Source organism: Pezoporus flaviventris, unplaced genomic scaffold (genome assembly GCF_033815535.1).
Source record: "Pezoporus flaviventris isolate CSIRO_AGI_PZ_B2104156 unplaced genomic scaffold, CSIRO_AGI_Pfla_v1 ptg000064l, whole genome shotgun sequence".
Classification (NCBI taxonomy): domain Eukaryota; kingdom Metazoa; phylum Chordata; class Aves; order Psittaciformes; family Psittacidae; genus Pezoporus; species Pezoporus flaviventris.
The window spans coordinates 2,467,003-2,538,688 of record NW_026892612.1 but is presented as its reverse complement, the minus strand read 5'-3'; the positions used below and the strand labels follow the sequence as shown (position 1 = coordinate 2,538,688).

The 71,686-nt window shown below is 39.7% G+C and overlaps 2 protein-coding genes and 1 long non-coding RNA gene across 6 annotated transcripts; 2 read left to right on the top strand and 1 right to left on the bottom strand.

Annotated features, from left to right (window-relative positions):
- The first annotated feature begins 32,004 nt into the window (after positions 1-32,004).
- Positions 32,005-58,287, top strand: LOC133278269 (uncharacterized). Its single transcript, XR_009746493.1, has 3 exons — positions 32,005-32,026; positions 53,834-54,023; positions 58,152-58,287. It is a non-coding gene; the product is annotated as an uncharacterized LOC133278269 (long non-coding RNA).
- OSTF1 (osteoclast stimulating factor 1) lies at positions 41,378-58,046 on the bottom strand. Its single transcript, XM_061470837.1, has 10 exons — positions 57,928-58,046; positions 50,139-50,185; positions 49,442-49,492; positions 49,296-49,359; positions 48,200-48,253; positions 47,085-47,192; positions 46,741-46,790; positions 46,546-46,624; positions 45,979-46,077; positions 41,378-43,210 (listed from the first exon to the last, which is right to left on the bottom strand). Exons 1-10 carry the CDS (start codon positions 57,959-57,961, stop codon positions 43,152-43,154), a joined length of 645 nt encoding a protein of 214 aa, XP_061326821.1. The 5' UTR covers positions 57,962-58,046; the 3' UTR covers positions 41,378-43,151.
- A 1,512-nt stretch (positions 58,288-59,799) lies between the features above and the next one.
- On the top strand, positions 59,800-68,118 carry NMRK1 (nicotinamide riboside kinase 1). Of its 4 annotated transcripts, XM_061470836.1 has the most exons (8): positions 60,175-60,730; positions 61,211-61,301; positions 61,952-62,000; positions 63,098-63,269; positions 63,347-63,418; positions 65,300-65,406; positions 66,278-66,367; positions 66,855-68,118. In XM_061470836.1, exons 1-8 carry the CDS (start codon positions 60,702-60,704, stop codon positions 66,872-66,874), a joined length of 630 nt encoding a protein of 209 aa, XP_061326820.1. In that variant the 5' UTR covers positions 60,175-60,701; the 3' UTR covers positions 66,875-68,118. The 4 variants fall into 4 exon arrangements, with proteins under 4 accessions (XP_061326817.1, XP_061326820.1, XP_061326818.1 ...); XM_061470833.1 differs by lacking the exons at positions 66,278-66,367; positions 66,855-68,118 and having other exon boundaries at positions 59,800-60,730; positions 65,300-66,102; XM_061470834.1 differs by lacking the exons at positions 66,278-66,367; positions 66,855-68,118 and having other exon boundaries at positions 60,710-60,730; positions 61,786-62,000; positions 63,070-63,269; positions 65,300-66,102.
- Positions 68,119-71,686: the final 3,568 nt, after the last annotated feature.

The following is a 71,686-nucleotide window of genomic DNA, read 5'->3' as shown; positions in this document are numbered from 1 at the left end:
CTGCATGTTTAGGTTGTTTCAGGCAGTTTGAGGTATCCAGATGTGCAGGGAAGCAAGGGCTGGAGATGTAATTGGGCTGCACTGCGCTGGTTGCTAACCCGTTGATAAATAACATCCTTGAAGCTTGTCATTTGTATTGAACCCAGAACTGTCACTGATCATAACTGAACTATTGTATAAACACAGTCGTGGCAAAATATTTGGGACAGTTGTTTGATGTGATGGTGAAGTATATGGTAATCATGTGCTATCACCTCATTAAGCTACTGTTCTGTAATCAGCTCCATCTGTCTGTCACAAAAGTGTTTCCTATCACAAGCACTTCATTTTTAAGCTGTGTTTTTCTGATGCTGCTGTACAGATTTAACCTCAGAATGAATTTAAAAATTAACCCGTATAAGGTCAATGTGCAAAACCCTTCTTCAGCGGCTTGTACTTACAAGCAGACATGTGGCCATGGTAGAGAGGCACACCCATGCACCTATCTTGAGTCAAGTTCCATGTATCTATCTTGAATAGATTCTTAGACGAGCAAGTGAAAATTTGGAAGTGTAATACATTGAGGACGGGAAGTTAGAACATTTGCTTTACATTGACTTAGCTCCATGTAACACACTGACTGCTGCCAATGGCCACAGAAAGGGCTGGCCTCACTCTGCCAAAGGGTCCTGCTCTGAAACTTGTAAGGCTGGTACTTACAATGCTGAAAATATCCTGTAATATTCATGAAATGAAGAAAGATTAGGCCATGCCCTGTCTGAACCTGACATGCTACTTCTCTGGTTGTTGGGTTCTTTTTATTGGTTTACCATTGTCCCAGAATTTGTTTCCTGTAATCCCACCAATTTATTTGAACTGTCTCCACACTATTACTTTGATGCTAACCTTCAAGAGTTTCCTCCTTTGAATCTGCTCTGCGTCTGCCTCTGACATGATACCTCTTGACAGGCAATAAATGACACTTAGACTTCTCCTAGCAGAGTCCAGGAGAAGTTCCAAGGAGTTCATGATCCTTTCAAACCCAACTTTATGTTCTCATCCACAAAAAAAACAAAACCATTAGAACATGTTTACATATCCTGCTTCAAAGGCAAGTTACTGCTACTTGCTTCTAACCCTCATCTGCCTGAGTCACTAAGCCCTTCAGTCCAAAGATCATGCTCAGGGTTATAAGAGTTCTATGACAGGTAATACCCTGATCCCAGGCTATGGTCCTTGTGCACCATAAAAAAGCACAAATTGCAATTATTATAGTGGGAAGGGTGTTGGATATAAAGGTTTCTGTATTGTTGGGTTTTCAAGAGTTTGACAGGAGCTTTTCTGAAAGTATGCATGTCTCTGCTCTGAAAGGGATGAGGCATTTTTTTTAGCGCCTGCGATAGGGTACAACTTTCCAAAGCTGTTTTTGAGCATTGTTGAAAGAGGATCCATGGCTGAAAAACAGCATCTGCTTTTCCTGCAGAAGCAGGCTGAAGTAGATACTGTGATGTCATGGAACAGCAATTTCTTAAAAAACACTGTTGTTTTCGTAGGCTGGTAATTTTTATACTTTTAAAACTTTCAAGATGAAACCACACTGTTCTAGCGCACCCAAATTTAACACATTATTGCGGCCACTGAGGTGCTTAGATGGGGTGCTTAGATGGGGTGCTCTTACATGCTGGCTTCGCTACTGTGCTTTCCTGCAGTGAACAAGAGGGAAGCATTTTTCCCTTCTGTAATGATTTGAGAGGTGAGCTTGTTAATTGTTTAAGTGACACTGAGTTAAAAAAATTACATAAAGGCAACTCTTTCTGCTCATCTGTTGCTCACTTTAATCCTCAAATTTTCCTTAAACTGCATACTTAGTAAGATGCCTTTTCTCCTGCTGTTATTATAATACTGTTCTTTCAGCATCTGTGGCTCCTTTTAGCTCAGGGGCACAGAGTCAATGAGAATCTATTTCCCTGGCACAAAATTATTGAATGTCAGTGTGTTAAATCTTACTCCAATCAAATAATAAGATGTATAATTAAGAAATTATGGCATTGCTTAAGTGTCCCCAGTTCTTTGATCAAAAGGTCTGATTTAATTTGAAAACATGTGGCCGTGCTGATGTCTGGGCCAATCAGTCTAGACTTGAGCTATGTGTGTGGCCCAGATGCAGAGTTTGGCTGCTCTTTCCACTGAAGTCACAACTCTCCTTCTAAAATTCTTGCAGTGCTGAAAGTGGGGGCAGAGGGTGTTGTGTTTTTTTAAACTGAAGGCAGCAGCCAGCTTCCCTTTGATCACGGGTCTTGGTCAGCCGTTGCCTTCTTTATCTGGTAGGACAAGATGAACTTTGAAGAGAAAATTCTGCTCCCCCAAAGCAACGAAATTTCAAAAATGAAATGCAAAGAATTAAAGTCTTGAACGCTCACCCCTCTGACATGAGTGATCGGCATTTCAGAGGCTCTGTCCAGTTTAGCATCCTCCAGGATGTGTTGAGAAAAGGGAACAGCAGCTAGAGGAAGCTCCTCTCCGTGCCAACAAGCTGCTCTGCCCTGCCGTGGTGCCAGTCCCACAGCCTCATGCCTTCCATGCCAATTCGCAGAGCAGGGATGGGAGAGGTGAAGCTGTCCTGTGTTCCATTTACTTACACATCTGCTTAGTTCGGCTTCCAGCCCACAAGAGTTAACTGTAATGTCTTGTCCAGACAATGGTTTGTGCATTGGCAGGTGGTACCAGACCTTTGGAGGACTAGTGTTCAGTGTCTGCCTTCACTGTAAGTTACTAATGCAGAGAAAAAGCACTTCTCTGGAGCATCCCTATCTGACCAGTTTTGAGGAAGCCAGAAGCTAACTACATTCACATGCCAATAACTGTGTTTATATATATGCACCAATAATCATGGCTCTGCTTCAACTCCACCGTCTGCTCAGGCCTGTCTTGCTCCTGGATGTCCCTTCTCACTTCAGCTCTGTTTCTCCTCCAGGGAGGGAGAGAGAGGTGTTATAAAGAAACTCATGTGGAGGTAAAAATGTAGAGTTCTTGTCTCTGGCTTATATTTAATAACAGTAAAATTGAGTGGTGGCTGTTCTGATATGAAGTATCAGAATACCAGCTTGAAATCTGCTTTATTAAATAGCTTGTGTGTGGGCAGAGTATATGTAATTTTTAGTGTTTTTTAATAATTCTCTTTTTATTAAATTTTTCAAGTACAAGATGTGTTATGATGTTATCATTTTCAAATAATGATAGTCTGTTTCCCTTGGGCATTAGTGGTTTATAAAACTCTTGAGCTAAGACTTGTTATATTTTCATAATTAAGGCCCTGTCCCATATTCTTTGACATTCTCACCTTCTACTACTATTAGTGGAAGTTTCAGATATGCAGACAATCTGGTATGGAGCCCATAATAACAGTGAAAACAGTGAGCTAACTCTTTTCTTAACCGCAGCTGTATACACCACGGAAACAAAGTCTGCAAGATGCAATTAACTTAGGTGTAGACCATACATTTAATGAGTATACAAAAGGATTGTTCACTTAAAGACAAACCAATAAACAAACAAGAAGAATAAAAATATGTCATGAGTAGTTCAACAGCCTTGCAAAACTGCTATCACGAAGGCCACTCAATTCAACTACTGCTCTAGAATTTCTCTCAGAGCCCATGTCATGGATATGTGACAAAGAGATTTCTGTTCTTGACTCCAAGCTTTCCAATGCCTACTTAAATCACTCCTGAAACTGAATCATGGTGTACTTTCTGCATATAGTGCTCTGTATCTTATAACTTAGAAGTGGATTTAAATCTTAGTGCTTTCTGTTAAGACCTTAGTCCTATTGATGTAAAAACCTCAATATGCTCCGAGCTTCACCGATTCTGCCAGGTTTGGACATATGGCAGTAGCTATGGACAGGCAAACCAGAACACATTGGCCAAACCCATGGAGAGCAACACCAAGAACTCCGTCTTTGCACAACCTCTGCCAGGAACAGAATAAAGCAACTACTTAACGTTTTTCTGCTTTCTCCTGAGCAATTGCTGGCCTTAGAAGACTGTATCTTACCTATGTAATCACTGAGTCTTCTCCACTTTAGCCATTCCTTAATTATTTGGTTTCTCTGAAACTGATTAAGCAGGAGGTTTTATTTTTTTGTAGGTCCTTTGGAAAAAGTTCTCACTGTTGCTTTTGTTCTGAGGAACCAATCTACTCCAAGTCAGATAACAAGATGCAAACACTTGCAGACTTCTCTCTCTGCTTGTAAGAAGTCCGTGGCCTGTTCCTCTTCCCAGAAATTGCACACAGAGAAACCAGGCCACACAAAGTGAAATTATTTTTACATGTTCCAAATTATTTCAAAGATAGCCTCATGTTTTCCTCAAAATGGTAATATGAGGATTTAATTCTTAATAATGTAGCTTTTCTAAAGCTAAGAGTGGTTTTGGCTAGAGAAATGTTATTCTTTGTGTTATTTTTAGCTAATTCTGTAGTAGACTTGTGTATCATGTTGTTCCTTTCAAAGACCTATGTTTGATCTACAGGACAGTTCAAAAGGCTTGGATACATAAAACTATTTGTTGTAGCTCACAACATTCATTCTGCTGTTGCTTATCTTGTGAATTTGAGGAATTTTGCTTTCAAAAATGTCAGTACATCAAATTCTCAGCAGAAAAAAAAACACTATGAATTGCAGTTCAGCAGTCAACATTATTTCAGAAAGTTAACACCACCTTATCATCTACCATGTTGCTTGGAAAGCAAGTAAAAGACTTTCCTTCTAATAGCACATGTTTAAGAATATTAAAAAAAAATCAGCAGAAAATTCTTCCTGAGATAATAAGATGAAAACCAAAATTAAACAAAAACCAGTGTGGCCTCATTAAATAGAAACCGATGGAGGGTTTCCTTTCTGCAAACGGGAACCCATCTCTGATGGGTGCAGTTGCCTGCACTGTGCCAACAAGAGAGGATGCTGTGACAGTCCTGGGTTCTCCTGAAGAGTGGTGGTGTTGAACCGCATCCATGGGAAGCCAAGCCCTGAAGACACAGGCTTCTCTGGAAGGCAGGAGGTACTCGATTTAAACCTTTGTACAAACTGATGTCCTGCTTCTTCCAGCAAAACTTCTCTTGCAGGAATTTTTCTTGTTGCACTTACAGTGTAGCGCATGAAGGGAAAGCTCTGTCTTCTTTCTAACAAAGCCAACAAGTCTGCCTGGGCTGGATGGAGTTGGTGTTTCTCTGGGTAGCAGTTTCAAAGGCCCAGAAGCTCTGCATCAGCATTTCTCCCTTACTCATTTTGCTGTTGAATACAGCCCTTCCCCTGCATCCGCTCTCATTACTTCCTCTAGCCACAGCCATGAAGATCATTACTCACTGAATTGCCCTGAGCAGTAGAGGAGGGATGAAAGAGGATGAAGATTCTATTTGGATGAGAGCAAAGGCTGACAAGGCACACTGGGGAGATCAGCAGCAGAGTGTGGTTCTGGCAGTGGTTCTTTTAGCTTTGCCTGTGACCAGTGAATATGTCTGTGCACCAGAGTATCAGAGATATCAAGACTGATTGAGATATCTCGGTGTTTCAGGCATTCACTGTAGAGCGGGGTATTGATCCAAAGTGAGTGCCAAACCAAAGGAAATCCTGTTGTGCTTGTCCTGAAGACCTTTCATTTCCAAAGGCATTCCTAAAACTGTCCCAAAAGGAAAGCTTTTTATTTCCAGCTAAATGGAACATCTGTTTCAACACAAAATACATTTCCCCTTTTTCTTTCTGTTTGTTCCAGCAAAGTAACGTCCACATAAATGTTGAGTTTTCCATAGTTTTCTCCTTAGCTTTCTGCTTCAACTTTTGAATAAAATTGGCAGTTTATTCACACACCCCTAGGCAAATGCATAAGCCCTATAGTTCCTTGTGGAGAGGAGAATAATTTTTTTTTTATTATTCTGCTTATTTTTTATTTAACAGAACAACAATTGTACTCAAGAAGCATTTTTACAACCAAACGGTACAACAGAATTCTAAAAGATAACCTGTAATGGTAGGATAAATGTAACACTGCTGAGTCCCAGGGTTTCATTGCTGGTGATCTGAAATATGCAATTGCTTCAGAGCAATAGGGAAAGACAGAAGTTCAAGCAGAGGACATGACTCTAGCAATAATGAAAAAGCTGCAAAAATGAACCAGTATCTTCACTGATTTGGCATGGGTCACAAGGAACATGCTAATGAGGCTGCTGGCATTCCAAAGTTTGGACACCACTCTTTTTAAATAAAATAAGCTAGGGGTTTATCTCCCAAAATCAGAATAGTCCCAGGTATGTGAAAAACATCCCTCATAATGCATAGCTATTGGTTTAGTAAGAAAAAGTAATTCAACCCAGAATCATAGCTAGCAAATATCGTCAACTGTAGGAGCATATTTCAGGGGGCTAACACAATTAAATTGCAAGAAACAGTCCTCAGAGTGCTTTTCAGCTGAGAGCAAAGATTATTATTATAACTGTATTGGCATTTGCAAGGAGTTCAGGCAGCAAGTATGGATTATTACAAGGGGAGATAAAACAGACAATGCCTTGAAAAGTGCAGCGATGACACATCTGGTTTATAAGGAGTGAATCAAAATTTGGGACAGTAGCAGAAAAAAAAGGTACTACTAGCATTTTCTCTGCAAATAAAGCTTTCATTTTTCCTTTATCATTTTCAGATCCTCTGTCAGATTTTCTTGTCATTTATGAGCAGGTAAATCTGGGCAAACTTCTATAAAGTCCCTTAATGGCAGACATTCCTGCAGCTTTGTTGTTGAAGTTATAAGGGACACTGACAGGGGATGCATACTGCAAATGTAATCTGTTTCCCCTGGGCTGTTGCAGACTCTAATTTGATCATGGGTCAATGGATGCAAAAAGTTAAGGGAGCTGTAGCCATGGCCCACAAACTGTCAGTACTCCATTTACCATAAAGTTTAAAAGGAAGAGACAATTAAATATATCATTGGATAGTGAAATATTAGGAGACCCTTTATCTTTGACCAAGAGCTCATCCTTTCTCTCAAGCTGACCATGAGCTGCAGCTTCAATTGTATGTGCCAGCATGACAGAAGGATTTGAAGTAGGTGGAATTACCTCCGTTTTTTTTGAAGTGGTTGTTGTCCAGCTAAATGCAAATACTGCTTGATTTCATTCTGTTTCCTAGAACTGCAGCTTTCTCCTAAGTTTTCCTTTTTTTTTTTTTTCCCGGTGTTAGGCATATTTTCTTTTTTTTTTTTATTCTTTCTGATATTAGGGCATCATGTTCATATGCATGGATTTCTGTGCTTTGTCATATAACCATGTTGTGCAAGTCTTATTGCTTACTATGTAGTTCCATTTAGAGATACAGCCATAGCTCCTGCAGGCATCATAACCAATTATTAAGACACTCCCTTAAGACTTTATTACCTCTGTCTTTTGGCATGACCTCATTCTGGGTGCAAAGTCCAAGCTGCTGCTTGCTGGCTGCAGGACTGGCTTGTAGGGGTCATGTCTGTGACCCTCGCTGAGATGTAAATGTGTTCACTAGGGAAGGCATCCAATAAAACCTTCAACATCAAAATGCAGCAACGAGTCAAGCACAAAAAAAAGACTAAGGATTGTAAAAACAGATCACTGTGCAGGTACTTACCTAAGTAAATTATGCTAACGGAAGAACCATGTGCCAAAATCTCTAGCACCATTTTCAAATTTCACCTCCTGAAATTTTATTTAGAGCAATAACAAAGATAGGTAGCTGATGCTGACATTTTTCTGTTGCTGCTTTTCATGTGTTCTAGGGTGCACGCACACTCATGCACATACACACAACCCACTAAATCAATGCACAGACATATTCTATAGGTCCATGTTAATTCCTGCAGACTAGTTAGTGAACTTGAAAATTCAGTATTTATTATACTACAGTATTTCACTCTTCTGAAAAATGTCATGTACTTTGAAATTATTTGGATTTTTGCAGTTGTCAGTCTGAGTCTGCTCACCAGACATCTTGCACAAAAAGTGGTCTCCCTTCTGTTAATTGAGTCACATGAATGAGTGAAACAGATGCACATCTCACAATATTTTTGCTCAGTGACTGAGATACAGCCACATCCTACTACTGAAATTGTACATAGATCCATCAGAAATAGACTCCTCATCAGGTGTTAAACTCTGGCATTTGTCTATGTTTAAAGGATTGGGTCTACTTTAAAGAGACACATCATTAACAATAAAAAGAAAATTGTTCCTGTTGTTATGGTAATTTTCAATTACCATATTACATACATTTTCTGATTCATTCATGATAGCATTAAAAGATCATTTGGTTGGTGCATGTACACAATATACAAACCCCTGGATTTTGTTCTGCTCTTATTTTTAAGGAGAGATGAAAGCAGATGCAAAGATGGAATACAGCAAGGCTGTCTCTGACATACATTGTCAATTTTCATGCCAGGATTTAGTGTACAAATCACCTTGTAGCAATGCTCTACCATCAGCTTCATGCTGTGCAGCCCTTTTCACATCAGTACTGTTGCATGGTGTAAACTGAGGATCAATTAAGAAACTCTGGGGAAGAAATGCTCTCCATGTGACCAGATATGACACTTTTGGTCCAGAAATTTTAAGATTATTGCCTATAAATTTTCTCTATGTGCATAAAAATTATACTGTTTCTAAATATAATGGATGATTAATTTGCCTACACTTGTAGAAGAGCTTTTGCTTCAGAACATATAAACTCTTCTCAATTGTCTAACAGAGTAAACTGGTCTTTTTGTGATAGGAAGTTGTCGTGGGTTCAGCACCCATCTCGACCCAATGTCGTGGCTTAAACCACGACAGAAGTTTATCTGTACGTGTCTCACTACTGATTTTAAGAGGATTTTCTGATCTGAGTGCAAACTGAGAAGGTCTGGACAACCAAAGAACTGAATCTCTCACCCCTGGGTTGCCTTCTCAACCCCAGGCTGGCAGAAAATGGAAAATTGTTTCTTTTTTGTGCTTCACACAAAGTTTAATACAAAACTCTTAATTCTGACACACTGTCCCATGGGCAGGTGGAGTGGTGGGTAGTTTGTAGTGATGCAAGCAAATGGAGGAGAAAGTTCTACTCCTGCTGCTCAGTGCTGAGACTCAAAATCGCATTTGCTGTGCCTGTCTCTTGGTAATCCTGGATGGAAGACTCCTTTTTTCCTCTGAGACATTTTCAAGTGATTCTTACCCTTCTGTCCACCACTACACAGCTGGATCACATACATTCTTGTATATGTAACCAGGCAGCAACTTGGGCCCTCCTGATCTAGAGAATAACCAAGGGGAATCACCTATGACATGAATTTTAATGATCAAACAGCATCTCAGTAATGGAAGGGCTTTACCAAACCAGTTGCAGTGAGATTAAGGGCTTCCTGCTACCAGCAGTATTATGCAGGTACCTTGATGCTGCAGTTATGAGTATACTTTATGCAACTTTAAACTGCCCCAGCAAGCTAGGTTATGATCGCAGTGTGTGAGCCAGGATGGCTCTGGGTTAAATGGCTGAATACAAAAGCATCTAAGCAATGCAAATCCAACTGCTTTATTGAGCTAGTACTTTATAAGTGTGTCAGCATTTCCACATTCTAGAGAATGATGTTAAGGTGAATGGAGTGTTTTGGCTATCTCAGATCCATGGAGGAAGAAGCTGAAGGAAATAGTTCACAGGGAAAGAGATAAGTTTTAACGGGAATGTTTTGAAGATCAGCCACTAACCAGCATTCCAGTGCCCTCCTTGCACCAGGCCTTCACTGACTCCTTTGCATACATATTAGTTCCGCTTAATGTAAAACTATCTCTTGTCTTCTTGCTGGAATGGGGGGAATGCTGAACATCTTCCTGTAGGAATAGCACAAATGCATCACTGAGGGTTTTTTTTCACATCCACAGAAATATTTTGGATTACAGAAGCAAATCCTAACTGTTCGGGGCTTTTTTAAAACATGGCAGATTAGAATAGGATTTCTTTTCACAAGCATTCCTGATGAAGTTTAGGCTTTCCACATGAGGCATGCCCTGAATATTACTACCAGACCATCAACATGTTGTCTTATTAAACTGAAAGCATGTTTTTCTGTCGAATTATAATCAGAGGTTTCACCAACCCCACCTAATGCAATTTGACTTCCTGGCAGGGCTGAAAAGTGAAGGGATCCTTCTTTTGTTGCATAAACCAGGACTCTGTTATATGCTAGAAATGCTCAAGAGTGCTTGGACTTCACTGCTCTTATTTTGTGTGACTGAAGATGAATGGGAAGAAAGCTCCTGTAGGTGTGATGCCCTGCCCCCGGCAGGATGGTTGGAACTACATCATCTTTAAGGTCCCTTCTGACTCAAACCATTCTATGTTTCTATGAAACTGTATTGACCTTTGGACAGTTGCAGCTGCTGATCTCATTCCATCAGTTTAGCTACCGAGACCTATTTCAGAATCAGAACCAGAACTGAAGGTCATCAACATCTTAAAGTCCTGTAGAAACGAAGGTGGAAATTATTTACACTGCTTTTATTGACTTTTTATTACAGAAACAGATGTGGGAGTTTTACTGGATGAAATAAACAGCCACAGAGCTAGTAGGTCATCAGCCCTGCTTTCCCACCAAGTGCCACAACTGTAAAACAAAATGTGCATTGCAGAAATTACAAGTTTTATTAGATACGCCAAAACCAGCATCTAGAGAATAAGTGTACAGATGGGAAGGGATGGAAAAATAATCATAATAGCTTTGCACGATGTTGCTTACACACTGCATTTTGTAAATCCACTGTGTCTCCAGCAAAACACTGAAAGTCTTTCTCCTTTGGGAGGGAAAATTGGAAAGGGAAGTAAGGGTGAAGTTTTACAATAGAATAACTGAGGCTGCACAGTGCTTAACAATACTTGCTGCCCTCAAAACACTACAAATCTTCACTCTCAGAAGGTATTAATTGAGTATTCCCCACGGTATTCCAGAAACTGAAAAGCAGAAACATGAAAGAGGTGCTGAGGGTGAGCGAAGGAAATTTTGGTAGAAATCAGGATTTGCCATCTCTTTTGCCTGTTCTTGGATTACATAGGTATTCACAGGGGAAATTCTTACTTGCAAGGTACAAACAAAACAACTACAGTGCATCAGTTCAAACTGCATGGAATATTTTGTTTCTACCTTGTGGAAAACTTACCCAGTTTTCATGTATGTGACAGCAAGGGAGAGTGAAGGTACCTACTGGTACAGTAGGAGGCCAGTGAATGAAGGACAAAGTACAACTAAGAAATAGAAAGGCTTGGTGAATGAAATTGCAGCTGCCTTCTTTGGAGAAGCTGATGGTAATTAAAAAATATTTTACTTAAAAGATGTGTGGCTTGTAAATGTTGAAAATAATAAATAAGACAAATAAAAATAAGGTCAGAGTAAATTTTCTAATGTGACTATAGACCCAATGTCTTACTGACAAAAAAGGGGATTTTAAGTTATAAATGCTTAAAGATCCAGGGTGAGGTGATTTTTGAAGCAAAACAGGGGGAGCTGAATGTCCCGAATTCCTCTGGAAGTTCAGTTCTAAACCATTCTGAAAATTTTACCCACAGTCTGTATAGGCCTGCAACTAGTTCAGATGAAGTTGCAATGTATACGTAGCATGTACAATGCAAAGTGGAATGAACAGGAGGATGTAACTTACTTCTAATGATTGTCTTGGAGGAAATGAGCTGCTTTTTGCAGAGGGCACTGAGCCAGAAGAAATTGCTTGGTAATTAAAGGTCATGGGTCCTCTTTAGAAAGGAGAGAGGTCAAACTATTTCTCAATTGTTGTTCTGCTAATTTCCTGGTCATGCAAGAAACTGTGTTTGTTGGGACAAAGTGGTTTGTGTGCAGGTGTACAGTACAGTTCAGAACCACATTACTTCCCCCGTGGGCATGAGCTGTGAAAGCTTCCATGCTTGGGTAAGATAAATAGGCACATACTGCCTTTGGGAGTTCACAGCCCAGGCTGAATAGCATCTTACAAATCATCCCTTGCAAAAACTCCTCAAATGAAACCTCAAGAGCTTCAGTTATGGTCTTGCAGTTAAAACCCTGGCCCTTGTATGCTGAGAGTACTTACTGCACGTGTGAGCAGAACTGCTTCTGGAACTGGCAGGCTGCACCTGCCAGAGCTGAGGCTGAATGGCAGTGCATGGGTACCCAGCAGATTACAGTAGCAAACAGCTAAATCGATGCTCGTCTCAGATGCTGGGTTAGAAGTTCATGTTGCTGATGAATCTTTTGGATTTAACCAGCAAACACAGTATGTCATTGACAGAGCAGAAATAAAGCTTTACATCAGGAAGTAGCATTTTTGCTTCTTGGCAGAAGATACCAGTTTAGTACACTTCTGACATCTATATCTGTTTGGCTGTCCCTGCTGCATTATCAATGGAAGTGAGATGCAGAAGAAAGTGCTCCTGCTGAAGTTAACCTGCCTTTCAGCAATCAACAGAGGACCTCTAATAAAGGACCCTAAAGAGCAGTGTTACACATTTTAGTGTTTCCCTCACTGCTATTCCTCCACTGTGGGCCATAACTACACTACATAGCTACAGCCTATGCTCAGTCAGGCTCACCATGGGATGGGAGTATCATAAGGCATTGGTATTGCTACCTGACCAACAGAAATATGCTTCATCTGTTGTCACTAGTAGATGTGGCATTTCCCATAGAAACATAATATGAGGAAACCTTTAGGGGGAAGGACAAACATAGCTTTGCCTAGCATCATAGAAGTAATCCACCTCACATGCAGATTTCCCAGACAGGAACATACTTTATGGCTACAGTGAATCCAAAGAGGATTGACAGGCTGTTTCACCTGCTGAAATAGATGGTTGTTGCACAGTGGGCATGACTCTTGTAATTGATGTGATGCTATATAGACAGCAAGTGGCTATACCTTATAAAGATGATACTTGAGGGGTTTGGGTTTCTGTACTTATACTTTATCTGAAGTTTGGATTATTTGAGGGAAATATTTAGCCCTGTTACTCAACAATTTAAGAGGTACCTGTACGGTATTCTGCATAGCTGATTTGTCTGTGTGCTAATGTGTGCTTCAGTTAGTCACAAACTTAAGGTGAAAGTTGTCAGTAGAAGATCTTTTAATGTATCACACTATCATCTATTTAATGCAGTTTGGACTAGTTCTCAATCCACCTATCCCCCCAAGGAAACTTTGAGCAAACTTTCCAGGAAACCCTGTAAGGCGCGAAAGGGTCATGGCAAAGTGGTACATGCAGGTGAGGTCTTTGCTCTTGAGTTCCTTAAAGCCTACAGGTAGAGAAGGGGCTTTCAAACCTGAGTGGGAAACATGGCTAACTTGCCAAAGAGCTGTGTAATAGAACTTACATGTGTTAGTGGCAATTTGCAGTAAGGTATCAAAGCTCAGACAAATCTATCAATTTAGTGAATTGCCTCCTTTATTTGCTTTTCTTAATTATCATAAAAAAATTTCATGAGTATTCAGCTGTTACCATTTGGCAGCTGGAAGCCCAGACATGTTAACACAAAGGCAGACCTGTGTGCAATGATGTGATTTTCACACACTCTGATGTGGGATGAAGACATCACTGTATAAACAAAATGCACCATGGCTTATGTAGCTTACATGGCTACATTGAAAGCAGTGGGAAATATCACCTAAGGTGATTCTACGAAGTCCCATCTTGCTTCCTGAATTGCATCTTCTGAAGGTGGTTGTTACAGGTATGAAAACATAAGTGTTAACATTACTAAAATTGAAGCCTGCAGAAATAAGAACTTGCCCTAGTAACCCTGTATAACTATGAACACAGACTGAAAACAGTACAGCTGAAAACAACCTTAGGACCACACTGGAAACCAGTCTTATACCTGTCATGCTACCAGCCTGAGTGTGTGGCTTCAGGAACGGCTAAGTTGCACCCACTGAAGAGAGGAAGGGTAATGCATGCCGTGGCATACCTGGCAAACCTCATGCTGAAGGGTGTGCTCTTGGTCAGAGCAAGTGGATGGTTAGTGAGGGAAAGGAAGGAGTGGAAAGGACTGAGTCCATGGTGGTTGCAGTTTCTCTTACATAGTATAAGCCCTGATAAATCACATATCTGGTACCATCAGTAAGTCCATTGATGATGCTATAGTGAAGTTTATGTAATAAAATGGAGAAACTGATCTCTAACTATGTTTCTGTACATACCACAGAATAACCCTTCTGTGTTTATCTTGTAGAAAACTGCATAGTGCTATGCTGTATTATAGATCATTATTGTGCAATATAGACCATTATTGCTGTAATATAGATCAATATTGCTGTAATATAGATCATTATTCTAAATTGAGAACTAAATTTTAGTTATACAGAAATTTTATTCTTGGACAGAATTGTGGATGCTTACTGTATTATTTTCAGGTGGTGATGGGACCTGAGGGTAGACCTAACCAGTAACTTTTAACAATCTATTTTCAGAAGAAAGTCACTATAACCAGGCATTTTCATGACAATGTTTCTTAGGTTCAGAGTTGTCCTAGAAAGGTTTTCTGGGGCTGGGATGGAAACTGTGACCAGCAGGAAACAAAGATCTAAGATCAGATTTTCCCATATCCACAGCAGAGTACATTACCTGCCTTGTGTGAGGAACACTCTTCTGGAAAGCCTTTTTGCTGGTACAGCAGAGCAAAATGAATGTCAAAGACATTTCCTGCTTTTCATTGGTTTTAGGTGAATTTCTCACCTAGAGTCTGAAAGCATTTAGTGGTCCTTTTGTACTGATGCCTGGCTATTATTTTTGTTATGAATATTTTATTTGAACCTTATCATGAAGAGACATTGTGGTTAATAATGAATATTTATTGAATGCACACAGTAAAACTTAACTTGACAAGTCTTTAAGAGAAGGCTGACCTTGTGATGGAAATAGGATGATTAATGGCTTGGTCCTTGCATTTTTTTTATGTAAGGATTCTGTTGTCCTTTGGTTTAAACTTTGATACAACACAACCATTTCATTAAAAGGAAAGTGCATTTAGTGGCCTGTGGTTGGAGAGGAAGTAACTGTTCATAGGGAGAGTTTTTTAACTTTTTTTCACCTGTATTCAAAGCTCATTTGCAAAGGCTTTGATAGGCTCTGTGGTGTGCATGCCCCACAAAGACAGAACTCCTTTGCCTCTAATAATCTGCAGATTAAAGGGATCACATTGGGCCAGTTATGATCTTTTGTCTTTCTAGCATTTTGTCCAAGCAACCGGAAAGGGAAAATAGCTGTAAAACAACATGGCCATCTACTGACAGAAAACTGTATAGCTTCTAAAAGGTGTGCAGCTGGAAGGAAGGGAGCATAAATTTCAGTACTTGGTTAATAATGAGTTCCCTAAAGATGCCATCCTCTACAGGGTGGAATTCCAAAGCAGCCAACAGCATTTAATGAACAGCAGGTGTAAACAATGAATCATCAGATTACTAGTTAGAGTGTGTCCGCCTAGTAAAAAAATAATGGTAGAATTACAGCAGCATAAATCCTCCCCTGGATAATCTGTTGATATACCTGTGCATGCATAAGTCTCACTGCTCTAACTCTACGCAGGTAATTGTACCAATAAGTCCCCAGTGGAAACATGGTCCTAGAGGTAAGCACGTTGCTGCAGGAACTCAGATGCTTAAGGAACTCCAAAGTTCCTTCTTTCCCTTGGAAGCGAACAAAGACTGTAGAAATGTTTGTTACTCATCATGCAACATAAAACTTCAATGAGTCTTCTAAATGGTGTACCACTGATACTCCACAAGAAATAAAGACCTCTATCCAAACCTAGAGCACCTCCAATTTACCTTTTACTAAGAACTGAGAAATAGGTTTGATATTTAGACACTGCCTTGGTAGAAGCAACATTGGAAACACCTAAGTAAACGGATATTGTGAGAAATAATGCCAGTATTTAAGGGGTTACCTATCAGGTTTGTTTGTGACTCATCCTTCCTGGCCCTCTGAGCCCCTTCAGCACCGCTGTGATACAAATGTCAGCAAAGTAATTATCTTGGGGATGTTGGAGCCAATTCACCTCTGAGAGCTCTGTGAATGCAGTTTTCACTACTAGACTGTGTAGAAACCAATTAATGGTTCTTCTGTGAGCAGCTCTGCAAAATAATTTTTGCACATAAGGATTAAGTTTGATATTGGCTGTGGCTGTTTCAGACTGAACTACCATCTCAGGGGAGATTATACCAGTCAGACCAGGGGTTTAGAGGTCAACATTTTTTTGCCATTAAGGGGATGCAGGCAGCTATCTAGAAGGAAATCACCTCTTCACTCCGTACTCAGCATGAATATCGAAATTACTGGAAGAGAAGGTGAGATCAATGAAGTAGGCAGAATTTAAATGCCAAGCAAAAAGTAGAAATAGCAACATTTGACAGATGTGAGAATGAGCTGCTACAGATTGAAGCAGAGGCACAGATCTTTCAATGAGTGTTAACATGCTGCCCTAAGACTAGACAAAGAAAGTTTAACTTCCCCCTGTGGAGTGACATGATGGGTTTGACGTTGTGTGTGACCTTTGAACTGATAGGTGAGTGCTTACTTGCGTATATGTGTACTTGTACTCTGTGTGTAGATATACATGTAAACACTGTGGATATGATGATATTCAGATACATCAGATAACTTCTGATGTATTAATATGCAGAAAGAGTCTCCTTCCCTGTGATATCTGCTACTGATACGTTCAGACAAGTCCCTAAAGATATTCCAATTAATTTAGACACATAACTTATTTTAGAGAAAGTGTGAACATGAATGACATATGAACATATATATGTGAGAAAAGGTGCTGGTAGTTAAGTCACCCTCTGTGATTAAATGGATGAGGAATGGACAAGTGGAAAGGTTCACAAGCTGACAGTTTTTTAATGTCTACATAACTAGGAGCCCAAACCAAGCCATATTTGTCCTCAATTCCTTAGAGGAAGATAAGGGTAGTTATGTCTTTTCCGACCTTACAGGTGCTGCCTGAGTTATTTCGTTTTCTAGCATGACTTCTGCACAGATAGAAATATACACTGATAGATCTTGTATTGCAGTGGCTACCTGTATAATGGAAGTTGGAAAAAACGTTGACAAAAGAGAGTAATGCCATTTGACATCTAGGTCTGAGTTATGCCAGTAAAATAATTGTAATAGAAAGCTACTTTTGATGACTGCTACTTCTTAAGAAATGCATGTGGCAGAATCGTCAGCCAAGGAAGGAGTGTTTGCAGTACAAATGAATAAAAGTAATGTAACATCAGTGGGCTGAAGTTCACCTTGCTCTGGTTTTGGTCCCATATTCTCTTTTCTCTTTTTCTGTAGCTGAAGCCTTCCTGTTAATCGAAATCATCCCACGTCATTCTTTCAGAAGCACTCAACAGTTGCTTCGACAGAGGCTGTGGTTGTCAAGTCACTTCAGTCCAGTATCAATCCATGCTAATTCTAGAAGTGATGCTGCTTCACCCGCACTCACTGCTCTTGCTGGCACAGGCACTTGCAAACCCATGTGTTAGGCAAGGCAAAGGGAATGATTTGTCTGAAAATGGGTGGGGTGTGCCAGCACGGGCCTGCATTAATGCTGAATTAAAATTAACCCAAAGCCATGGCCTGACAAAGGGCATCTTCTGGCCCCAGTGTCCATAAAAGGCTGGTTTGGGATGCGGGAGCCAGTGGGTGATCAGAACAGGCAGATGAAGCCAGCTGTCCAGAAACCCTAATCAGAAACCTGGGCATAGAATTCAGTAGCTCCAGGCCAAAGGTATGTGAGGCTTTATGCTTCCCCCCCCTTTTTTTTTGGTCTTTTCTACAAGTGGTTGCTCCAAAATTATGCTGAAATACAGTGGAGCCCCAACCTTTAAATGTAGCGTGTTTTTATAGAAGCCAGGGCTAATGGTCCCCTCAGACTGGAGTTCATCTAAAAAATGTTGACAGTATGGAAATGAGTGCCATTCTGTGTGTAAGGGCAGAAACCTAACCATTTAAATTTAGCTGTGGGTGCTAGGTGGTGAATGAGCATAAACCAAAGTGCCTCTGCCTAGAGACTGCATCTCGCCACAGGCAATAGGACTGTCTGTATGCAAGTCGTGATGTCCCCCCGGCAGTCAGAGTTTTGCAGTTGAGAAACATGGCTTAATTTTTACCTTAGTGTGTGCTATGGGCTTAGTTATCATTTGTTTAGAAAATAGAAAATATTTGAAACAACAGATTCTTTTATAAAATGGCAACATGAGGGTAGCAGAAGTTGTTAGAAGTTTTTACTTATCTTTTGTCAACTTTTATGCAAATTATAAAAATGTTTTCATGCTTCCACTTTTTAAAAAAGATTGGCAAAAAAGTAATATTTTCATCTGGTTTTAGCCTTAAGTTCATGCTTTCTTTGCTATTTTGAGGGTTTTTCACAGTTATGAGGAATAGAAATGCCTGAACTTTCAATATAATGTGCACTGAGATTCTTACAGAGGATTTTGATTTCTGGCAGCCCAATATTGACAGGAAAAAAGTCAAATATCACAGAACTTGCATTAAAATTAAGATCGCTGGCAATGTAATAAAGTGTGTCATCTTTAAGTCTGCTTTTCTGTACTTCGACCTGCAATTTTTAGAGACCATTATCTCCCATCTGCAAATTTCATTCTTTTAAAGAAGCGTGTTATATTATTAAGGGGCAGGGGGGGAATAATAGGAATTAGGAAGAAAAAAAAACAGAAAAAAAATGAGGTATAGGATCATGATGTAATAAAAGAGTTGTTAACAAGAAGAAACCCTTATCCTAGAATACAGTGATTCACAACAAGCCAGAATATAGCTTTAAAACCTCTCCTAGATTTGTTTGGTTTTTTATTACTTTATTTTGGTTCTTTGTGGGGAAATTAAGTTCCACTGTAGCTCATTATCAGGTGAGAATCTTATCAATTACCATAGACATAATCACACTGTTTTTAATATTATGCAGAAAATCACACATGGCAGAACCTGTGCTTCTTACCTAGTTCCATAAATGTGTCATGCTGAGAGCATATTTTATTTCCTTTTTTTCTTTCTTTTTTTCTTTTTTTGTCTGTAAAGATGAATACTTATTTTCTTTTTTTTTTTTTTTTTGAGAGGAGCTAAGAGTGCTCAGTATTTCTCCTGAATAAAATTTAAAAATTATTCACCTTTCCTATTTCTCCCTGAAGAAATGACTGCTGATTCCCCACCTTGACATTTTAGTCATATTAACATTTTAATCTTCTAAAATGACTGGGGTATTTTAGTTGAAATAGAAACTTTGGTTATGATTCAATTCACAGAAACAAGTCCTGTTAGTGCGATCACATCCTCTGACACAATTTCATTGGTCTCCCTGCTGTGCCATAAGGAGGGAATTGAAACACTTAACCAAATTACACCTCTTAATTTTTCCAGGTTTCTCCTTTCAGTCCCACATGATCCTCATGCTACATCTAGGCACTGCCTTCAACTTAACCAGCTTTTCTATTATCTTGAACTTTACCCAGGTTTCTTACCCAGGTTCTGCTTTTGCAGTCATTTATTTATGAAAACTAATGATCTGAATACACATATGAATGAAATCTGTCCTTTATGAGTGATATAGGCATTGGATAAACATTGGATTTGGTTCATGGTTAGCTATCAGTCACTTACTTTTCCAAGGTTTTCCATTCTGCATTGCTAGTTTCTCATGGTAAACTCCGGTCCAGGTAGCTCTGACAGGCCTTGTACAGTGTTGCTTTTTGGTTTATGGTTTAATGCATACTTGCTGCCACACAGCTTGTAAGTAATGTTTTAAATCTGGTTTTGAAAATATTAGAAAAATCTTAAATTAGTTGACTGGACTGTCCTGACTAAAATGGAGGAATTCCTCTGAAATTATAAAAACAGGGCTTTAACTGCATCTGGCTGAGGCAAAACCATTGCTAGAAACTTTTGCATGAGCAGTGCCCTGTACTCTATTGCCCTTTTGTTAAGCCTCCAGAAATTTTGGATGTACAGCAAAAGTATGAACCAGTTGTCTCAGAACAGTTAAGAATAAAATGTTCCCACCAAAGTAAAGGTGCTAAATCTCTCAATACTCACACTGCCTGGGCAACTATCTGGCTTCCAGTAAGGATAAACTGATGCTCAGCCCATGGGGATATGAAAGATTTGAGGGCATCATCAACAGGGATTTAAGTGTCAGCTTGTTATGACAGTTTGCTTGTGTAGAGGTAGCAACTGACACAACATTTCTCAAAAAAGGACTTTTGCAATATTAAAGTAAAGTTTATGGTTTTCTTTTTCAGGAGAGAAAAGACTTTTTCTAAAGTCTTGTAGGTGAACTTTTGTTACCTTTGAAAAATATCTTTGAATTGAAAGTTTTCTGTCTCAATAGTATGAAATTAAACTGCTGAATATGAAGTGTGTTACACAGGTGTTACAGTCCCCAACAAATGGCCAGAACTCTGAACCCTTAAGTACTGTTCAAATTCCCAGGTTGCAAAGATGCCGAAACTAATGTTTTATCTATGTAGCAAGAGATAATGATGGACTCTGGAAAATTCTTGGTTAGTCTTTCTTACCTAAGGAATTTTACAAATACTTGTAATAAAACCAATAAAAGTAATATTGCCATATACTCCTGGCTAATCAGCGGTTTAAAACTCTCTACACCAAATAATGGCCTCCAAAGGCTGGCTCTTGGTTATTATCGCATTCAAAGTCCATGGTTGGTCACTCTGGAGCAAGAAGCTGTGATGCAGGAGGGGATCAAATCTGTGTTAAAGACTTCCAAGGAATAATGGCGAATACTTCAGATCTGTCAGCCCATGTTTTAATGAAACGGAAAATGCATTACATTCAATGGATAATTCTGGCTCTATATTAGGGAAGAGCTGCTTGAAAAGAGTTCGTACAGTGATAAATTCAGATTCTGGAGGACAACATAGATGCTTCAATTGTAATACTTTTAACATTAAACCTAACAGGTGCTATTATAACACTTTATAATAAGTAAGATCATTTTTAAGCACAAAAAACCTAATTAGACTTCAGGTTTGAAAGATAGTGTTGGTCATGATAGTATTTTTAAAGGAAAACATAGTTCTAACCCATTGAATTTCCTTCCTGCCATGGCATAGAAACTTCAAACTCACAGCACCATACTTTGGATCACTAATGTTTCTGCATCTGAAGCACCTACATGAATATCAATATAGTATGCATCCACAAGGGGAGAGACACTTCGTGATGTATGGTACAATTACTACTTACAGATTGGAATACATCTTATTACAGAAAGGAAATTATCTGCCAGTTTCATAATTTGATATTTCCCAAAATGTAGTATACTAGATTCTTTTTTCTTTTTGGTATAAATAAATATCACCAGTTTAACTGAACACGAATCTATTTTCTCTCCCCCCAAGATTGATGTTGGACTCACTATATTTTAAGTCAGCTTTACCACAAAATAAGGATATCTCTCACTGATTTGATTTATATTTTCAATATTGTATTTTACAAAAAAAGTATGCTCATTGCTCTCATTATCTTGCCAGATGAGCTTTTCCAATAAAACTGTGCTTTATACATGCGCATTAAATGTACAATCAGTCTGCGTTATATGTTGGAGCACATGGTGTTCCAGCTTTGAAAGAGGATGATTATATCCTACAGAACCAGAGGTACTATTCAATAGATTATTTTTTTTTTATTGTCTGTAGGAAAAATGAAATTGGGTATGATTTGTTATCAGTTATGAGAGCTATTTAATTGTACTTTGAGGCTAAATACGATGCGCAAAATCAGTTTGAAACAGCAGATCAAACAGTTTGGTCCCTTGTCCTGGGTTCAGCAGTAGCAGTCATTTTCCTCCTTCTTAGTAGCTGCTGCAGTGCTGTGGTTTTGACTTTCAGCCTGGGAACAACGCTGATAACACCGATGTTTTCAGTTGTTGCTCAGTAATGTTTACTCCAACCAAGGACTTTGTGAGCCTCATGCTCTACCAGGGAGGAGGGGAAGCCGGGAGGAAGCAGAGACAGGACACCTGACCCAAACTAGCCAAAGGGGTATTCCATACCACAGCACGTCATGCCCAGGATGTAGAACAGGGGGCAGTCACTCAGAAGGGCTAGATCACTGCTTGGGTTGGGCTGGGTATTGGTCAGCAGGTGGTGAGCGGTTTTATTCTCTCCCCGTGTTATTTCCCTTATCATTATTATTATTGGTGGTAGCAGCAGTGGTTTGTGTTATACCTTAGTTACTGGACTGTTTTTAGCTCAACCCTGTGAGAGTTACATTCTTCCAATTCTCCTTCCAGTCCCTCCAGGAGCGGGGGATGGAAAGGAGAGAGGAGTGAGTGGCTGCGTGGTTCTGAGTTGCCAGCTGGGCTTAAACCACGACATCCCTCCTGCACTTCACTGTGGTTTTGGCAGTAGAAAATACCCTATTTTTCATAAAATGACCACTGATCACCTACCAGAACCACTGGTCCTACGCTTGGTCAGTTACTCAGTGTCAGTCTGCACGTTCTGAGGTAGGCCATATTCTTCCTAATCTCCAAAATAATTTTGTATTCCCAAATAACTGGGGTTTACAATTTACCTGAAATTTTAGATCTGCTTCATACCTGACAATTCAAAGACCCTCCATGTTTGTTTTATGTGGCTTTTGAATAAAATTGCATGTATGGGGCTGTGTAAACTGAAAGAGCATTTGTATATTCGAGTGAACTGGTCCAAATCCCACAGTGGAAAGGCAAAAATTATGGACAAACAAGGAACAGAATATTAGCATCAAGATCTTGGTGCTTTTTTTATGGTGGTGTTGTTATTTAGGGGGATGTTATAAACAGAGATGAAGTGAACTGCTAATCTGTATGTAAGCATCAGGTAATTCCATAAAATAGGGGATTTATTTACACTACATGAATCAGGCTCATGTATTAGTAACAGTTTTGTGGCTTTCCGCAGCAAGAATAGCGCTAGTATTGCATATCATTTAGAATGCAAAGCATTTTGCAGGGGTATTTTAAAATTGTTTACAGGATTAAGGCTAATTAGTGGAAACTTCCTTTTAATTCACACAGCTAATCCAGAATTCTGTAGAAAGTGAATTTGTGTTTCACTCAGGAATGTGAATTTGTGTAATAGGTATAGTAAAGCAATTTATGGTAGAAATACTTTTATAATTCTGTTTTTCAGAATCTGTATAAACTGGTGGGTTTGTTCTAAGTGAGCAAACTTTCCACCATAAGATATGATCAACTTTGCATCATCGTTGTGTATAGTTACTATGTTCTGTGTGAAATTCCTGCCGTAGAGAGTTTGCTGCTCAGTGAAGGTGTGTTTCTGAGACAACTCGTAATGCTGATATGTTAGGGAAAAAAAAAGCTGTGAGAAGGAGAGAAATGAAAGTAGAACGAACCTGATGCTCCATCCTTGGCAGTGTTCAAGACCAGGCTGGATAGGGCCTTGAGCTACCTGGTCTAGTGGAAGGTGTCCCAGCCCATGGCAGGGAGGTTGGAACTAGATGATCTTTAAGGTTCCTTCCAATAGAAACCATTCTATGATTCTATGATTCATCTCAGTCCTCTGTTGCTTTCATAATCATTTCAAAGCATTTCTACTTTGAAGAAATACTTCAGACTGTGTCTATGTGGTAATGCTAAAAAGGGCTGATAGAGCAGAAGAATTCCAGGCACGGTAAAATGCATCCAAGTGTGACTGACTTAGTAAGTGTACCTAAAGGTGAATTGAGCCATATTTCAGCTATTGCGTAAAAACACAACAGCTAATAATTTATAGAGCTCATCTTACAGTTCATACTTGCACTTGTAGATTTGGCCAGACTTATTTGCAAAGAAAAGATAAAGATGTGGTTATTGATTACACAGTTGAGTCCTAACCAAGCACAGGTAACAAATAGCACCTATATCTTAGCATTGTAAAAGGCATTTGTTCTAATGAGATTCCTTAAGGATTACTTGCTGCCTTCAAGTGGGTTTTCCTTCTGGCTTCTACACTGAAACAAATCACAGTTGGCAAATGTCTCTGCTGCTTTCTTTTCCCAATCTTTGAACAGAGGTGATAGCACTTCCCTGAAATTCTTTCCTAGCAATAACCTTTCTGATAACTAGTGAGCAAAAGCATGAGGCACAGGAATGACTAGAAATTAGTCTGTGTAAAATGTCAAATGTTCAAACAGTGCATTCTTAGACTCAAAAAACAGCGTAATAAAATTCTTGCATGACAAAGGGCAGGGAGGAGACACTAATGCACAGCTATTAGCTATAAAGACTGACTCATGGTGAAACACAAAGCTGATTTAAAAGCGAGAACAATCTACTGAACATGAAAAGACAGCAAGACTTTGTTTCAGTTATTGTAATAGTTATTGAGCTGTTTGTTGGTTTTGGTTTGGTTTTTTCTTTTGTTGTTTGTTTTCAATTATTACCTTCACTAATTCATGAAGCTATGAAAGCTATTTACTACACTTAAGTCTTTTACTGCTTTCTTCTTAAGACTGCATATGTGACTCCATATGTGACCAACAGAACGACTTTTATTTTGAAACTCAGCCTCAGCATAATTAGCATTTGCAGGTCTCCATGCTCTGTTCATGCCTGGTTTACAGAAGGGAAACATTATTTCATTTGCCACAGTGAGATCAGAATGACATAATAGTTTCTTCAGATTTTACCTTTAAACCCTGATTTTCTTAAATTTCTGGAACACTGAGCAGTTTCCTAGCACAGGGTTTGTGAAGTATTTACACACTTCAGAGAACATTCTGTACCCAGACCTCCACCAACTTTCAACCTTTCAACTCTGTTCAGGCTTTCAGAGAATTCGGTCCACTCTCCCGTAGCTCTTCAAAGCAGTACCCTGTGCTTTGCTGTGTTCTCAAATTTCTTAAAGGAAGTTTCAGGAAAGATGGTCTAAAAAATCACAGTAGAATTGTGACTCCTCGGCAAGCATCTCACATGTCACAGCAAGTTTCCAGGGAACTTCTTTTGTGTTAGGTACAGCGAAGTTGATAACTACTGCTGTGATTGCTTGCTGAAATAAAATCATCACTTCAGGAGTGTGCTTCCTGTTTGGATGGCAAGTTATCTCTACAGTCAGTGTCATATCCCATGCATGAGGATGGGAGCAAAGACAGTAGATAATTAAGTCCAGAGTCCTGTTCTTTCTGCATTGCCTTTAGCTAGGCTTGTACTGGTCTAGACCTGAAATGTATTTAGCTAATTTTGTTTGTTTTTTTGGTTGTTTGTAATTTTTCCTTGATAAGAAAAACAATTTCTGTATCTTTAAAGGCTATAAATTAACAGGACCTTTTGGAGGTAAAGCAGCAGCCTAAAACTAAAATGATGAGTGATCTGGTAAAACAGCTATACTCAGGTAAGAGAGTCAAAAACAGTGAAGAGTTTCCTGGTGGCTCCGCATTTGCTCTCCAGGAGATGGGGCAAGTACAGGAGGGAGAGCTAAGAAGAAGGAAGAATTGTGAAGCCAGGAGAAGTGTTGAAAGGACTTCTCTTTGTTTAGGCCAAGTTCCAACATTAACCTATTTCTTTTCCAGTGTCTTCATGTCACTCCTTAGATCTTTCTGGCACTGAGGAGATACCAGCTACCTTAGAAAAGGAAAGCCATCCAATGGCCAGCGGTCTCCTGTGAGCAGGGATGGAAACTTTCTTGGCAATTTTAAACCATTGCATCAAACTGGCACCTGACAAACATGAAAACCTGACAAAAAATGCACTTGCCCACATCTTTGCAATAAAATGACACTACTGCACATGTTGGGCCAGCCTTTACCAAACCATTTACAGTGCCATTTAAGTAGTTTTCAGAAGCCTCATTCCTTGCAATCCAACTTCTTTACCTCCGTTGCAAGGGTAAATAACAAAGTAATTTATCAAAACAGGTCAAATTTTAAACACAAAGTCTTAATTTTATGGAAGGGTTTTGTGTTTTGTTTTTTTTTCCCAATTGTTTGCTGTTTTAAGACTATGCTAAAATGCAACCCCCCCCCCCCCCACCATTTTTACTGTGGGTTTTTTTTTGTATTTGTTGAAACATGGGGGCTTTTTTCAGGCAGGTTTTTACACAAAGAGCAAAATTTAATCAAAAATTACCTTGTGTAGTGTGGCTTTGTGAAGATTTTATTGCTTCTGCTTTCCCAGTCATGTGACCAGAAGAATGTAAGACAGATGTTCTTTAACACAAGGGATGAGTGGTTATAGTAACTTAGTGTCAAATTCAAATTGCATGCATCTTTCTCAGAACAATTTTAAGAGGAGGCAGAAAATCTGCAACCATTAAAAATGTATGTCAGAGTTCAAGAAAGAATATCCTCTCTTGCAGTACTTAAACACTACTGAGTGCTCTTCAAGTGTTCAGAAAATAATTCTAAAGTGACTTGAAAGTGCTGCAGACAGTGTTTTTTGGTCTTATAGGGACTTCCAGGAGCTACATAGCTCTGAAAGGAAACTTGCTGTGGCTTCTATATTATTTATCTTCAAGTTATCAAATTTTCCAAAGCACAGCAGCTGTTGCAGTAAGGCAAGAATTGATTTTTTTTTTCTTAATTTGATTCAAATTAGTTCCTCTAGCTACTTGAATATTTGAAGCCCTCACTGTAATGATGTTTTTTATTGCTACAGCATTTTTGATGTTTATTTTAAAAATTACTACTTCTGAAATAGTGTATCATAAAAAATGAAAATTTTATAGATGTTTGAAATTCCAATACTGTGGCAACTAAAAAGTCATGTAACGAAAGGCACTGCGCTGGAGATTTCAGATAAAATATTGGTAAACATATTTCAAGCACCTTCACATGCAGCTCTTCTTTTTAATGACCATTGACGCTGTATAAGTAGATTGAAAAGTTAGTATCAAAATGATGGCTACCATAAAGTAAGTCATAGATTTTTGTCTGGCTGCAACATGATGGGAGAAAAAAGTTAGGCCTGTCTCATCATTTTCTCTAAGGAAGCAATACCTGTTCAGGGGGTACATTCTAGAAAAACTGAGAAGTGACCTCATTAGATGTCAGCAGTTCAAAGAGCACAGGCATTAACTCGGGAAAAGTGCTAAAGTTGGAGCGTGTCTCCTACTCCTTTATCACTGCTGGAATTTTGCACAAGTCATGCCAGAAAAAGGTAGGTCTAGGAGTCTGATTTTCTCTTAACTGACTATTTGTAAGCTTTTTCTGACCCTGTAAGGATTCATTTCCTAACACCTGGGACAGCAGTTAGCATGGGAGCCGTGGAGCACATAAGGAAACAATCCACTCAGCCTTTCCTAGGAGAGACAACTTTAAAAATCTATGATGCAACATTAAATGCTGGGAAGAAGAACGACTGAAACAACAACCAAAAATGGTCACAAGCAAAGGATTAAACTCCTTCAGCGAAAATGGAAAATTCTTTGTTTCTGAATTTAGACAGACATATGTTAGTTAAATGATGGGGAGGGGAACAGGGAGGCAGGAGAGAAACATGCCCATCACAGTTATAATGAAAGAGACTACTGGAGCCAAACAGACTTAAGCATATGAGAAACAGGAAGCTTCTGCAATTAGTATTGTCTTCGCTGCACCTCCAGCAAGTGAAAGGAACAGGAAGACTTATTAGGAAAACTGGAGAGAAATTGCTGTTGCTTTTCTCACTACTGAGCCACAGTGAGGGTGCATGGGGCAGGTCTCTTTCCTCATCAGGTAAAGCTCAGGTTCATCTAGAAATGAAGAGCAAAACTGAATTTGCTGGCACAAAGTAAAATCAATAACTTCTGTATGCCAGAGCCTCGTCAAATGGGCAGATTATTTGGCTATATTTCATGACAGAAAATTTTGCAGCACGTTGGAGCAGTGAAAACCAGAAGCTCTAACAAGAGTTTTGCTGCACCTTAAACTGCTTGCTCTCTATGACCGTGATCAGTAACATGCAAGGTCATACTTTCCTGCGAGTGTTAATAATAATTATAACATAGCAGCAGCTGCCTGAGCCCTCACTTAGAAAGATGAATGTGTGGACAGCACACTTGTGGCATATGCTGTTACGCAGACCAGAGAATTAAGCTGGGAAAGGCTCCCTCCAGAGCACCTGATGGATGGGTCATTAACACATGTGGCTGTCAGAATAGCAGCAGCCAAAAATGCCACTTTTAACAGAGGAAAGTATACTGTAGGGTGTCATTAATCACAGACTCACAGACTATCTCAAGTTAGAAGAGACCCATAAGCATCATTGAGACCAACTCACTGCCCTTCATATCCTAACCTATCAGCTATGATATTCCCAGTTGGTGTTCCAGACAGCAGAGTTTTCCTTTCCTTTTTAATACCTCATTTAACCAAGTGTGCACTGTCTTCACACAAAGAAAACAGTTTTTGGCAAGTCTTCCTTCCATAACACAGCAGCTAACAAGAGCTTGCAAGTGGGAATAGAACATGGTAAATGGAAAAAATTTAAAGCAGGGTAAGAAATGCTACCCTAGCTACCTGGGCCGCCATCAATAAATGGCAAATGCTTGCTTGGTCAATTGATTGTGTATGGGTTTATCAGGACAAATGCATTGACACTGTCCCTGCAGTCACTCATGGTGATTTCAATGTTGGGTCAAATGAGGGGCCTTTATCTCAGCTGGCAAATGTAAACCTACAGTGTTTGGCTTACCGTGTCTTCTGACCATAGGCAGTAGAGCTCATACATAAATTTACCAGATGGGAAATGGTATTTTCCCTGTCACAATGGGCTGTTTTGGTCAAAAAACAGCTTCCCACAGTGGCTGCCAAACTGTCTGAAAGGCAGTAGAACAGCTCATTTCCCCCCAGTCCTCTGGGCCTCTCTTTCCATCAGTTCAGGTGAAAATACTATATATTAACACAATTTATCCATCTTGTGTGAAAGGGATATAGTAGTGTAACTATAAATTTAGTCAGCATAGTTGACTGTGGATAAGGTGAATTGATTTTCCATTCTCTATCTCTCAGAGCTTATTTCCTTGAAAAGAGACAAGTCTGGATACAACCTGGGTAAGCAGTAAATCAAAAAGGCTCCTTTTCCTTGCTGCATAGTTGGATGAGATTCAGTGACCATTTGTCCTGGGTTCAGCAGTAGCAGTCAGTTTTCTCCTTCTTGGTAGCTGGTGCAGTGCTGTGTTTTGACTTTCGGCCTGGGAACAGAGCTGATAGCGATGTTTTGGTTTGGCCAAGGACTTTGTGAGCCTCATGCTCTGCCAGGGAGGAGGGAAAGCCGGGAGGAAGCAGAGACAGGACACCTGACCAAAACTGACCAAAGAGGTATTCCATACCACAGCACGTCATGCCCAGGAGGTAACTGGGAGTTAGCCGGAAGGGCTGGGAGACTGCAGGGTTGGAGGAGGTATTGGACAGAGCTTGGTCGGGCTGAGGGGGGCGAGTTATCGGTTGGCTGGTGGTGAGGTGTTGTATTCTCTTCCCTTGTTATTTCCTTTATCATTATTATCATTGGTGGTAGCAGTAGTGATTTGTGTTATACCTTAGTTACTAAACTGTTCTTATCTCAACCCGTGGGAGTTGCATTCTTTTCGATTCTCCTCTCCGTCCCTCCGAGAGCAGGGGGAGGGCAAGAAAGGGGGGGGAAGTGAGCGAACGAATTACCTGACTGGGTTTAAACCACGACACCATTGCTCTTGCTTTTCTGTATATTTTTAATAGTTTTTAAAAAAGAATGTAGCCTAATGTCACCCCAGGGATGCTGGGAATAGTAGCAAGGTTAGAAGCTCTGATATTCATTGAATAAGCTCATGTACTACAGCTTAGGTTTCATGTTTAACCAAAAATACCTTTTTGTTGCTTGTAATAGAATATAAATCCTCCTGTTTTCAAAACCTGGAATCTTTAAGATTTCTTTTTCAGATTCCTGCCACCCTCTCTCCCCCTTACCCCCCCCCCCCCCCCCCCCCCCCTCAGTTTTGGTAAGCTTTGGGCCCTTAAATTTCCAAGATGTTCAAGCAAAGGTGGTTTATAAGCAGTCGTAACATTAAAAGAACTGAAAATGTACCAAGATATATATCAAAACATCTTTAATTCATTTTTGAGTGAGAATAGGGTTGTCTGAGTAGAGGGGCTTTGCTTCAAGCAAACAGTTGTAGTAGTAATAAATCTGAGCGTAAGTATCTGAGGTTACATAGGAGGGACGGTAAATCATCATCTGATGTGCAGAAAACCTCTAATAGCTCTGCAGTTCATTCAAAGAGCTCATAAAACTAAATGCAGACAGGCAGAGGACTTAATTTAGAAAATGCATGGGGACATGAAGACATGTCCGCTGCCCAGGGCTGCTTCTGAGTGAAGCCTAAAGATGCATGGCTTCTCAGACACTGTGATATCTTGCTCAACTCAACTGCCAAGCACTTAAAATCCTGTCCAGTGTAAGTGGTGCTTGACCATGTAAATGAAAAGCTGCATGATAGGGAGCACCCTGAACTTCCTAGAAAATTCTTAGTTTAATTCCTCTTAAACTTTGCTCCTGCACACTGGAACCCTGTCAACCACATGCCCACGCAGTCACATGCGGTACAGAGTGGCAGGGGAAGTGTTTACACGCTGCTACATGCATGATGATTTTTATTTGGAGAAGGGGTACCTTGTTCTCACACATTTTGCAGTATAAAACTAGAGAGCAAAAAGAATTTGTTGATTTCTCGTTTTCTCTCTGTCTGTATCTTTCCATCCAAAAAGATGTTTTATTTTCACATGCTTTTTTATTCCTAGCACTTTGTAAAAGCTAGACCTCTTACTGGTTTCCCAGAAAAATGTGGCATGTTGTTCTACTACAAGTGTTACGATACCAAAAATTACAAATCAAGGGTTACGTTAAAATCTCAGTGAACCAGATCAGTTCACCGTATTCTTATACCTGGTTACAAAACAGTTCATCACAGTCTCATACCTAGGATACTTGTGAGCTTGTTTCCATGATGATTAGTGATTGAATCATGGTAAATAAGTATTTTTACTGGTTTAATTAGTACTAGTTTTTGAACAATCTGACTTACTCGATAAGATGGGGGATACTCCTGCTGCGATATTAACATAAATTACATCTTATAAAACAAAATATTGCCAAAATATGCAAACCAGAATATCTCTTGGAAATAAACCAGCTTGGGCAAGTTCTTGCAGAGGAGATGGGGTTCATACAAAAGTGTCTAGTAGTCTGTACTTGTCGAAGTTCCATCAGGAGATCAGATCCACATCAGTCAGAAAGGAGAACTAACATCAACTTCACATACTTTATATTTAAATACTCTTGTATTTTTAAAAAAGCCCAAACCAAACTTTTGCTCTTTCTCAGTTAAAGAGGAAGAGATGAGTTATGGGCCAAGGTTTTTACTCTGTGTGTCACCCACAGGCATGCTGACACTGTCCTGTTTCCTGAAACAGGAGAGAGGTTTTGCTTAGATTATAGTTCAAGGAGAGGGAAAAGCTGAAATGTCCAAAGCTTTAGTAAGATAAAGCTTCTGTTTTCCAGTTAGTTATCTCCACTGGAATCAATACAACATGCTTGTACTGAGAAGACTTTGACCACTGCTGGCTGGGTGGTTGCGTTGTGCAAATGAACAGCACATACCTTCCTTCTGTCAGCTGAGGATTTGCAGGAACGTTGCTTGGTGCATGCCTGCTGTGGCTTGTTGCAATGCTAGTAGGTGCAATTTAGGTGCAGTTAGTTCCAGTTTATCCATAGGTGATATCTGGCTAATCTAAGCACAGGATGTAAGGGACAGAGGGAAAACAGGAAAGGGACTAGGAAACCAGGGAGCTGTTTTTAGTGCTGTTACCAGTGACCTCTTGCGGCTCAGATACTGCTGTGCCGGGAAAACATTTTTCTTGAACCAGATTGGGAGATTTATAACAACAATCTGCATTGCAGGTGGCTCACCTGTTGCTCTATGTTGATCTTCCAGTATCTACATATGGTTTGTCAACCTGCAAGTACGCTGAATCTCTCCTTCCAAGCCTTGAGTGAGGAAAAGGGTAAATTACACGGAAGATGGCTTCATATGCCGCTAAAATCTTGGGCTTTCATTCTCCCTGAGTCTGCCACTTCTCAGTCACTCCCTCCTGCACGCTGGTAGTTTTTGGGCACCCTAAATTCAAACCACAGGTCTTAACAGGCTTTCTTCATGAAGCCTGTTTATGGACAAAATTTCTGGGAAACTACAAGGTTTTGCTGAGGGAAGTATCAGAAACCTCATGATTTCTTGGACACGTACCTGGAATTTGCATTCATGTGAAGTTACTGCAAGATGCTGGCAAAGACAGCATTCCATGTCTTAAGACATCTAGGGTAGGGAGTGTATCAAGTGCAGGAAATGCCTTCACAACAAAATTAATGACAGCACTGGCAAATGTGACAAGTCACCCTGCTTTGATGAGGCTGGGCCTTGAGGTCATATCCCACTGACCTATCCTAATCAATCACTACCCAGCGAGCAGACAAGAAAAGAGCAGACCGGAAGAGGAAGCAGGGAGTGCTCCAGAAGCTGTCTTGATAGAAGTCCTGGGAGCTACTCTCAATGCCAGATGCCCATGAACCGGCATTAAGAGTTTATTGACTGCATTTTCTGGTCAATCCAAAGGATGGTCTGAGTGGAGTGTGAGCCCCAATAGCTCTATCTAGGTCAGAAAGCTCTGACCTAGAATGAAGGAATGAAATCATCAATCTGCCAGAAGGCAGCTCAGAGGTAAGCATGCAGAAGGTATCTGATGCCTGAACTGCTTTCTGGGGGCAATTCTTTTACATAGTGCCACTGTCAAAAGAATCACAGAACAGCATGAAGCCTCTAGTACTGTTTATATCCCAAAAGGCAGAGTAGCAGATCACAGACATCCAAGTATCTATGTTAAAGGAATTTGAACAAATTTGAAGAAATCAAGGCCATTCAAATGACCTTCTGTCATTCTCAAGTGCACGGATTAGTGTCGTAAATCAATCGGTCCCTCAGAGGAATGGTACAGAAGTTTTCACAGGCAGGTCCCCAGGACATGGCTATGTTGTTGCTTTATCTTTTTTTAGCATTTTTTAAGTCCTCCAGACTTCACTGAGATTTCCTCCACTTACATACACACAATAGCTTCACGACACATTTGCTACAACTAAGAAAACCCGGAAGGACAAAACTGTAGATTCTTCCAGTGTCACAGACTGATCACAATAAGGCGAGAAAAGCCTACAGACGTTTCTCACCTTACCACAGATAATCTAGGTATGAGGCATATTAGGTGACTCAAAGGAGAAATGGGCCTGACAATGGGGCAAGGCAGCGTGGTTACTGTCACCTTTTACAAAAGGCAAGTAACATATATATAGCAGCAGGCAAGTGGGTGAGTTGTGATATTGACCTGTCAGACAAATGGAAAAATATCTTTAATGTGCGGTCGTTAAAAGTCCTGTTAAAATAAAATATTGGAAGCTAGCATTGACTATATTCCCTGAAACGATCTCAGAAGAGGAAGCATCTACCAGTGTGTGTCAAGACTCAAGGGTGGAACTGGTATCTGAACTTTGCTCAAGTATCTTACTCTGGATATTTTTGCTGAGAGAACAAGGGCTGGTATTACCCATCATATTACTGACTAGAATGTGCTTTCATAAAAGTTGCAGGACAGCTGAACCCCAAAGTACAGCAACAGATAAAACCAAATTAATACTGCAAGTCAGTCAGCAGTCTGTGGGACACCCACGAACGTCATCCTAAAATGGAACAGGAACATTTGGCTCCAGATTCCAGGAAGTTCCAGTCAGTTCAGAATGTGCTATCTGAAGTCCAAGGATATGTCCCCCGAAATATTATTTTGTATTGCTGGGTTTCACAACAGAGCTATTGGGGGCACTGGTGCTCAAATCCAATCTGCTGCTCATGTCCAAAAGAGGCAGCATGCTTAGGTGATGGTATTCTTTGACAGAGTCACTGGAAGAGTCACTTAAGTCATTTAGAAGTTTCTACACAATTAAAAATAAAACTCTATTATCTCAACTATTAACCTCCAAGTGTCTGCTAGCCTGCTTGAAGATGATATTGCTAGCATACCTGATGAGGGCATGGAAAAGCTGATCGGAATTTTTCCAAGAATAAACAAGTTTTCATTCTTTTACAGGGAAAAGAGGTGATTGAGAAAAAAATAAAAAGACAAAGAAAAGCTTCATTAAACTGCCTTTTATGCCTTAAAGAAGGCTCTTAGCTTGGAACCAGCTTCAGCTTTAAGATATAAATATCACAGTGGAAATACACACCACGCTAATATAGAAGAATGGGCAAAACCATGCCCTTCTAAAAACTAACAGGAAAATGGATCTGCAAGAGCAATAATACATCACCACAGAAAAAGGCCATTTCACTGTAAAACTGTCATTGCAAATGGGCTGAGTTGTTTGTTTTTTTTTTTTTTGCATTAGTATGAAAACATTCAATTAAACTCGTAAAATACAATCAGGTATAAGAATGTCACATACCAGTATGACTAACAGATAACTGGTCTTGCAGCCTTACACACCAGGAAGTGGGATATAGAAAGTTATTTGGCATTTTTGTTTGGTTTGGGTGTTTTTCGGGGAGGAGGATTGTTTTTTGGTGTTTTTTTTTACTCCCATCAAAGACACTCACTCTTTTCTCACTTCACTTGTAATTTCTTTTATGGCAGATCAGCCAAAATCTATCACAAAAACTGATTGCTTGGGTTGCCACAGGTACTCTAACATTTGTGAATTACTGTATAAAGTGAACTTGTAGTGTTGGCTTTGCAGTCGTATTATTATCTACTCTTTTTTTTCTTTTTTTTTTCTGCTATAAAGCAAAATGTAAATTAATGAAAACAGAATAAAATCTCATTCACATCTGCATCAAAGAAAATATCTGCCACCCTCAGTTGCTGTGTGGCAGAAGATATCTGGGATGACTGACTCATCCATTTGAATATGGCAAGGAATGATAAGGAAAAAGGGCAGAGGGAGAAAACGATTTTGGGGAGAGATTACAGCCTGAGCAAAATCACAATTTCCTCTTCTCTAACTGTATTCTTTTAGTTCTTCCTTCCTAAGTGCATAACTTTGCCTATGGCTTTCTTAAAAACCACTTCATTTGAATAGATACTCATAAATTCATGAAGGTTTAGAGAGTGGAGGTTTAGATCCGACATGAGGAAGAAATTCTTTACTGTGAGGGTGGTGAGAGACTGGCACAGGTTGCCCAAAGAAGCTGCGGCTGCCCCACCACTGGCAGTGTTTAAGGCAAGGTTCGATAGGGCTTTGAGCAACCTGCTCTAGTGGAAGGTGTCCCTGCCTACAGCAGCAGGGAACTAGATGAGCTTTAAAGTCTCTTCCAACACAAACCATTCTATGAAACAATAAACTGCATCATTATTTACTGTCTCATGAGTTGTAATTACATCCACAGAATTGGTCAATGGTGACTGCAAATTTTTAAATAATTGGTGTTCCATATGCTTCAGCATTTAACAGATCTTTGCCAAAACAGACCTTTTTCTGATATATTAGTTAGTAGGCACATCCTGTATTATAACTGTGAATAAGAATATAATGTGACATTAAGTTATACGTTGTATGAAAAGATATGCTGGTTTTGAAAACTGGTAATCCTCAAAGATAGCACCATCAGACATTCAGGCTAACACTCCATCAGTTTTACACTGCTAGCCCTTACTGTCTATATGAACTCCATCGTATCAAACTTCTGCACGCTTACTGCAGTTGTGCTGCTTTTGCTTCTTGTGTATGGACACATTAGTTTTCTTCTGTCTGCCTGGAATTTTCTAGTGTTTAGGGTTATGTTCCAGCTTTAAATACTCATCCTTAACAATGTTAATAGACTTTCATATCAAGGAACTGGAAAATATTTCATTGTATATATATTAACAGCTGATATTAATGAATTTTAATATTCATATTATTATTCTTCATTAACTCTCCTGGTTTTTCTAAATCTTGTGCTGTGCTTACTGTAAGACAGCCAACATTGATATAGTTCCTTCAACTAATTCATACTGGCCATTGTCTATAGTCTTTCTTGAAAGGCCTCAGGATGAAAATACAAATAGTGACCTTAAGAGAAGTACATCAGATAGGAATGCTTTCTGTTGACCTGTGGTGAAGCATAGCTGTGTATTATTAGTGAAGGGGATATCTGTGTGCATGGTCCTGATGGTGGGTAGAGCATGAGACTGCATGTAGAGTGTATGTAAAACCTACATGGCCTGCCCTTATCACATTTCTGATGCTTGGAAAAAATTCAATCAAACCCTACTTTTCACTTAGTCCTATTACAATCTCGTTTATCCACTGTAGTGCAGGATTGACCAGGATAACAGTCTGCTGGTTAGGACTGTGTCAAATGGTTGCATTTGCAACAGCCAATAAAAATAACTGAAAATGGAATGTCATGCCTTGCCTGTGTCTATTCTGCCTTTAAAAGTGAGAACTAAGTCATCTTTCCAAGTAATGGTAGGCTATGAAATTAAATGAGCTGAAAAATGTTTCTAAGGAGATGCAGCGTATCTTGAAATGTAGAGATGCAGGAAATGGCTAATCACAAACCTAAGCAAGTCTTGGCTTAGAGCAATTTCAGGTTCCCTGAAATTTAGATTTACACAACAATAATATGATTATATTGGTGTGCAGGTTCTTAAATACCTTGTCTTCCTACCATATATGCAAACATGCTATATTGCACTGACTCTTACCTTTTTACATCTGAGGAGACACGGGTTTTCACTAACCCACAGGTCAACAAAAATATTAAATTTATAAAGTCCATGTGCTAGCTTCAGTTTTCAATTTCTTTTTCCCTTGTCTTTAACTTTCAAGATACTTCTAACTGTTGAAGGAAATCCAGTCACTTGAGGCAAGCAGGGGGCTACAGTTTACTTCACTCAGTCACCCAATTTGAACTGGAAAACTAAGACTAGCATATGAGCATAAAATTTCGTTTAAACATTTTAAATACTAGACTGAAATGCAAAGAAAAACAGTACATAGGCTGCAGGGAACTGGTGTCACTAAGAAAAGTGCAAAGAGAACTCGGCTAATTAACAGTAACTGCCCTTAAAATGGCAACATAACACTAAACTGGAGATTCACTAAAATAATACGAGTAAAACTGGAATTTGTAAGTGGTAAGTGAACTGCTGGAGCTGTGGCTGGTGTAGCCTGGCTTTGGGAAAAACTCAATGGAAACGACTAATAGTTAAATACAAGTACCACCAGACCCTTTCAAACTATTTACTCCTGTGTAATAATGGCTTTTCATTTCAAACTCATTCAACTTGAATGACCTCATCACACCTGCTGAAATAATTCAAACATTTTCACAAGCAGTTAAAAGCACCATGTGTAACCTGTTCATCTTCAGAGATCTTCCTACTGATGAGAAACTACTGGCAGCAGTTCACCCTCTGCAGTGATTGATGCTTTTGAAGTATTCTTGTCTGACTGGAGGGCACTCCATAGTCTTAGCAGGAGGAAAAGCATTTCAATTTCTCAGTCACTTTTCACTGTTGTAACTCCATGTAGACACTAGTTTTCAGGAAAGTACTCACAGCATCTAACAGAATTGACCACGTTCCCTGATTAGATGAAGTCATTAAAACCAAAGTAAATGCTAGCTCAGGGCTTTAACCAATCTATGTAAAGTTTCTCTGAAGTACAATGCCTGCTGCTCAACCCGCACAACTTTTTCATTAACAAAATGTTTACTGCCCTTGCTTTCAGCGTAACTGCATGAAGTCTAGACACATTTTCTGTTTCTTTGTTCCTCTTCTGTTTTAAACTTACAGCTAGGCAGTAGTAAGTTGTTTTCCATGGGATTATCTAGCAAAAGAGCTTAAAAAGAAAGCTTAGGGAAAAGCATAAATTAGCTTTTGTAGAGAAGTAAAAATTGATAGACTGAGAAGGAAATGTACTACTCTTTAATGAATTTCAGATTATGTGAAATGCACCATAACTTTATCAACATTAGGGAAATTATATGCAAAGATAAAAATTAAAACCTTCAGTTAAAAAAGCCTGAAGTAAATCACCAACACTCTGGAACTACTTGTATTAGAGTAGCCTGCTGAACAGGAAAGACATATTAAATTTGGATGTAAAATTTGAGGATTTAATTCCAGTTTTATGTTGAATATCTCTGAAGAAGGTTAAGGTATGTCCTTGTAGACATGAAGTTAATTGAAAGTGTGACTGCAGAAAAGCTGCAAAAATACAGTATATTAAGCAAGACAAATCAAGAGAACAAATAAAGGTTTGTGCTGAGTTTAAAGACAGTGGTCCTCTATTTTCCATGTATAGTCACTGTTTTCCAGACATTTGCTTCAAAACACCACATCAGAAATACGATTACAATAAACTTCTAAATGTCCAACTTGCTTCTGGTATTTTATGTCTTCATGCCTGTTTTATGTTAAACCTCACTAAAGCCTTTTAAGTTAAGAGCCTCTTTGGAAAGAAGAGGAAGAAATATGGATTTTAAAGTTAAGAAACAGTAGATATTCTGAATAATCCATCTCTGTAAGAAAAAACTCCCAGTTACAGATCCTAGTTCCTGAAATCCTCAAAGGGTAGGTTATAGACTCTTTTCTGGCTGCATAAACTTAATGCATGTGGAACAGCTGAGCATTGGTACCCTGCAAGATCTGTGCTATTCCACATGCACTAAAAACCCCATTCTAACTTAACCATTATCTTTGCAACAGGTTTCTCAGCCTCTGACCTCAGGAATTGCTCACAACCACAGGAAGTAGCCCCTTCTTATGTAACTGAGGGGGAGAATACTGGCTGGACCACACTAATTTTTCCAGTGATGTTGCTCATGGATCTGTTGGAGAAATCTGTCCTCCAGAAGAACTCTCTGGTGTGCTACAGACCTGCCCTAGTGAGCCTAAAGGAAGGCCACAGTCTGACTGGACACAAGAGAAAAAAATTTCACATTAAGAACAATCAGCCATTGGAATAATCTCCCCAGGGAAGTGGTGGACTCCCCAACCTCAGACACTTTAAAGATTTGGCTGGACAGGGTGCTGAGACATCTAATTTAGGTTATGCTTTGCCTGGAAAGGTTGGACCAGATGATCCCTGAGGTCTCTTCCAACTTGGTATTCTAGGATTATATGAATAAAGTAGTGATACAGCTGTCTAGGAGAAGGGCAGATTGGACACATCATCTTTAGCATCAGAAACAGCAGGCATCAGGTAAATGAGTGCCTGTTTCTTTCCTGCCACAAGCAGACACTAGCACCAGTCCAAATTCTGCCCCAGAACTTGTGATGTAAAGTTATGCTTCTCTGAACTGTTTTTGTACTGTGGTCTTATTTTTAGCTCCTCCACTTTTTTTTTATTGTGTTGCTTAAAAAAAACCCAAACCAAATAACTGTTACCTTTTCACCTGTTTAGCAAATGAGAATACAGATTTTTTTATCAAATTACAGCAAATTAATTTCTTTTAAAGAATCCTGTTTAAAGTTCTTCAAAACCATTTCTGCTTTTTTCCGTTTCCTGCTATGACCAAAGTACAGTACAACTAACATTGTCCTGAAACACTTTTTGTAAGTTGAGCTTATGCTTGTCACAAGAAAAAGCAACAGATTAACAGTCTGTGACTTCTCAATCTGCTCTGTGTTCCATTTCAGTGGCTCCACTAGTAGGTGGTAACCACTGAAAACTAATCCTTAATTCAGTGACGTATGCTGCATGACTTTGTAACTGAAATTATCACAATGTCAGGTGAACCTACTTTCAGCAATTTTTGGTCCTTGATATAAGCCTCATATGCAAGAAACACAGTGTTGTCCTCAGAAATTAGGATTCAGGGGACAAGGAGGGTTTTAAACTGCCAAGTGTGTTAGAAATCAGGCCACGGAGTTTAAGCATTTAACATGACCTTAACTGATTTGAGCAGATTGCATTTCAGGTGCTGGGACATCCAAGAGCTGAATTCAGTAAAGTGGGTTTTGCTCTTGCAAAGCAGCACAATTAACTTCAAGGTTTTACACAGGGATTAAAAACTACATTAAACACAGTTCAGGAAATGTCCCATTTTCTCTTCTAGAAAACAAGGAATTAGCATTTAATTTCTGATGAAGCAAGCAGAAAATTTACTGATTTACTTTGAAAAAGACTCAAATAAATAATTTATATCCCCAACAGCACAGCATGTCTAACTGGAACACAGCTCATTTTCAAGAGAAAGGCACACATGCTAATTCAACCAGAAGCACACAAGACTGAATATCCTTCAGTGTGCAGTTCGGAGACACCAGAAGCTTGACATCTTTCATTATGCTGCTTTCTTAAAAGCCTGTTTTTCTTATTGTTACAAACCTGAAGGCAGCTGTCCTTGGAAAGTCTTAAATTTACCTAAGATAAATAAATTTATCCAAGATAAATTTAAGTGACACAAACACTGGAGAAAAGTAGGGGGAATAAGTGGGTTTGCAGAACTAGTAAGTCACTGTATCAGTCTTACTTCAGCTGTAATTCCCTCTACATGTAAGACTTTGCTTTGGTGTTTTTGCTTGGGGTTTTTTAGTCTTTTTATTTATTTTTTTTTTGTTAATCAAAACTTAACTGCTAGAGTTAAGAAATTTATTGCCTGAAAGTCTCACAGTGGTTTGTATTTCAGAAGATGAGTAGATGCATGAGGAAAAACAAAGTTGTGAAGGAAAAACAAAAGAAGTAATTTTGGTCTCAAAACAAATTACGGCACAAGCTAGCTGCCTTGCAATGTAAATGTGCCTTCTTCAGGACACTCCAGTAAAGACTTCACAGGCAATCTGTAGGCCCAACTTGTGTTTCTTTCACCGTTCTTCTCTTGCAGCACCTAGATCAGTCTGCAGAATAACACAGGGTCTTCTGGCAGCAGCTAATTTCACAGACATAACATTACATTTTTAAATCAAATGCTGCAATTAATTTGTAGGATGCTAAACCCACAGCAGCAGATGACATCACATTAAGTTATTTCTGAATACAAACTCTGCCTTCAAAGCTTGACAGATAAAATGGTGATTTGGGAAGAGCTATTCTTTCCATGTCCTGTCACACTGAAGATTTTTAACCTTCATTTATGCAAGAAAAAAACTTATGTAACAGATACATAAACCTTCTTGCTTCTCCAGCCACTTATTACAAGTCCTTTTTCACTTGCACAGTGAAACTGCATCAAGTTAGTCAACAGCATGAAGCACAACCTGTGGCTTGACAGTGGTAAAAATCTGAGCTAGTAAAAATAGCTGGCTGATAAAATGTAAAGCAGGACAGTATCTGTCTATTATGAGTCACATACAGCAACTGTTCTAATGAAAGCTAGAGACAAAAGCTTGGTGGCTTTGGTTTTTATTTTTTCCTCTCTAGGACCTTCCAAGTTCACACAAAATAAAACATCACTGTTCAGCTGACCACAGGATCTCATAGGGCTAAAATATTTTTTGTATGGTTTTAACACTTAAACAATTCAGAATTATACTTGCAGGTGACTATTTGTGCAACACCATCATCTTATACAGTTCTGGTCAATTGAACAATGTCTTCTTTGGTAAATGCTCATTTAACAAGCCTTACCTGTACCTAGTCTTTCGCAGGATAATAAAAATACAAAAATCTGGTTCAATGTATTTTTTAAAATGAGAGTGCTTTAGTCTTCTTTTAATTTCTAAAATACCTAGTGTGATTTTCACTTATCCCCAGTCTTGTACCAGAGCTTTTCATTTATCCCCAATCTAAGAGCTTTTTTTTTTGCCATTTTAAAATTTTTTTTTCTTTTTTAGTATCACAGACTGCTGTGTTGGACTGAATCTGTCAAAGCTGCTAACAGGAAAGTTAGCAACAAAAATTGAAAATAAGACTGCATCTCAAACACTTGCAACATTTTCTTACTACCATCACAGCAAGGAAGTATCCCTTAGTATGGTATATTTGGCTGCAGCTATTTAAGCAATCTGAAGGAAGTGCTTAGTTTTTTAACTCTGCAGGGAAGCTTAAAAGTGGCTCAATTTATTTTTTAGTCCTCTTTAATTCACAGGAAGAAGCAATACGTTTAAGTGATTCTTCAATTTCAGGTATCTTTTCTAAAGATACATGTGGTATATTTAATATACATCTTCCCTCATTCCTTCAAACACACTTAAGCTTTGAGGTAATTTAGGGCAATATATAAGAACTCTTTTAAAAAATAAAAGCAAGAGATCAGTAAAAAAAAAAAAAATTAGGCAGGATAAATAGAAAAATATTCTGTCTTCCTCTCACTACAAATAGTTTCAGCATCATGCACTTTAAAAAGCAAAGGAATCACATCACTAAGTCCAAAACTAAGAGCACTTTTCAAGCAAGCCTGACTTAAGCAAGCATTTCACCTGAGTTTACATTTCAGGGATATGGCCCATAGCAATAGAGAAGACAACGAAAGTGTCCAGGGGCAGACTGTTTCATGTCATTCTACCCCTTACTTAGAGGGGTACAGGAAGGAATAGGGGCGGATTTACCAAAACAAACAAACAAACAAACACACAAAAAAACCAAACCAAACCAAAACAAAAAAAAAAAATCAAACCTTGTCCTGGCTCTATGTGGGCAAAAGATGTCACTTTCTATAGCAGCGAGATGCCTGTCAACCAGTCATTCATGCCAGGCATGAATGCCATGTCAACCAGGTATTCAGGCCTGTCAACCAGTACTGACTCTTTCAGTAATTATCTGCACAAAGGAACTGGTATCCAGGGAGATTTTGAGAAACGTTAGCAACAGTGTCCTGCCATCCCAAAGGGACCTTTCAGTCTAAGGAGCGTAATTCAGGGACGCAAGGCACTTGCTGGAAAGGCCTGAGATGAAACCTGTGGGTTTAGAGGATGGTCCTCTGCCCATTCAACAATAAGGGTATGCCACACTTCCTCTGTAAGACAATTCCAAAGGCACTATGATTTAAAATGTGGCATCTTCTTGCACACATGAAGATTATTCCTTTGGAAAGCACCACCCTCTCATTTATATGCTATACTGGAAGACTGCAATACTCTAAGTTAGATATTTTTACAGTTGTAAAGACACGTTTTGGGAATGACATAGGCAATGCAAGATATAGTTCTTTAGGCTGAAAAGCTAATCGGAGTCTTCATCATCGAGGTATTCCTCCGCATTACTTAATGTTCGGACTGTACCTGGAAAGAAACAAAGCTCTCTCAATACAGGATAAAATCATAAAAAGCTTCACATTTGCAATGCTTGCAAACCAGCATCTGAGAAAGCTGATTCCTGTATCATTTAGAGATGTTAGGGCTACACAGATGGGGCTGTAGCTCTGGATCTCAAAAGCAGGGCTAAGCCAATAATCACATCTACTACATGTGAGATACACGTGAGATACATGTGACCTTCAAGAGCCATCTTCTGGCTCCTTGGAACCGGAGCTGGAACTCTTACATTCTATTTTCTGTATATGTTACCACTACATCACAAAGGAAAAGACTGGTGAGTTGGTGGAAGAACCCCTATGGTTTTATTCTGACTGCTTAGCTGGCCGCCATTCTCTATTTAAAATAAAACACATTTCACCTGTTCTTTCCCCTGCTTTTTTTTCCTCACAAACATTTTTTCCTGAATAAATATTTCTTATATCTACTTATGAGCTTTTGAAGGACAGTAAGGAGAAAACAGGAGTATTAATGTATATTCACCAGACATGTGGCACTGCCTGCAGAACCACATCAACCTTTGGGACTGTACAATGATAAACAGTATGGGCTTTTTGTGACAGATAATTATTTGCCTACAGATTTTTAAATGTATGGGAACAGGAATATGGGTTATATATAACATGTATTATATTATACTACTGAGAGCCAGGAACAACAAGATCCTACTCAGTCACAGCTTTGCAATAACATATTACAATAAAGTATTAAAAATATCATCTGCACACATAACAAGACTGACATAATTCACAGAAGTGATAATCATGTTATCCTAGGCTTCTGGAAGAGGAAAAAGAAGTAAATTTAAAACTGACCTGCTCAACTGTTTTGATAAAAGAAGCTTAAGAGAATAATTTTTTTGTTTGTTTGTTTTTGAATGGGAGAAGCAGCAAAGGAAGAAAGGAAAGAGAAGAAAGAAACTGTAGAGTGCTGTGCTAAAGGGCCATTCTTCAAGAAAGGACAAATCCCATTCTTCTGTGTAACAACTGTTCCCCCATTCAGGAGCACAATTCTTTTTGCATTCCATGACAGGATTTTAACAACTTTTATTTCTTAGAATATACTTCTGCAATCATGACACTTGAATGTGTGTGTATACAAACAAACCACAAAACTTGAAATTTAAATGGAGACAAAGTAAACTTCCTTGGGTAAAACAAAATGTTTCACAGAATGACTATGATTGAAGCCCTAACTAAATAGGAACAGATTTGAAACTGGACACAGAAGACTACTGATATAGGAACTAAATCTCTGGAAAACAGCAATTGTTTCACTCACAGATATTGGAAATACTGAAATACAGAATGAACACATACAGAAGAATGAATAACTGAGAAAATACAAAACACAAGAAAAGGATACAGGCCAGTGGTGTCACAGAGATTATAAAACGCCAAATTAAGACAGAAAAGCAAACAAGGAAGATAATACTAAAACTGCAGTTAGACTGAGAACATAAGCTCTTACCGAGGCATACAAGAAAAGGTAGCATGTGAGAGTACCAGAGACTGGTAACAGATGAAGTTCCAGTTGGATATAAGGAAGAAGTTCTTTACTGTGAGAGTGGTGAACAGGTTGCCCAAAGAAATTGTAAATGCTTCATCCCTGGCAATGTTCAAGCCAGGCTGGACAGAGTCTTGAGCAAGATGGCCTAGTGTGCAGCATCCCTGCACATGGCAGGGGGCTGAAACTGTATGATTTTAAGGTCCCTTCGAACCCTAACCACTCTATGAAATAAATAAGAATGATAAATCAGTCAGCCATGAAACAAAATTAGTTTAGAGGGAGAGAAGCAAACACACCAGAAGCTACCTAGCAGCAAAAAATTAAACATTAATACAATTATTCTGGACATGAGAGTAGAGAATACTCCTGTAGCAGGTGCCTACAGTTGACAAAGATGAAAAGTGCTTCAAAAGAATATTAACTAATATTAGAAAAAGAATATGAAAACAGAAGAAACTCTGCTCTTTGTTATCACTGCTTTCTCCAGAGTCAAAACTGATAGAAATTTGTCAGGGTTTCCTGGGAAATCCACTATTACCTCTGTCAAAAAGCTGCATAGCAATTTTGTTGCAACTGCTCTTCTTGGCCTTCTAAAGTTGTGGTCATCTATTCTATCATTTAATTCCCACTCCTAGCCACCCATAGGTTAGCATCCCATCTGCTCTCCCTAGCCCAGTGACAATACAGTTGCTAGACTGCATATCCCAGTTACATAAGCTGTAACTCTGCCTGTGTTTTTTGAAAAAGTATCAGTAAGGAAATGAAAGAGGAGCATCCGTTGGTCTTTGTTTGGCTTAGTTTGGAGAAATGGACAGGCATAAGGGGGAACATACCACATTGTTTTAGTCTCATACCTTGTCCCTTGTGGTATGCTGATTTTAAGGTAGTTTCCATCCTTACTTGCTTTCTGTTTCTCCACTCTGAAGAGTCTGTGCTCCATTTCCTCCCCTTCTATTATGGCTTCCACATCTTTGGAGCTCTTTTGCCTCTTGCTGACACAAGATGGCATTTTGTATGGAGTCAGCCACACTGAACGTGATAAACCACAGGTCTCTATCATAGCTCCACTGAACTGGCACTCTCAAGAGAACCCTTTCAAACACAACTTTCAGCCCATGTTGCTCTCAAATGGATTTTATGGCTATCAGCACACTGATACTTGGTCAAAATACTAAGTGTCTCCTAAAAAGGAAAAGAATGTATCAGAATAACAAAACAAAAAATACCTGCACTCTGTTTCTTCTTAAGAAGGGAAGCACAAGTTGCATTGGTTGCCATGTCTAATGCCAGTTTCTTCTCATTGTTCTTCAGATCTGTTCTTGCCCCTTTAGAATAGAAAGTTTTCATAATGAATAACTGTCCCAGATATTTTTTGGGCAATGGCATTACAATATGTGTTTCAATAGCATGGGTTGAACGGTAATGGACATGGGAATCTCATCTGTGTACTGCTCTGAAGTAAAATAAATACTATGGATGCTCTTCCATAAGCTACAGTTGGCTAGGGAACTCACTGGCTGCCTTCCCTTTCCAGGAAGCAGATGTCATTGCTGTTCTGGGGTTAAGTGCCTAACTTTATCTGCAAAGCAGGATGAGATTTATCTTGAGCAGGTGAGATGTCTATTCTCCAAACAGCTGCCACAATCTTCTGCAAGGCTTACAAAGTCAGGCAGGTAAGCTGGCTAGGGACCATAGCTGGGTTACAGAAAAACACTTAAAGAAAGACGGATTAATAAACATTCAGCAGTCTAGTCTGCCACACAGATTGTTGAAACCTTGGTGAAGATCTTTACCCTTTGCCAGCAGCATCTCTACAATATCTGCATAACCTTTCCATGCAGCAGCATGCAAAGCTGTGTCTCCCAATTTGTTCTGTGGAGTTAGAGGGAAAAGCGACAGGATTAAAATACAGAAAAAAAACCTTTCAGCTTGTACCAAGCATGACTAACATCACACTTCTACTGCAAGGGTCAGCTGGTTTAACCTACCTGTTGATTTAACTCTAGGTTTGCCTGGGTAAACAGAACATCCACTATATCTGCATAAAACAGGGTGGGAGGGGTGAACAAAAAAATTTAGCAGAAATAAAACAGACTTTTTTGCATTCACAGTCTAAATTCTGATTAAGATTCAAAGAAAGAGTGAAAACAGCTAATGAAAATCTGTAGCAGTCAGACTGCATTAAGCAAGCTTTAACCTTTCTTAAAATAAAAGATAGAATGACATTTAAAAAATCTTGGCTTTATTATTTAGTACTGCACTTTTAGCAAACAGGCGAAAAGGCAAATCAAGAAAACCAGGGAACAATTATTTCAAAATAATTCTCCAATACCTTTGTGGCCTCCATGGCATGCCCAGTACAGAGCTGTGTTTCCAGCTTTGTCTAAGCCATTGACCCCAACTCGATTATCCAAACACTCTCTCAACCAGCTTAAGTTGCCTGAAAGACAAATTCAGTTTTGATGATTTTGTTTTCCTCTTTGAAAAGTTAAGAGAACCATTAAAGACACCCAGTTATTTGTGAAGGGTGTCAGTCCTTCTGTGAACTTGTGAGGAAAAAAGTGATTAGCAGCAACACTTATAATTCATAAAACAACCAGTCCAAGTCACATCAAACCTTTTCTTCTTCTCCCAGAAGACTATTAGGTCCCTACATAGTTAAATAGATGGTACTAAACTCTTTCAATGTGTATAAATCACAAAGTGGCAATTCTACCAGGCTGTGAATGAGTTCAGCTTCTAAAAACTGCAAAACTTACGAGATAACTTGTTCAAAATACCACACAACCAAACAGACAGGATAAATTAATTTTAAATATATGTCGTGGTTTAAACCAAACCAGACAACTTGTTCACTCACTTCCCCCCCTTCTTGCCCTCCCCCTACTCCTGGAGGGACAGAGAGGAGAGTCGAAAAGAATGCAACTCCCACGGGTTGAGATAAGCACAGTTTAGTAACTAAGGTATAACACAAATCACTACTGCTACCACCAGTGATAACAATGATAAAGGAAATAACAAGGGAAGAGAATACACCACCTCACCACCAGCCAACCGATAATTCGCACCCCCAGCCCGACCAAGCACCGACCCATACCTCCTCCAACCCCGGAGTCTACCAGCTCTTCTGGCTAACTCTCAGTTACATCCTGGGCATGACGTGCTGTGGTATGGAATACCTCTTTGGCTAGCTTGGGTCAGGTGTCCTGTCTCTGCTTCCTCCTGGCTTCCCCTCCTCCCTGGCAGAGCATGAGGCTCACAAAGTCCTTGGCCAAATCAAAACATCATTGTTATCAGCTCTGCTCCCGAGCCAAAAGTCCAAACACTGCACTGCACCAGCTACCAAGGAGGAGAAAACTGACTGCTACTGCTGAACCCAGGAAAATATATTATTATTTTGGCAGAAACAAACAAATCATCCTATAGCATTACGCAAATCACGCTTACCACGTTTGGCAGCTTCATGCAGTGGGTTATCAATAGACTCTGCTTGCTCTGCCACTGAAATGAAAAAAAGAGAAATTCTAACTACTTCTGAAGCTGAATAGATATTGGGCACCTGCATGGAATAAAACTTTGATTTATTCCAGAAGATGTCTCCTATTGAAGAAGGGACAACATGAAGCAACCACAATTACTAAGGTATTACCAGTTTGCAATCTGTCATGTAAAACTGCTACCCTGCCTACATTTCCTAGGAGGACTTGGAAGAATTGTGCTGTGTTGTCTGTTTGCATGGCTTTTCAAAGTGGTTTTAGTTGAATCTGACAAAGCATTTCTGTTCAGTTCAAACAGGTATGGAATATTTAATGTGTTGCAATGCCCAAGAAAATAATGTTTTCTGGGGCTGAATATAATCATTAAAAAGTAAAAATGGCAAGCAGTCCCATTTCTGAAGGTGGGAAGAGGACAGATCAAAAAAGGTCTACAGAACTGCTCACAATCTGATTTAGCTTCCTGTCCATATGCAGTCAGGTCCATATCCATTACTTAACAATCCAGTATTGATTATCTACCTCTGTAAGAGGCCACCTGACACTGTATAGGGCTTCCTGACCTCAAAGCTATTAAAGGGTTGCCACTGTCCTCCTTAGGTCTACTTAAAACAAACACAATGTAAAGACTGAAGGAATATAGCCAAGATACTGCTAATAATAAGATCTTAAAAAATTTCAATGCATTGATTTAGAATACCAAGAATAGAAGCCTCAGTTTCGTGCGCTGTCTATAAAACTATCCTTTAGATCCAAGTGTTCTTCCCTTCAAAAATGAGAGCATCTGTTGCTGTTACCTGCACAAGCAGAAACGTGAATACTTGACAAACTCAAGCTTTCTGTGGGCAATAAAAATATAAGACAGCTTGTCCAGGGCTGATGTACCATGGGGACCTATATTGCAGATGTATTCTGAAATACCCTGGTAGAGGACTCTTAAATTCCAATACTGTGATCAATTTTTGAAAATCGGTATATCAGTCATTTTTATTTAGTGATTTCCTTTGATTGTGAATGACCTTGCCAAATGGAAATATTCTAGACATTACCATAGTTGCTTGGAATTAGTCCAGTTTTCCCTTTGCAAGTTCCTTTCCACCAGTTTGTATCACTCTGCAGAGAATAAGGAAAATATTTTAGAAGGGATATGCTGCATCTCAGAAGTACTCAGTCTTACGGGACATCTGAGACTCACCATGTCTGAGATGTAGATAATATCTCCTTCTTCAAAGTACAGTTCATCTGGCTTAAAAAGAAAAAAAGTAAACAAAAATATGAATGTGTGTACTTAGGTAAAACAAATACCTCGATAAAGCAGAGTACATTCAGCTCTCCCTTCGAAAGAACAAAAACTCAAGTTCTCCAGCAATTAGACAGTCCTGATAGTCTTTCATATTGTAGTTTGAATTGCCTACAGCTCACTTTTCAGATCTGTGACCTTCCTGATAACTAAAGAAAAAGACTGTGGTCTTTCCAACAGAGCATTGTGCAAGAAAAGCAGTGAAATACATCTTGTGTTTGTTAACTTCATACCCTTTCTAGCTGGCCTCAGTTCACAAAATCTTTTAGTTCTCAAATTATCTTTGTTGCCTTTGGAAGAAAAGCAAAAAACCATGTATATTGCTGATCTTACATTACAGATAACTTATAATAGAAAAGAAAGTATGCTGCTTTTAAAAAGAGCTGTACTTAAAAAAGGAGAGTGATGATTAATCACCCAGGTTTATTCACATTTAGAAGGATATCCAGCAAAAAGGTTTTTTCATTGAAAGCATAATACAGCAAGTCTAATAAACCATATCGAATAAAACCCTAGCAGAACTGAAAAATATGTTGTTACAGACAAGATTAAAATTATGCTTCTCAAAACAGTTAAATCTAGATACACTTACCGTTCTGGGCTCAAATGTATACAGGGCCCTGAACACTTTAACCTGCCCTAAAAAAGAAACAAAATCAGTATCAGTATCATACCTTCTAAACATAGCATACAGATACAGCCCTCAAATCCAAGTAAATTCCTTGAAGCTGCTGGCTGAACAAATTTGTGTAATGCCTCTGAAAATTATAATCACAATGAAAAGACTCACCCCAGCAGCACAGGTTCTAAAAGAAATGGGCCAACTGACCAGCTAAAGATAAGCTGCTTCTTGTCAAGGAACAAGGACTTCACACTCACCATGCAGGTCAATTGAAGTGTTACCATCAATTTCTGAGGCAAAGTGTAGTTTCAGTCATATTCACACACACACACTCATATATGTTGCACAGATTTCTATCAACAATTTCAGATTTGTCAAGTGATACAGAATTAATAATAAAGAAATATAACTGACCAATGTCTGCAACATATTCTCACACTTACTTGTAACCGTTACAGATTAGGAACATAATGCAGTAGCACAGAAATCACTGCATTTAAGAAAAATTACAAATGTCAATGTCAAGGCATAACTACTAAGAAAAACATTTCTGTAGCCTTGTGTCTCACGCTTTTTGGAGGCTAAGTGTATGTAAGACTATAACCATAAAATTAATCCATGTAAATATTTTAAATTGGCAAATGGAATCATACACTCTCTATGTGTGTATGATTTTGCTTAGGATTTGTAACTATCCCATCCTCTTGCCAGATCTTATTTTTTAATAACACCATAAAATTTCAGTTTGGTCTTACTAGTCTCTCTCACAGCAGCCATTTCCTAGACATAAAAGGTCCAACGCTTCTCAGACTCTGCCTCAAAAACTAAACACCTGTACTGTGGCAACAGCCAAAGAAAGGATGAAACTTCTGATCTGTTTGTTATCCGTATAGAAATGATGAACCAAGGACATACCTCTTAGATCTAAGAGCTTCACAATGAAATGTGTGAACTGAAGCTGGGAAGAAGTAAAAACAAACAAACAAGGGAAAGACAGATGACAAAACAGGACAGGTGATGCAAGAGCACTATCCCTTCTCCTTGGCTTTCTTACATGGGAGACAGATAAACACAAGACAGAACTGCACACTGACAACTCTGGCGACTTTAACCATCACCCACCAATTTTCAAGGTTTAATGTAAGTAAAAGGAGGAAATGGATAGCAAGAGGGAAGAGTAAGATACATTAAAAGGGGAAATGAGAAGATGGCAGATGACAGGGAAAAGCAACAAATACAGATTTGTGCATGTCATAGTGTTTCCTGTAATAATGTACTGCATCTGTGTCAACAGGTTTTCTAAAGCTATCACACCCTAAGGGAAGGAAAAAAAGAATGGAAACACTGACACTGATGAAAGTATTGCTGACATGTTGTTTAAACAAAAGGCAATTCGGGGGGGGGGGGGGGGGGGGGGGTTGGTGGTGGTTGTTTTTTTTTTTTTAATTCTCCACAACTGAAACAGAGAGTTACTTCCCGAAATGTCAAGCTGTGGTGTCACACACAGCACAACTCATTCTAAAATATTTTCCTGTCATGAAATGCAAAGTACAGGTTTTAATCTACAGAACTGCAGGCCTGATTAACTGTAATTTTACAGCACTTTACATGGGAGTAAAACAGTACCCACTACTGGAACCAATCTTTTAAATATTTCTTCATAAACAGACATTAAATTAAACCTGGTTATGTTACTGCATTGAAGAGCTAAGAACAACAAGACCTTGGCATTGAAGTTATTTTTGCCAAATTCTAATAAAATAAAAAAAAATAAACAGCCGAGAAAATTTAAAATAACAAAATGTAAGCATGCAAATGGTACATTAAACTTGAGTCCCAGGCCTGAAAACGCTGTTAAATTGTATTTTACTAGGCATATGAGTACCTGTAATCACTTGAAGTACTTTTATCTACCAATGCCCATCCCTCAGCATGCAGACAGACTTAGAGCTTGTATTGGCAGGTGTCCTTTGGAATAAGCAAAAAGTCAGACATCACCTGGTGACTTCCTGTGCTCACCTTTACCACTTTGCTACGAACCACATTGTAGGATTTATGTAGGACAGAGAAATAATACATTAGCATTTGAACTTACCAAAGTTGCGTAACTGCACTCCCCCCAAGTACTTCTAAAGGAAAAATTAAGTAGAACACAAAAGATACAAGCACCTTTTTAAGACTTCAAGGCACCAGGCAAACATTAAATGACCTAATTCTCAGCATTAGTAAAGAGGGGATTATTCCTTTTAAAAACACAGCAAATAGGGAACAGTGTCCCACATTAAACCTTTTCCTAAGCACAAGGACAAATTTAAGTGTTTTTTCTTTTCAATCCCATACTTTAGCCACAACGTTGTATTTTCCCTTCTCAGGGAATCTGCATTAAAAATCTGCAAAACAACTGACAAATAAAAAAAGCTAAGTTGTAACATATACTAACCAGATACAAATATTCTTAGCATACAAACTCCGCCCCCCAGAATTTGAGCAAACCCTCCCTCAGCAACACAATGAAGTAAAGGAGTCAAACCAATGATTCTCTGTAACCAGCAACAAAAACCAAATGTTTTATCAGGCTGGGCTGACCTCATACCCTTCGAATTATTTTGGATAACTTCTGCTACACACTTCTTCTGCTTTTGTGAGGAAAGGAAACTGGCAACTCAGATTTCTGATATGACCTCTCAGCTAAGTGCATAAAATTAAAGAAACTGAGCTGATAAACAATAACAACAATTTAAATATGCAACTTCTGAATGGAAACAAGATCATTGCTGTGCTCATAATACAAAGTAATAAAATTACCATTTTCTGAAAATACTAGAAGCTTTAGAAGGGGGTAGGGGAGAATTAAAATAGATCTATCTCTGCACAGCATTACATTTGAGTGAAGGTGAACTCCCAGCACCAAACAGCAGGGAAGATAATTTCATTACCCATCAATTTCTATCACTTCCTCAACCAAAAAAATAAACAGTACTTGGTACAAGAACCATTTATTTTAGTTAAGAAAGTAAGCATGTCAGTAAGCCAATATTACAGGTGCTATCAAAGCTTGGACCCAGTGGACCAACAGGAGTCTTGGTTAGTATTTCATATCCTGCTTCACCTGCAGACAAAATGAAATCTCATTGATGCAAACAGGGTTCTACAAATCAGATATTGATCATGATCCAGCATCTTCCATAGCTGTATTTAGAGTAAGCAGGTCTAGACTACTATGAAAATCAGAAAATTAACTTACAAAAACAGACTGGCTGGGTATCACTAAGCACTATCAGTACCTGTAATACAGAGACAGGGATAACTTCTATGCTCTAGAAAAATCGGAACTGGCCATGGTCACCCACTGATAAATTGGGAAACCTCAAGTCTGTCAACTCGTATAAAGGTCCAAGCTAATTTGGTGCTGTCACCAGCTATCTTCCTCCTTGCTCCTGTAAGACTGCACAGAACCAGTAGGGAATCTGTTGCTCTCTCTAGCACCAACTTGATTGAAAACAACTAATTTGAATGAGTGCATGTAACAGGTAGACCAAAAAGTTAAAATATTTAAGATTTAGAATATGGGGTAGAAAAAGGACAGTTAAGATTTCCAGGGCCTTTGCTGCTTCTAGAGGCTTCTCCCAGAACCTATGTAACTGGGAGTATGAATTTTTATACAGGTTCAGATGAATTTCTCTGAAGGAAGTGAGAGGCATCTTCTGCCTGACCTCACAGAAAGTGTGGTGGCAAAAGGCCAGCATGTTGGTTTTCTCAATGCTGGCCTAAGAACCTGCAAAAGAAGTATACAACCTGGCAGTGTATACCAACAATTTGAAGATACAATCTTTTTGTCAAGTCACAGTATCAGAGGTAAGCTGCAGATCAGAATAACTTGTGATATGCTGGCAGTTTGCTTTAGCATCATGTTATGATCTGCACATCTGTTAGGAGACATGCAATTTTATTAGAATGACATTATGGTTAGACTGATTTTTTTTTTCCTGAGGAATTAGAAAATAAGGTGCTTCACATCCAGACTTTCAAGCAGAAATAAAACTAGTGGAAATATGTTTTACAGGGACGCAGCTTGTAGCTTTGCTTTTTGTAAAGACAGACATCAATCAGCATTTAAGGATTGCCCCAACTCCCAACTCTCCAGAGAAAAAAGTGGAGTTCCCACTATTTAGAGAACCATCGACTTCTAAGCAGTGCTTGTTAGAAAGGGGAAGTGAACAGTGAACACAGGGCATACAAATTAGAGGGAAGGAAGGGGGGGATGGTGTATTAAACAAACAAAAAAAGGTAGGAATCTGTTTAGAGACATGTCGAAAAGAATGCAAAGGGGAGACTGGTGCCAGTGTAGACGATAAACTGGGGTAGCGCAGGAACAATTATGACTGCATCATTCAGTATCTGGAGTGGAAGAAGCAAATAGCATTTGTTTACAGAAAATCAGAACGAAGGTCAACAGACTTACTTAAAGGGAGTAACCCTTTATACTACCTATGTTTCCTCCTGCCTCCCTTCCTCTCAAAAAACTGATTACCTCAAAGACTGGTCTTTCGCCATAAAATGTAAATGTTGTGTGGACTCTAGGCCATGATCAACAAACCTCACTCTATCTAGATGATATAAAATTAAGTAAGGTTTCTTTAAAACATTAATATACCACTTTCATCTCCCCCAGAGTGGTTGCTGCCCACTGTGTAAAACTAATGAAAAATGTAACATGAGACAGAGCGCTGTTCAAGGAGACGAATAGCAGAAGCCAATATAGCTTGTCAAGTTCAACGTAAGTAACTTTTGTAAACAGGATTAGCATCTAACACATAATGTTTAAGTCAATGAACTCTGCAGAGAAAGAACAATGCAGTCTGAGACACCAAGAGAATTCTTGAAAGACAGAGGGGTAACCCTCCCGTTGCCTAACGCTGACAGAGAAGAAAGTCTTTGCTATTTTCGACTCCCACTCTTTTGTATGTTCAGTAGCAAGTCTAGATAGAAAATACAGCCAGAAAACAGTAATAATGCAAAGGCCTAGTAGAAAAGCAAAGCTACGCACTTTTTTTTTTTTACACAAGAGTCTCAAAAAAAATAAAAATACCAGAAATCAAAAGCTTTTTAAAGTCTCGAAAAGTAATCATGATCCATTAATCAAGGGCTAACCACAGACCCCAAAATACTAGCTCACGTCTTGACAAACATGTCAGATGGCTGTCTAAAACATATTGATGTCAAAACCACTCTCTGTAACTGAAATCCTAATGTGCTGTGCATGCCACAGGATTAAGAGGAGCCTTCTGTCAGATCAAATGCTCTCATGTACTGATGAAAACCACACTTAATGCTATAGCCAGTTAAGTTTTCCTCTCTCCGCATCTCCTTCCCCTGCCCCCATTTCTAAAGCATTGTCCAGCCATTGAACACTGATGTTCAAGACCCCTGTGATGTACAGTGAACATCCGCTGCTATACAGAGGATGATTATTTATTTTACTTAACATTATCACTTCCCTGACATGTTATATCTCCTTCCATCTCTACCTGGCCTACACTTTCCCCCACCCACGAACACAAAGGAAAGAACTATAGCAACCTCTTCTTGAACTGTAAAAATTCAGCAGCAAGACAAGCAGGTTTGCTGTTCCCTGACCCAAGTTATAGCCCAGTTTATAGACTGGATAACTGATAAAAGTCAGTGAAGACTAATTAACACAGCTTGACCAAATGCACAATGCCATTCCACCCATTGCAGTCTAAAAGCCACCAAGAGACAGCATTACACTGTGGTAGCAACTATTTCACCACAAGCAGTCCCTGTATTTTTCTTTAATCAGGACAGTTTAATGTCTATAACCCTGAAAGATTCAATGACAGTACCACACACATCACTGACATTATAGACAGAATAAAGCCAGACATGTAACTACAGAAACATTCCACAGTATGCTAGGAGACAGTCTGCTCTTGAAAACGTTTTTGGGTGGGGAAAAAAAAAAGAAAAAAAGCAACAGTTTGCAAAACTTTTTCAAAAATTAGGGGTTTGAGAAAATTAATCTTACTGCTCTGAAAGCTATTACCAAGAGTTTTATTTTCTCCCTCTGCCTTCTTCAGCTATTTATTTCCACCCACTTCCTTTTGCTGTGCCAAGCACTCATGCAGTAAACCAGCTCAGCAAGTTCATTACGACATAAAAATAACGTAACATAAGCAGGCAGAGCACTGATCCAACTTGCTATGTCACTAAATGGAATGAAAAGGGAATGGCAGGGTATGAAGGGGAACCAGCTTGCCATATCACTAAATGGAATGGAAAGGGAATAGCAGCGTATGAAGCGGGTAGGGAACTTTTGATGGCAGCCTGCATTTTATCAGATCAAGCCTACCACAAAACAGCACTTCAGCAACCTAGTATTAGACATACATCTACTGTTAGCGTAACAGCTCCTGCAGGTTAGGTAGGGCTAAAGCCTTTAACTCTGTAAGAATCCTACATTAAAACTGACTCATCTTTTTGCAAATCAGAAAACTTGAGTTACCAACTTCACTGGGAAAATCTATCCTTTTTACATATTTGGCTGTTAAGCGCAACATCACACTCCTTCAGAAACCCACAGATTTCCTCAGTACCAGCTTTCAGTGACAGTCCGCAACAGCAATGCTTCCTTCACTTTCTAATTTCATGTAAGCTCTTTTCAGAAAGCGCTTAGCAAACTGCAGGACAGACAAAATTCTTCCATGGACGAAATTCTACATTCAGAAAGCTCTGAAAGACTTTTCTTCTGCATATTGTTCAAGGCTGATGGTCAAAACTGGGTTTGCACTTACTTGGCTTCAAATTAAAAACTTGTTTTATTAGTTGTCTAGTTAAAATACTCGATCATATTATGTATTTGTTTCTAAAACCCACCAGTATTTCAAATATTGCTCTAAGTGCCAAAATATTGAAATTCAGATGTATTTAGGGATCAATAATCATAGTTTGGAAAACACCAACTAACTTTTCACTAAATTTACCTGGAAAGGGTGGAGGAGAAAAAAAAAAAATTATATATCAGTGATTCAATGTACCAGAAAGGACGACAAGCACAGTAACGCCAGTTAAACGTCAAAGGACACACTGAGCGTTTGGCTGCAGGGAATACTAGAGTGGGAAGCAGTCGGATGCCGTGTTAGAAGAACACAGGTATCATGCGACTATGTGATAAAACCGCTTTTATGTGTCAACATATTGCTAACCCACGCAATCGCTGGGCAAACGCCGGAGTATTTCCACGCCTGTTTCTTAACAGGTTAGAGGGTTTCCTATGCACCCCAGCCTACGCCAGCTTCCCCTCGGCAGCTCAGTGCCCGAGCACGGAGTGCCAGGCCGCGCCCCGACGGGGCAGGCCGGGGCGAGGTACGGGTGGCCTGTCTCCAGACGCCCGCTCTGGCTGGAGCTCACTCTCGAAACTTCTTCCGAGCCAGAGTAGGAGCGGGACACCACCCAGACCCGGGGCCGGGGCAGCTCCATGACCCCTTCCAGGCGGGGCCGCTGGAGGCAGGGCGGCGGAAGCGGCTGCCTGTCCTACCGATGCAGCGCAAGCGTGGCGTGGCGGGAAACGAGAGGGGCAGGAGGGCAGCCCCGCTCCCCACTCCCTGCTCTAACAGCTCAGACCCGACCCCCAGACCGTACACGTGTCAGCGGGCAGCGGGATGATCCGCACCGGCTGCGCGCGGCCCGTGAGCCCGAAGGCGGACAGACGGCGGCTCAGGCCGCCGGGGCCCTTCTTTACCTGGCTTGGCAGGTTTAGGTGGCGGCTTAGACATGCCTGGAGACGGCCGGAGTGCAGATGAGGCTGCGGCAGAGGTCTGCCTGAGAGTAGAGTAACCCTCTCTCGGCTGCCGAACCAAAGCGCGGAGGCACGGCGGAATGAAGGGCGAGGGCGCCGGAACGAGGGAGGCGGAGGCTGCAGGCAGCGCTCCCCAGTGGCGGCAGCGGACGTTTCGCTGGCCCAAGGCACGGACCCAGCCAATCCTATCGCACGACGAGGCCCCGCCCCCCGAAGCGGCAGGAGGCGGCAGCCAATGGGGCGGGGCAGCGGAGGGGCGCGTGAAGCTGTGGGGATCGCTCCCGGGGGTCGGTTGGCGGCGGCGGCGGCGGCGGCGAGGCCCCAGGAGAGCGGGCGAGTATCCTGCAGGGTGGCGGGGGGGTTATGACGTCAGTGAGCCGTGACGCGGCCGCGGTGGGTTGTGAGCCGCGCCGTGCGCGGCGTGTGGTCAGCGGCCTCGTGCCGCGGGCAGCTCCGTGAAGGGGCACAGGAGAAGGCACCTGGGCCGGGAGGTTCCTTCAGTGCTGTCCCGGTGTCTGTGAGCAGCGGTTAAAGTTACGTTTAGCACAGAGGCGCTGAGGTGTTGGGAGCTGTGGGCCCTCCAAACTCGTGTCCTGGCGGTAGGGGTCGGTGTCCGGGATACTTCCACCGGGCGGTGGCGGGGCCTGGGAGGAAGCATACCTCGACTGTCACCGCGTGCTGCAGCTACATCGCGCTGTTGAAAAAAGTTAGGGTGGAAGCGGTTCCTTGTTGGGGTTAGCATAGGTTTATGTCCTGTTTAAAGATACTAAACCGAGACCAGGTAGTTTAGGAGTTCAGTGTTACAACATTGGTGACTGTCGTTGCAATTGGTGCTACACGTTATTCGGGGGGGAGGGGGGGGGAGAAAGAGCTCTGGTGGGCTTTGGTGGGCTTTTTCATCCTGCTTTTTTTTTTTTTTTTTTGCCTGAAGCTGGGATTAACTTTCGTATAGACGGTGACGTAAATTAGAGTCCAAAGCTCAGCATGTGTGTACAGATGTTGTCTAGTTTGTTACATAGCATTTTTCGTGGGACAAAGGCTAATCTTCTGGCACACAAACCTTACTGGTGATCTTTAGATCTTTGTTTTTCAGTGGACTGAGTATCACTGCTTCCTCAGAAAAGATCATGTGTTTGCACTCTCCAGATAGATAGCCAATACCACAAACATGCGATGCATTGTTGAACTTGACAATGACAGTGCTCTTAGAAAACCCTTGCATGCTAACTTAAAAACTTCCCAGTGCCAACTACTGCAGGTACACAGAGGAACATTATCACACTGGTGATGACTTGGGCTAGTCAGTATGTCATTTTATTTTATTTTAACAGAAAAAAATCTTAAAGCAAACATGCAAAGATCACATCACAGACCTCAGAAACAGCTGAACTTGCAGTTGTTGCACCAAATGCAAACTTTGTGTCTGAAACTTACCTTCACAGAAATAGTGTGGTTTTACTTTCAAACTGATGCCTTAAATACAGATACTGGCTTGCTGGGGAGGGGAAATAGTAATTTTCAGTCTTAGGTGTCATAGGCTTTACATCCCTAAGCGTGACGTAGGAGGACTGACCAGGTGAAAACGAGGGTATTTGCATGTGGTTAAATAGTTATGGGTTTATGCTCGTGGAAAGCAATGTTTGGCAAATGTTAAACTGGTTTGACAAACTCTGTAGACCAGCGCTGCTGCCAAGAGAAGCATCCCCATTACTGCCTGTCTTTCTGCTGCACCATACCTTTACAGGCACAGTTAAATGGATGGTAAACAGGAATTTGCGCTGCTGAAAACTTAACATTCTTCCCTTCCCTCCTCCTTTGCAGAACTGTTTTTTCAGCTGCAGTAGTTTTCTAGTGTAGTTCACTATGGACTCTTCAAACACCTGCTACAGAAGAAAGTTCTGAGAAGAGTCAGGGAAAGGCAGGGTTGTGTCTTCTGGCAGCTCTGACCACTGAAGGTGGTCAGCCAGCCACAGCCCCAGGGCTGGTTACTTGGCAGCCACAGGGGTATGGGTAAACAAATGTAACCTTTTCCAGGGTTTCAGTCTTTGCTCTTTTCTGAAGAAGATCAATAGCTATTTAGTCCATCTCAGTGCTAAGTCAGCTACAACGGCCAAAGTGCCTTTACAATAGAGGTGATGACTCCAGATTATTCTGTGGTGGGGCAGAAGAGAAGCACTTGTATGGTCAGCGCTGCTAAGTCTCACGACGCAGTGGTGAATTCTCACACTGCTAAGACAAGGCTCATAGAAGAGTCTTTGAGTGTACTCTTTGTTATAACTCTTCATGAAATTTTTAAAACATCTTTCTCCTCAGCATGTCACTTCTTTCTTTTTTAAGCTTTTTGCTTGTTTTGCCACCACAGCTTCTATTTACCCAATCTTTTTTATACCATTAGTGCTTGATCTAGTGACTGCTTTTCTTGAGGGACCTTGTGGTATTAATATTGGTAGAACTGAGTGTCAGAGTTCCCCCCAAATGATTAATATACTAAGGTAAATCTGTGATGTGGCATGTATGTTGCAGGTTTTTTTTGTCAGCATTAGAACAAGCAGTTGTGGTTCTGGCATTAGCCTTGCAAAAAGAAAAAAAAAAAAAAGTTAAGTTTTATCTGTAATTGATATTTCTTAATACAATAGCTGCTTTCCTTGTTGCTGAATTAAGAGTTTTCTCTGGCTACTATTTTTGATAGTGAAAAGCAAGAACTGAGGAGAAAAACCATGAAGGTATTGGTTATTGGCCTTGGAGGGTAAGTATTAGCAATTAAATTTCCTCTACATCTAAAGACTGGTCTTCCTTTCAGAATGAAGTGATGTAATCTCTATTTCTGAATGAATGGGGGTTGGAACTAGATGATCTTCTGGTCCTTTCCAACCCTAATTATTCTATGATTCTGTGTTTTTTCAAAGTGTATTACAAATACAACATGTAATGGTCTCAGCTTATAACATGTAACCCTCAAAAGAGCAGTTAAATGTTGTCTCTGAGATCTCAGGTACCACCTTTGTCTAACCTCTTTCCTGGCACTGCTAGATTTATTGTCTGAAAGCTATTGAATCCTTTCAGAGTTAGCTAGTATTTAATGGGAATAAACTTTTTTGGGGGTGAGATTTAAGGAGGAGGATTGTTTGTTTGTGTCTAACTATACATAAATATGTGTGTTAGCATGTACATATGTTTAAAATACTGATTTTTGTCTTGATGCATTTTTTCCTGTTTTCTAACTCAGTGTAACAAATGGGGGGAAAACAACACTGGCAGAAAAGCTTAAGAAAATGCTTCCCAATTGTGATATAATCTGTCAAGATGACTTCTTTAAGGTAACTGTACTGATGGAAAAACCTGATAGGTAAAGGTAGACTTGCGTAGGTTTTAATATAACTTCTCTTTTCAGTTCCCCTAGTGATAAACTTTTAAAATTGATGCTGCTTAAAATAATGTTAACTTCATGAGAAAGAGAAATAAAATGAGCACTGGGGTAATTGAACTTTCAGTAGCAAGAACCACTGAATATACTCAGCAAAAAGAAGTCCGTTGTCTTCTTTGATCTTTTTCAAGATACTTTGTGATAATGAAGTTAATGAAATTTTGTTAACTTTACACCTGTATAGCAATTGGTAGTTCTTTGTCTCTAAAATCAAAACAGAAGGACAACTTTTGCATTGACATTGGAGTTGTTTGTTAAGGATAGTGAAGGAGCTCTTATTTCTGAAGTAAAGCTCTAATGAACTTGTCAGGTATGACTGGGAGAATTTCTTGTTCCAGATTAAACAATATTTTTGTGTTTGTATTCTGTTTTAACAGTTTTATACAGCATTTTAATTTTGAAGATAAATTTAATCACTTGGGATACAAAAGTGTATAACCCCCATGTTTGTGACTGAAAAGTGTGAAAGTGTGTATCTGTGACAGTGGTCATAAAAGCAGCCTTGAAAATACTCTTTTTTTTTTTTTTTTTTTGCTTCTTCAGCCAGAGTCTGAAGTAGAAACAGATGAACGTGGATTTAAGCTGTATGATGGTCAGTAACTTTGATGCATTGCTTTGAATGTTGTACTGAAATTCTCTTATGCCTAGCTTCAGCACTTCTTACTCTCCACTGAGTGTCTTTCATTGTCTTATTCCAAATCAGTCAAAACTTGGATCTGATCCTGACACCATTATTTCGTATCAGATCACACATAGAGACCAGATGAAGTTCATGGTTAATTCTGGCTCAGTGTGCCAATTTAATTTTATAAACTTCTAGATCCAGATCCACTTTAGGCTAGTGCTTTGGTTCAGGTCATATCTAGTTGTGAAGAGTTGCTTATTGGCTAATCTCCGTGGATACTTGATGGTCACAAAATGTATTACTCAGAATATTGGCCAGACCCTTAAATTGTCTCTGAAAACTGACTCTTTCTCAGCTATGCAGTCTTTAGCTCAATTTCTAGACTTCATGAAATTGGAATGTGAAACTGAAGGGTTAAGTTGGACATTCTATTTCAAGTCTGTAGCTTTAATGCTGCTCTTAAAACCTCCTCTAAAATGTGTTTGCTCTTCTGTTACCCAAAAGCTGTCTTCTCTATACCTTTCAGTACTTACTCAGTGTGTTCTTACATGTCTACAGACAAAACAGGTGCTACATTGTGCTGTTTTGCATTCTCCTTTCAATTCATCCATCCATCCCCACCTTCCAAATACCCGAACCCAATAAAAACTCAAAGCAAAATGTTTTCAGCTCCTGCTCCCTTCACCTGTGTCAGTGACAATTGTCAGAAGGGTACAGGTCTCAGGGTAAGTAAGTTTTTTTACAAGTTTTGCGGAATATGGGAACGGTCCCTTCTGTTTCTGTTGTCAGGGAAAGGCTATGAAGTGTGTTCACACACCTTCTGGTGCTACAGAACTCAGAGAGACCACCAAAATATCTCAGTCCTGGTGAAAGCTTTAGTTTCAGGGTATCATCAGTTGCAAACATGAAACTACTCATATGTGTGAGAGATATTTGGGGGTAATCCTGTTCCCTTTCATTTAGATTTGTATGTAGATTATTTGATTCTTACCAACTAACCTAGGTTTTGAGGGCTTTTTAATGTTTTTTTTTTTAGGGATGCCTAACTTTCTGTTTCCATCCAGTACTTGATGCCCTTTATATGGATGAAATGGTGAAAAGTATTCGCAATTGGATGAAAAGCCCAGCAAGCTCAGGTGTTGTGACAGAAGAGCCACAAAATACATGTGACAATCTGAAAAATACAGATGTTGTTTATATTTTGATTGTTGAAGGCTTTCTGCTATACAATTATGAGTAAGCAGTAATATGTAACCTGGTATATTAAAGCCACATTAAAAAGGAAGACGGAACTAAACATGTTATTCTCTTAGGCCACTTAATGAACTATGGAATAGAAGATATTTTTTGACCCTTCCTTACGAAGAGTGCAAAAGGAGAAGGAGGTAAGTTGCTGCTCATGGAGGGTGACTGTGCCCCCTAACCTGGACTGGTTCTTTTATACTGGTTTTATTTTGGTTCTTGCAAAGTGTAAGCTATTAACATCATCTGTCCTCTGTGATTCACAGGGAAGACTGTGTGGGTATTTAACGAACATTAACAAAAGCATGCTGAGATGGGGGAGGGGTTGTTTTGGTTTATGGTTTAGTTTGGGGCTTTTTATTATCATTATGATTTATTTATTTATATTAGAGCACAGAGATACTAAAATGTTTTAGAAGCACTACAAAAACAACTTGTCCAAATAAATGATTTTAAATTATTTAGATTACTGACTGCATATTGGAGTTAAACCATGTTTAAAATGAGAAACAGTTTAAAAAATACTAAGCAGTCTTATCTTTGGTTGACTATAGCACATGATGATTATTGCTAAAGTAACAATATTCTTGTGCAGTTTTAGTGTATGCTTTGTTTAGAGTGTGCACTATTTGCACCTTATATCTTGATTATTGAGCCAATGTCTGAATTGTCTACAAATCTGGCACAATACTGTGTGCTTGGAGCAGCAGATGTGCACACAGTCAGAATCTGCTGGCTGAGGGAAGAAATCTGCTGGAGAGGATTTGGTTGATTTCACTTTGTTGGTTTCTCATTAGACTCACCTTTAAGCACTTTAGTGTCCAGGCTGAATGATGGATGTGACTAGGCAAAACCCCTAGTTATTTAAAACTTGGAAATCTGTATACTGAATATTTCAAAAAAAAACCTGAAAAACAACAAACAACAAAACCCCCCAAAAAGTCATTTGGTTTGGTAACCATGCCAAGTGCAAGGTCCTGCACCTGGGTTGGAGCAATCCCAGGCACAGCTACAGCTGGGGCAGAGAAGAGATTCAGAGCAGCCCTGTGGAGAAGGACTTGGAGGTGTTGGTCGATGAGAAGGTGAACGTGCACCAGCTTCAGTGTGTGCTTGCAGCCCAGAAAGCCAACCGTATCCTGGGCCGCATCAAAAGGAGCGTGACCAGCAGGTCGAAGGAGGTGATTCTGCCCCTCTGCTCTGCTCTCGTGGGACCTCACCTGGAGTATTGTGTGCAGTTCTGGTGTCCTCAACATAAAAGGGTCATGGAACTGTTGGAACAAGTCCAGAGAAGGGCCACGAGGATGATCAGGGACTGGAGCACCTCCCCTATGAAGATAGGCTGAGGAAGTTGGGGCTGTTCAGCCTGGAGAAGAGAAGGCTGCGTGGAGACCTCATAGCAGCCTTCCAGTATCTGAAAGGGGCCTATAGGGATGCTGGGGAGGGACTCTTCATTAGGGACTGTAGTGATAGGGCAAGGGGTAACGGGTTAAAACTTAAACAGGGGAAGTTTAGATTGGGTATAAGGAGGAAGTTCTTTACTGTAAGAGTGGTGAGGCACTGGAATGGGTTGCCCGGGGAAGTTGTGAATGCACCATCCCTGGTGGTGTTCAAGGCCAGGTTGGAGAGAGCCTTGGGTGACATGGTTTAGTGTGAGGTGTCCCTGCCCATGGTAGGGGAGTTGGAACTACATGATCTTAAGGTCCTTTCCAACCCTAACTATTCTATGATTCTGTGATTCTATGTAACACTTTCAGTACAGCTTAAGTTACATGTAATACCTTTTTCAATTAAACAAAACCCCAGACCCACAACTTTTACCTTATCTTAAATGTAACTTGATTGGCAGAAATAGGTAAGTTAGCAAGAGTCTGTATCACAGATTGTATTAAAACAAAGGAGCCTCCTTTGCTCCAATATTCATACAGCCTGCCAGTCTTTTTTTTTAATTTTTATTTTGGATAGATGCTGTTATTAAATTAGCTGACACTAGGGGGAAATGTAAAAGCAAATATATTTTTGTGTAGCACCAGAGTCTATCAGCCAGCAGATACACCGGGTTACTTCGATGGACACGTATGGCCTATGTATCTGAAATATAAAAGTGAATTGGAAGAGAATGCAAGTAACATTGGTATGGTATCCCTAATTTTAAACTTAGAAAATGCTGAAGTGTGGCGCTTACACAGTTATCATTGGGCTGTGGGTTGGTTTTTTTTGAATAGGACAAAGTTCTCTTTGTTTTTGTGGCACTTGGACAGTAAATTTAGGTCTTTTGCTATTTTATTTTTTAAATCTATATGGGAGTTGGATTTTTTTAATAATAAAAGTTACAAAGTTAAAAAAAATACGAAGCTTCTGGTTACTAAGCCCATTTAACAAGCTATTATTTTAAATGGCACATTTGTATGGTGTATGTAACGAGCTAGCACATATATGTGTGGCTAAATAGGAAGCTTCTGAGGTGACAGCAGATGCATTGTCAGGGTTCTTCAGATCATAACTGAAATCCTGGTTAAGTCACTTAAGACACTTCCTAGTGTCTTACATATGACTGTGCACTACAGTCACCAGTCTTGCATGTGAAGTTTCAAAGCTGCGCCTGCTGATGAGGCGCCACCATGAGCTTGTGTAATGTTCACAGCTATACAGCTCTTGGACTGCCCACTGGGAGAATTCAAGTGGCTACTTCATCAGCACACACATCTTACTGTGCAGTGAGAATGGAAACTGTGATGCCTTTCCTTGACTTGCCAAAACCCTAAAGCTGAGGAATAACCTGAGGTCTTCGACTGCATGGGCACCCTTATTCTACTGTCCTAATGTTATTACCATTTTTTAACATCTAGAACAAGCTTGTGAATGAAGGAAAGGGAGGTACTGTTCTTGGGGTTTATTTTTTCATCTCTTCTGATAGCACTCACAGGAATACCAAAACCTTTGCCAATTGCTATTAAGAAATAACTGGCACAGAACTCACGAAAACTTTCTTTCATCTTTCTTAGTTTATTTGGATGGAACAAAATCCCAAGAGGAGCTTTTATCCAGTTTGTATAGTGATATAATACAGGAATTAAAAAAGCTGAGGGAAGAAAGTAAGTAATGTTACTGGAAATTGAATGTGCTTATTCCATTCCATGTTAACAAAAAGCTAATCCTTTTATATGAAAATACTGCAAGGATTATGTAGATCTATATCCCCTTATGTATCACACACAGTCCTTATACATGTTTGCCCATTACTTTAAGTCATCATAAGCTATAACTTTTTAAGTTCCTTGAAATTGGATGTTCTGAAATAATAGGTGGATCCAGTGCTATCTAATGATAAAATATTAAAAAAAAAGCGGGGAAGCGAAGGAATATGGGGCAAAGCATTAGTGAAAACAGATGTGTTGTTGGTATTAGTTTCTAATATACAGTGATGTCACGTGCAAACGTGTTGTTGGTATTAGTTTCTAATATACAGTGATGTCACGTGCAAACAGATGTGGTGTTGGTATTAGTTTCTAATATGCGGTGATGTCACGTGCAAACTGAGAAATGACACTACAGGTTGAATTTATGGTTTTTATCTTTTAGATCAGCAGGTCACAGTATGATAACATAGAAAGCTTGGGTTCTGTCTGATGCGAACTGGAAGCCCCAAGACTGTCGTATTTGGCAAGCCAACCAACTGAGCAGATGTTAATGTATGTTTATAATACTCATTCAGAGAATACAAGTAGATTTGTAGTGATTACTGAGTCTGTAAGCCTCAGGTATTGTTGAGTAATATTAACACTGCATTATTATTGAGAATTTCTTTAATCAGTCATGCTTTGGCTGACCTTTGTTTGAATGTGTACATTTTACAGAATATAAACATATTTTTGTATACAAAACTAAACTAGAAAGATGCAGTTCTTTTGTATTAATAAACATATTTGAGCATGGATCAGTACAATTTTAAATGTTCATATACAAAGGACAGTGATTAATTTTATGAGCTGCTAATCACCAATAAGCATGGTTAGATGAACTGGTTGTATGTTGTGGCAGCAGTAAGTTGAAGATGGTATGAAGTGTTACACTGCTTACTCAGTAACAGAAACTGTTATTGAATATATAACTGAACTTACTTGCTAAACACCTCTGGTGTTTGCCAAGTAATTTTTAATTTTTATGTTGTATGTTGGTTTGAGCAGTTAGGAGTGGGTATTTAAAAAAATCCAAACAAACCTGAAGAGAAGTCAGGTTGTTGGGAAAAGATGGGGGAACAATATGGAGGCTAGAATACAGATGCATTGCTAATGACATCAAGTACATGTACTGTGTGAAAATCAAGGACTGGGGTGGCAGAGACTACTACAATAAATGTGCGCATCACGGAGGAGGAAGAGGGAAGAAATAATTCTGGTTAATAGTCATAGCTCAGGTTGAAATTACAGTAACAAATGTATTCAGAAAGCAGCCTGTGAAATGAATGTTGAAGCTTTTTTGTAGAATTTGTGTATTTAGATAAAATAGAAAACTGGAAAGTTTAATCATTTATGGTGGCTGAATAATTTATGAACTCTTACATTTTCTTTGAAAACTTACCAGCTAGAATAGAAATCAAGCCACAGACATGAAAAGCAAACAATGGCTATATATATATATGGGCTATATACTGTGTGTCAGCTGAACTGATCAGTGATTGAAATGTAATGCTTTATTGTTAACAGTATTAAGGGTCATAAACCTGTATATATAAAGATTTTGTTAAAAGAGTAGAGCTGTGTGAAGCTTCTGTTTCAGACAAAGTGCTTCCAAGTACTATTTTGTATTATAATTTTGCAGTAAAAATACTTCAAGAGAGATTTGATGGGCTGTCTGACTTTCAACTGTATTTTTGGTTCTCTTTCCCTTTGGAAGGGGGCAACTGTGAGAGATTAGCTAATACTTGGATGGTTCCAGGGGGTTGACCTTGGGTAGCTACCAGGTGCCCCCCAAGGTGCTCTACCACCTGCAGTACATCAGCAAGTTCACTAATGAGCAAAACAGGGCATTACATAAGTGTAACATGTTAATCAGTGCAGATTGTATTACCCACCCTTACAGTGCTTTCCCTTGAGCTTCACCCTCTGGGAGGGCTTCACTGTGTTAGGTCCCCATTTGATTAGTGTCTGTGTTCCTGAGCTCCTATGCTTCTTAAAGCTATGCTTTCCTTAAAGCCAAAGGTTTCATTGCTGATCGCTGTACCTTGTCCCTGTGGGATCCACACCTGCTTTTTGGTTATAACACCACGGTCTTCATCATGGGCTGCAGGGGAATCTCTGCTCTGGCACACAGCGTATCTGCCCCTGCTCCTTCTTCACTGACCTTGATGTCTGCAGAGCTGTTTCTCTCACATATTTCCACTCCTCCCTCAGTTGTTCCTGTGCAGTAACTTTTCCTCTTTCTGAAGTGTGTTATCCCAGAGGTGCTACCATGGCCACTGATGGGCTTAGCCTTGGTCAGAGGTGGGTCCATCTTGGAGCCCGCTGGCACTGGTCCTATCAGGCAGAAGGGAAGCTTTTGGCATCTTACAGAAGCCACCACCCCTGCAGCCCCCCTGCAACCAAAACCTTGCCCCACAAACCCTATACAGTGGGTGAAGGGAAGAAATTTTTTATTCTTGCTTTTCCCATCCCTGCATGACACTTAGATGTGTCTGGGTCCCCTTTGATAAACTTCTTAAGTATTTTCTTACATGGAGAAATGTCTGAGTAGAAATTAAAGTGATCATGTTGGTTCCAGAGGAACACAAGGTATCCTTTTATGATTTGAAATGGATAGGAAGTAAAGGGTTAAGATTTAATGGGCTGATACCATGCTTTCTGAAGTAGTCCAACACTACTCCAGTGGCAAGGAGCTCAGGAGCTCAGTTTTGTGAAATCCTTCTGTTGTCCCAAAATCAGGGTCCTTCATACAGTTTACAGAGAGGAGATTAACACACAGAGTGGAGATGTTTATTTTGTCTCTATGCAGACATGGGTGCTTTGGTGGTAATTCCACAAAGCTGGCACACCCTCAGTCTGCCAGATGTCCACTTTATGTTTCAAACAGTGAAAATCAGTATTTTCCATATACGTAAGAGTGTAACTACTGTCATTGGCTTTTTCATTCTCTCCTCTGTTTAAAGGCACAGTATATATTTATTTCACCACGTGTTCCTTGAGGAAGGGTCTCTGTGAGCAAGGGTCTCTTTCTCTCAGGCGGTGTGATTTTTAATGAACCAAGTTTAGGAACACAGTTACCTCCTGTTTGGCTAGGCTTTTCAAAATTAATTCTGCCTTCCTAATCTTTCTGGTTACTCTTTTTCTGATGCAGATGGTTCATTTGTCAGTATCCTGCCTCTCCTCAAAGTCTATGAGCTTGTAAGGAAACTGTTTTTCCTTGCCACATGTTTCTGTTCAGTTCTAAACTGAAGATTTTCAAGCCTGCACAGACTGTCCTTTACAAAAATCTTAACTTCTTCATTGCCAGGTAACACTTCCATGGGCAAAAGGAGTAGATGTGCTCCAGTACAGATTTATGTATTTGTGATATATATCATTTATCAGAATATACATGGTATTGAGCTTGCAATTCAGCAACTTGTAGTTACAGCTCAGGGCAGAGATCTTTAAGAATTTTTCTGAAACAATCCCCATGGTGCAGGGCTGCATCAAAATATTACATACACATCTTATGGGTGTTGTGAACAAAACAGGTGGTGCTGTTTGTTCGTGTGTAAAACTGGTGGACCCAGATTTTCAGTATTGTGCAGTTCTGGTTGCTACATCTGGAGGAAGTCCATAGTGGAGTTAAAAGAAAGGCAAGTCAACAGGATCAAGGGAACAGAGCAGCCACTTTGTCAGGAGAAGTGAAAAATGCTGGAAGCTGTCATTCTGGAGAGGAGAAGGCTGAGGTGAGAAAAGGGCAAGGTTTACAAAACCTTGAAAGCTTTGAGTCAAGTGGATGCAGAACTAGTATTCACCAGATTGTATGAATACTAGTTTTAGGGGACATTCCTTCACTTGAAACAGATTGACCAATTCTATTAAGGTGGTATTTCACACAGCAGACAATGAGCTTCTGAGATTTAATGCCATAGGAGGCAGACAGTACCAGCAAGTTCAAAAGGGAAGATTCATTGACCCCAGCACATAAGAATCAATAAAAGAAACAGGCAGGGCTCTACCATGGATGGGAAGTCAAAACTGGCCAGGGTCACCCATGGTGCTTAAACTGCATGTTTTCTTCATCATTGCTACAGGAACTCACCTTAGGGAGAAAAGACAATGATCTCTTCTGAGTCTCTTTGGGAAATAAAGTCTTTCAGGTGCCGTTATAAAGTTGGTATATTGGTAGAATGCTTTTGCTTTTAAAGTAGTACAGCCCCTGACAGGAAAAATCTAGTTTGCCCCTAGCAGTTGCCTTTTCACTGCCAGGGCTGTGCACCCTGTAAAGAAAGTAGTTTGGGAGAGCTGCAGGGCGGGAGGAAAGAGTGGGCTTTTGGAAGTGGTATCTTCTGCTGGCTGCAACTTCAGGCTATCATAGCAGAAGGAAAGCTTTGATAAGTGTCTTGCATGTTTAGAAACATGGTAATAGAAAGGGTGGTGGTCTACGCAAGTCTAATGGCTTATATCTAAGAAGGACTGAAATGCAAGTACAGGTTTAGATTGATATCAAGGTGATTTCTTCATGATGTCAAAATAAGGGAAAGAACATGACAATGTAGTCACCATGAACACTGATGCAGTTGGAACAAATTTTTTACCTTGAAGAGCTGTTGCTCCTCTAACCTTCGAAGTCTAAAAGCTGTTATTTCTGATGTTTACACTGTGTATCGATTCAGATGCTGGTTTTGTCTCACAGACACACACACACACACACGTTTTTGAAAAATGGGGACCAGCCTGGTGGTTACTGATACGAAAACGATTCTAAATCGAATTGTTGAAGGTGCGGTACAATGTTTTATGATGTAATGTATAAGTAACTCAATGAATATGTATGTAGTCTAATGAATATGTATGTTTAGGGACAATATAATCACAGCCTGGCTGATGCTCAGGAGAGACACGCTAGAAGCAGCTATTCCCTGTGTCTCCAGGCACCGCAATAAATACCTGCTTCTCAACTTTGTTGGCCAGTTCCTCGAGATTTCTCAGAATCAGTTTCCTATGTTCTGAAACTACTTCATGTGCCCTTCAGAACAACACCTCTTTTGTCCATCCAGCTGAGGATGATGTCTGATGGTTTATCTATGGCACTTGCCACTGAGCATCTCTGTAGTCAGAACCATCCAGTCAGGTAACACACTGTCGAGAGAGCAAGAATAGTGTGAGAGTGAGGAAAACTGGAAAACTTTGAGAGGATTTCTGTTGGAAGACTGGTACTCCTTTTTCCAGAGAGAGGTGGTCAGA

What these genes read in the sequence shown, in the direction of transcription:
- OSTF1 (XM_061470837.1), bottom strand. Translation starts at nt 57,961, where the DNA reads ATGTCTAAGCCGCCACCTAAACCTGCCAAGCCAG. An exon ending in ACCTAGAGTTAAATCAACAG is followed by an intron (nt 46,625 to 46,740) that starts GTAGGTTAAACC and finishes CTAACTCCACAG; the next exon opens with AACAAATTGGGAGACACAGC. An exon ending in AGAGATGCTGCTGGCAAAGG is followed by an intron (nt 46,078 to 46,545) that starts GTAAAGATCTTC and finishes TCTATTCTAAAG; the next exon opens with GGGCAAGAACAGATCTGAAG.
- NMRK1 (XM_061470833.1), top strand. Translation starts at nt 60,702, where the DNA reads ATGAAGGTATTGGTTATTGGCCTTGGAGG. An exon ending in GTCAAGATGACTTCTTTAAG is followed by an intron (nt 61,302 to 61,951) that starts GTAACTGTACTG and finishes TTGCTTCTTCAG; the next exon opens with CCAGAGTCTGAAGTAGAAAC. An exon ending in TTTCTGCTATACAATTATGA is followed by an intron (nt 63,270 to 63,346) that starts GTAAGCAGTAAT and finishes TTATTCTCTTAG; the next exon opens with GCCACTTAATGAACTATGGA.